The sequence below is a fragment of the Zingiber officinale genome, chromosome 1B (genome assembly GCF_018446385.1).
Source record: "Zingiber officinale cultivar Zhangliang chromosome 1B, Zo_v1.1, whole genome shotgun sequence".
Lineage (NCBI taxonomy): Eukaryota > Viridiplantae > Streptophyta > Magnoliopsida > Zingiberales > Zingiberaceae > Zingiber > Zingiber officinale.
In genome coordinates, this window is record NC_055986.1 from 143,871,208 (window position 1) to 143,943,296 (window position 72,089).

General features: G+C 39.8%; 1 protein-coding gene and 1 pseudogene across 1 annotated transcript; both read left to right on the forward strand.

Moving 5' to 3' along the window:
• Positions 1-33,926: 33,926 nt before the first annotated feature.
• LOC122043064 (receptor kinase-like protein Xa21) lies at positions 33,927-37,489 on the forward strand. Its single transcript, XM_042603515.1, has 2 exons — positions 33,927-35,350; positions 37,434-37,489. The coding sequence occupies exons 1-2, from the start codon at positions 33,976-33,978 to the stop codon at positions 37,487-37,489; spliced, it is 1,431 nt and encodes a 476-aa protein (XP_042459449.1). The 5' UTR covers positions 33,927-33,975.
• Positions 37,121-40,746, forward strand: LOC121983059 (annotated as a pseudogene).
• Positions 40,747-72,089: the final 31,343 nt, after the last annotated feature.

The window sequence follows — 72,089 nt, forward strand, 5'->3', positions numbered from 1 at the left end:
ACTAAAAGGCTAACAAGAAAAATTAAGGGACATAAACCAGTCATAACTTAAAGAAATCTGCCAGTAACTAATTCCAAACACAGAAACAGCACAATACAAGTTTGAAACTAATCTAAAATAAGCTAAATGTAAATCCAAAATAAAAGTCCGATATGAGAATGACTGATGAAGCACTACTTACTGCAAACAAGAAATTAACAGAATAAAAATGACCAGTCCACCAGAATTTGCCCGAAGATGAGCAACACACTACAGCACGCGTCTTCGGAATCTTAATCAAAACTCCGTAGGAAGATGGCAAAGGCGAGGCATCCAGAGTTTCCGGATCTGAACCTCAGTGGTAGTCCGAATCCAACCAAATTTGGTTGGACGCGAAGGTATCTCGAAATTCCTCTTCAGATCTGTGTAGAGGGAGATGAAAAGAATGGATGGTGGAGTGGCGAACGCTTGCTGGAATGTGTTGATGCGGCGACTTCTCCTTGACCCAAGGAAGAAGAGGAAGTGGTGTGCGTGGAGGGGGTGATGGCTGCTAGGGCTTCTAGGTCGAAAGGCACTCACTTAGCTGCTGTTCGTGGCTTTAATACCTCCTTCCCAGCAACACATCTGACCACAGAAATTAGAGCTCAACTGCATCCACCGTTGGCTGCATGCGAATGACCAAAAAGCCCTCCCACTTAATCTTTTTCCCCTACATGATTCAACCACATCAAATTAGTACTGGAACCATAAAATTAACAAATATTTACAGCAAAAGAGTAAAGTTCACCACATTCGTGAAACCTGATAAATGCTGTGAATTTACGCACAAACAGATTAAACATCTAACAAAATGATAAATTTTATCGTAGAAAAATACAAGTTATCAATTCCCCAAAATGGCCCTTACCAAATCAACATCTTTAAAATATTTGTAGATTTTCCTAAATTAAATGTGTCCTATGATTTTTTAAATTCTGAAAAGGTGTCTTGTCTCTCACCTGCTCCTTTTTAATTTGTCAAAAATAGACTTAGCTTTACAAACCAATTTATTTTTCACGCTGAACTTTGTTATTTTGGACAAATAAGAGTATTATTAAATTGGTAAGAGCTACATCTACATTAGAAAAAATATTTTTAACACAAAAATGAGTTATTTTGATCCACTAAGTGGCAAAAGACGATATCCCTAGCCCCCAGTGCCCCCGTCGTACCACGCTCAAGGTCTTCACGAGGGAGGTAAATCACGATAGCTGGAGAAGTTAGTGCACAGTGAGAAGTTATTTTGATCCACTAAGCACTTATGGTGGGTAAATCCTTGAAAAACTATATGTAGTGTAAAATGTTAGCTAAGAATATATATGAACTTCTAAAACCTTAAGGAGTGTCATCAGCAGCAAGGCATTACTTGTTTGAACATGGTAGTGTTGGTTGCTACTCGGAAAACCTAGAGGTTCCACTGTACAAAAATTTTATACAAAGATCTGAATCTTTTCCTAGCTACCATGTGTTCTTTTAAATTAAATTTTGGATCGCCTGCGGAACTTAACACGTTTGATCCAAAACTTAATCTATTTGTTCTTTTAGGTTTTGACTTGGATCTCCTGCGGAACTTAATACGTTCGACCCAAATCACCTTAAGTTATTAATTCCATTAAATATTAATTTCCATAATTGGTTCCCAGTACTGACGTGGCGAGGCACACGGCCTTCTTGGATATGGGAGCAACCACCACCGACTAGACAAAACCTTTTATAGAAATCTAATATTTAATTTCCTAAAATAACTTTAGGTTAACCAAAAAGAACAATCAAATCACAAGGAAAAGAAAAAAAAAACAAAAGAACACAACATCGAAAAACATATTCGAAATTCTAGAACGTAAGCCTCTTGTATTTGGTATTATTTCCATAAATAACTAGCATGATGCGGAAAGAAAAATTACTAGTTATACCTTGTAGAAAAACCTCTTGATCTTCTATCGTATTCCTCTTCTAACCTCGGACGTTGTGTGGGCAACGATCTTCTGAGATGAGAAATCACCAACCACCTTCTTCTCCTCCTAGCTAGGTTCGGCCACAAAGAAAGAAGCTTCACCAAGGAAGAAAATCAAAACACTAACCAAGCTCCAAGAGATGCTAGCTTCCTCTCCTTCTTCTTCTTCTTCTCCAAGTAGTATCCGGCCACCACAAGAGCTCCAAGCCTTTGAGAGAGGTTCGGCCACCACAAGAGGAAGAGAGGGAGATGATGATAATGGCCGGCCACACCAAGGAACAAAAGAGGGAGAGAAAATAATAGAGGTTGTATCTCATGAAGGCACCCCTACCCCTTCTTTTATATTCCTTGGCCTAGGCAAATTAGGAAATTTAATTACAATAAAATTTCCTTAATTTCCTTGACATGATTTAATTGAGAAAAATAAAATAAAATTTCCCAAATCAAACTCCAATGGCCGGCCACATCAATGAAGGAAAAAATTAGACAAGTTTTAATCAACAATTAAAACTTCCTAATTTGTTTCTGGAAATTTTAAAAATAAAATTTCTCTTTAAAAATCTCTTCATGGTTGATAAAAGGAAATTTCTATAATTTTAATTTTTATCAACATGTGGATAATTTTAAAGAGAAAATAAAATATCTCACCAATCTACAAATAAGGAAAGAGATCTATTCTCTTTCTTTAATCTTTTGTAGATCTTTTACAAGAGAGATATTTTAATTTTAATTCTCCTTAATAAATTATTTCTTCCACATAATAAAAATTAAAATTAAAATCCCTTTTTAATTTAATTTGGCCGGCCCCACTAGCTTGGGTTCAAGCTAGGGCCGGCCACCCAATTTTATACCTAGGCCGGCCCTAGCTTGGTTCCCAAGCTAGCTTGGCCGGCCCCCAATTGGTGGGTATAGAAGGTGGGTATAGGTGGGTATAGAACTCTATAAATAAGAGGCTACGATAGGGACCGAGAGGAGGAATTGGTTTTGGTCTCCCGATAAAATTAAGCATCCTGTGTTCGCCCCGAACACACAACTTAATTTTATCAATAATAATTCATTCCACTAGAGAACTATTATTGAACTACCGCACCAATCCCAAATTACATTTTTGGGCTCCTTCTTATTATGAGCGTGTTAGTCTCCCTGTGTTTAAGATATCGAATGTCCACTAATTAAGTGAGTTACTGACAACTCATTTAATTAATATCTAAGTCCAAGAGTAGTACCACTCAACCTTATCGTCATGTCGGACTAAGTCCACCTGCAGGGTTTAACATGACAATCCTTATGAGCTCCTCTTGGGGACATTGTCAACCTAGTATCTCTAGGACACAGTTTCCTTCTATAATCAACAACACATACTATAAGTGATATCATTTCCCAACTTATCGGGCTTATTGATTCATCGAACTAAATCTCACCCATTGATAAATTAAAGAAATAAATATCAAATATATATGCTTGTTATTATATTAGGATTAAGAGCACACACTTCCATAATAACTGAGGTTTTTGTTCCTTTATAAAGTCAGTATAAAAGAAACGACCTCAAATGGTCCTACTCAATACACTCTAAGTGTACTAGTGTAATTATACAGTCAAGATAAACTGATACCTAATTACACTACGACCTTCTAATGATTTGTTCCTTTCCATTTTGATCGTGAGCTACTGTTTATAATTTATAAGGTACTGATAACATTATCTTCTGCATGTGACACCACATGCTATGTTATCTACAATATAAATTAATTGAACAAATGTAGATAATTTGACCAAATGTGATTCTTTATTCAAAACAAATGTTTACAAAAGCTTAGGCTTTCAGTATACACTCCAACAGGTAGGTCTGTCTACCAAGCATCGTACTTGATGGGATATATGAGTATAAAAATACCAACTAAGATCATACGGAAATTTGTAGGACCTTAAGAAAGATATCTACAACAAACCATTACCTATTTGAACCTTTCGAAATAGATTTATGGTGAGATATTACCAATTTAAGCAATATAGAGTCATTAATTACCTCTGTCCAAAAGTATCTTAAGACTCCAAATCTAGTCAAGGTTTGATATTGCATTTAGATAATCAAATATGGTTGATTTAGCAAATCACTCTAAATAATCTTGTATAACCTAACAAATTGAGGCATAAAATTTTCAGTTGATTGAACAATTTTTACTTGGATATTTCGTATAATTGTAGTTTTCTTTTCTCGTAAGAATTATCTGATGTTTTTATAGCTCATCTGCTTTCGTTAATAAAGGATTATAATTTGGAAATAATATATGAGCTAAGTATCAACCTTGACCTGTGTGGAAAGTATGATTTTACTCCTGTTTATGAGATTGCTTATCCAGAAGACGGAACGCAAAAGACCTATATTAGTCATGGTTTAAATAGCGTACGCTCACCAAATTTCCTTATCCATTGTATGATTTGTTTCTGGGATATCAAATGTTAATCTAACAGGTAATTTTTAAAAGAATCAGAACTTAGAAGAATTATCTTGAGTGTAAAATGCACAAGATTGGGGAAGAAGTTCAATCAAAGAAAATGAATGAAAGAAAACCATAAGCCAAAAGAACATGTTGAACAAAAATCCAAAACCGGAAGAAATAGTGATAACAAAGTGAGGGGATCCACCATAAAACCGTAGATAATAGATAGGTATGAAGAGATGTGATTAGGATGAGATGAGCGATAAATACCTCAAGCGACGATGAACTGGTAGAGAAAGAGATTGACGTAGGCAGAAAAGCTGAATATGCAAAGATCAACCTTTTGGATCTTGTTGGAGTGAGTCGTTTACGGTGGACGCCGAAAGAAAACAACAGAGGGATTAGCACAGGAGGCTTCGAGACTGAGGGGAAAACAAAGAGAAATAAAAAGAGTTGAATTAGTGGGACTTAAGCCTTCATCTATTTAGATTTTTGTTAATCAAAGTTAAGTTATTGAAAAAAAGATTATGAACAAATAAGGAATTTTATTTTGGGACATTTGTTTGTTAATAGAGATGATAATAAATCAATGGATGTAGGAGTTATATGCTCCATTTCTGGTCTATCAAAAAACGAGGAGAGAAAATAAAAAAGGAAGGACTTGAAGAAGATCATCGTATGTAGGAATTATATTATGAAGTATTTATATAGCGGTCAGAAAAGGAATCTTTAGGTCACCCTTCTTTTAAACATTTCCACTTCTTCTTGCTTAAGTCAATGAAGACGCAGTTCTAATGGTTTATTATCGTGCACCCAATCCATGACTACCATGTGAGATGAAGGAGATTTTGAGGAGACCATCTCTAACAATCAATGTTTGTCTACTATTCACTAGTTGCCACATATTTTGAAGAAGGAATCAAGGGAACCGCTTTTGACATTCCTCCATTCAATTATCATCATGTATTGACAATCAAAGTTTGATGATGAAGTACTTGCTTAACCACATTGCTCTGTGGACCCCTACGTTATTGCCTTGTGAGTTCTTTAGCTTGACTAATCTTATAATATTGATCAGCGATCCTTCCTAAGGTTGCTCTACAGAGTACAAAGTTATTGCTCTGCACATCCCTTAAGGTCACTCTATGGAACGCGAAGTTATTGCTCAGCAATCCTTTATGCGGTTGCTCTAGGGAACGCGTAGAGTTATTACTCAGAAATCTATTGTGAGATTGCTCTGTGGAACGTAGACTTACTGCTCCACAATCCTTTGTGAGATTGTTTCTATGTGGAATTCAAAGTTATTGCTCGGCAATCATTTGCTTGATTACTTTGTTAATTCTGAGTAATATTGCTCTACAGGTTTCGAGGATGTTGTCCAACTATACTCATAAGATTACTCAGCTAACTCTATGTAAGATTGTCTGCAAACTTCAAGAATATTGCCTCACTATTTCCATTATCCTCTCAGAAGGAAATTCAGCTATATTGCTTGAGATTCAGCTATATTACTTGGGAGAATCCCTTACACCTTTCAGGATAAATCTGATTACCATTAAAAATTGAGGGGAATTACTCATTCGGGCTTATCACAAGGTGGAGTCGAGAGGTATGACTCCGACAGTCAGGAGAGGGAATCGAGAAATCAACTTTGAGAAGACTACTAAGTATGTCAGAGTGTGCGGAGGTTGGATCATGAAAAGAACAAGGGCGATATGATAGATGCTTGACCCCTATGAAAGGGGGGATAATATTGCAACCGGGATCTTGACCCCAACTATGTCCGAGTAGGGGGAGTTTGGGCCCTAAGAAGGACAAGAATAATATGATATGCGCTCGACCCTTGTGAGCAGGGGAGGCTGATATCGCAGTCGGGATATCGATCCCAACTATGTACAAGTCGAGTGAGTTTGGGCCCTAAAAAGGGAAATGACGATACGATATGTGCTTGACTCTTATACGAATAGAAGGTTAATTTCATAGCTAGGATCTCGACCCTGACTATGTTTGAATAGGGAAAATTTGGACCTTGAAAAGGACAATGGTGATATGATATGCATTTGATCCTTATGTGAAAAAGATGTTGATATTGCAGTCAGGATCTCAACCCGGACTATATTTGAGTCGGGGGAGTTTAGGTCTTAAAAAAGACAATGACAATATGATATATGCTCAACCCTTGTGCGAAGGGAAGGTTGATATCGCAGATGGGAACTCGACTCCGACTATACCCGAGTTGGAGGAGTTTAGGCCCTACAAAGGGCAATAATGATACAATATGTACTTGATTCTTGTGCAAAAGGGAGGTTGATATCGTACCCAGGATCTCGACCCCGATAATCTCCGAGTCAGGAGAGTTTGGATCCTGAAAATAATAGTGACAATATGATATGCACTCAACCCTTGTGCAAAGAGAATGTTGATATCACAGCCAAGATTTTAACCCTGACTATATCCAGGTCAAGGGAGTTTAGGTGGCAAGATCTGAATCGGATGGAAATGCATGTTCATTCATAAAAAATGGAAAGTACAAAACTTTATTAACGCTTAAAAGATAATGAAGGATATGAGAGCTACTTGAGAAGAGTATGACTTTAGGTGATTGACACTTCATGGGCAATCGGGCTTTTTACCACTTGCATCTTTCAAATATTATGCCCCTGAACTCCGCTTACGGGTCACCTGACATGGTCCTTCTTATTGTGGTTCTAACTTGTTAACGTCGTTGACTGGCTTGACCTTCTTCCAGAGTAGGCCTCCGACTTGAAAAGCATGGGAAATGACCCACTTATTGCAATTGAGACACATTCACTGTCGATACGTGACTAGTCAGGCAAGTACCTTTTCTCTAGTCTCCATTATCAGGTCGAGGTCCAAAAGCCGTAGTTCAGAATTATCCTATCCATAGGTGCTTCTCTGAATATATTCTTCCCCAATTTACACCGGGACGACTGCCTTCCCGCCATAGATAAGGTGGAAGGGAGTCATTCTCGTTCTCTCCCAAGGAGTAGTTCGATAAGCCTAAAGGATACTTGGCAGTTCATCCACTCAATTGATTTTAACATGATTAAGTTTAATTTTGAGCCTGCAAACAATTTCTCGGTTGGTCACCTCCACTTACCCGTTGCTATGTGGGTAAGCTACTGAGGTGAAGGCTTGCTGGATTCCGAATCCTTCACATCATTCTCTTAATGGCGATCATGAAACTGACAACCATTATCCAAGATGAGCTTATATGGCATGTTATATTGATAGATAATGTTCTTCCACATAACTTCTTGACAGCATCTTCAGTTATTTGGGTCAAGGCTTCAACCTCTACATATTTGGAGAAGCAGTTGACAACCACTAGGAGAAATTTCTTCTATTGAGGCCTAATTAAAAAGGGGCCTATAATATTTATGCCCCACTGGTCAAAAGGAGATGATATATTAGAGGTCTTCAGGAACTCAGTCGGACAATGAGAGAGATTCTGATGCTTTTGGTAATAAATGCAGCCAGTGATGAATCAGACAGTATTTGCTTGCATAATTGGCCAAAAATACCTGGCCAGTAACATCTTCAAAGCGAGTGCCCTTTCCTAATATGATTTCCACAAATACCTTCATGAACCTCTTGCATGGCATACTCTGCATCATTGGAACCAAAACATTTGATGAGGGGTCGCGAGAAGGATCGTCGGTAGAGTATATTTCCAATTTGAGTGAAACGGGGAACTCTTCGCTTGGCTTGCTTTAGATAGACAGGCAAAGTCCCTCTCTTGAGATATACAATGATAGATATCCTCCAATCGGCGGGCTCCTCCCGACTTGATGCTTGATCAACTTGTGAAACCAACAGAATATGAAGACCCGACTATTCACATTCCAAGTCGCAAGTGCACTCGCTAGTTTGGTCAGTTCATCTGTCTTTTAATTCTCGACTCGGGGAATCTTCTGAAGAGTAACCTCCAGGAAGCCAAATTTTAATTTTTCAAAAATATCTGTGTAGCGGCGCAATCGATCACTTTTTGATCTCAAAGTTTTCCTCTAGCTACTATGCTACCAACTGAGAGTCCGAGTATATGACAATTCGGGAAGCCCTGACCTGCTTGGCAGCCTAAAGTCCCGCGAGCAATGCTTCATACTCAACTTCGTTGTTAGATGCCTAAAAGTTGAGTCGAATAGAGAGTTAGAGTATATCTTCCCATGGGGATATTAATAATACCCGACATCATTACCTTGTCGAGTGGACAATCCATTCATAAAATTTTTTCATGTTCCACTAACTTCCAGGTCGGGAACCTCAGTGAGGAAATCCATCAAGGCTTGAGCTTTGATGGCAGCCTTCAGTTGATACTGAATGTCATACTCACTCAACTCAGTGGTCAACTTGATCAATCTCCTAGAGGCTTTTGGGTTACTTAGCACCCGGGCTAAGGTGATGTTAGTGAGGATTGTGATCAGGTGAGTGAGCAAATACGGTCTTAATCGACAAGCAACGAGGATTAGTCTAAATGCTAATTTCTCCAAATTGGTATACATGCTTTCGACATCTTTTAATAGATGACTCAAGAAATATATCAGGTGTTGCACATTGTTCTCTTGGCGCAACAAGACCACGACGACTGCCCCCTCGGATGCCGACAAGTACACCCATAGCATATTGCTTGTTATTGACTTTGAGAGGAGCGGTAAACAGGACAAATACTCCTTTAGTTCCACAAAGGCCTTATTGCACTTTTCATCCCATTCAAACTTTTAAGCATTCTTCAACACTTTAAAGAAAGGTAGACTCTAGCCGGCCGAGCGAGAGATGAATCAGGAGAGCGTCATGATGTGACCGACTAGTCACTATGCTTCTTTAAGATTGTGAGGAGGCGATATAATTTGAAGCACCTCGACCTTATTGGGATTAACTTTGATTCTCCGCTCGGTTACGATGTATCTAAAAATTTTCCCACTCCTGACTCCAAATAGGCATTTGGTGGGATTAAGCTTGAGCCCATATTATCTCAACATACAACATATTTCTTCAATATTCGAGATCAAGTTTCAAATTAAACAAACTTGATTAAGATATCATCCACATATAACTCAACGTTCCTCCCAATTTGGTGCATAAAAACTCAATCCATAAGTTGTTGATGAGTTTCCACTTATTATTTAAGCGGAATGACATGACAGTATAACAAAATGTCTCGTTAGCAATGATGAAACTAACCTTTTCCTGATCTTCGGATACCAAGGGAATTTGATGATAGTCTTGATAGACATCTAGCAAGTATGAGTTCACAGCCGGAAGTTAAATCTGATAGACCGTTTGAAGCGATAGAGGGGGGATGAATATCACTCTTTATAAAAACTATTCTTTTCTTTCAAATCAAAGTCATGTACAGTGGAAAGTAAATAGAGACTGTTTGTTTACTTCGTTCGGAGCCTAGCTCGACTCCTACTCGAAGGCTCGCGGTCCTTGACCGCACTGGTGAGCAAACCACTATAACTCTTCTTTCCGAAATTCTTCGGAAAGAAGCAGATCGTCCAATGGAGCAAGATAGTAACACCCTACTATCTTGCTTAAATGAATTACAAATGCAAGCTTAAAATAGATTTTACCGACAACTTAAAATGAAGATATAGCTTAGGTCGGCACTTCCGGATGGTGTAGCTTGCTGCATGGATGAGGACGAGTTGCTTGCAGAGCAGGAATTTTTTATCAGAAAATTGTTTCAATAGCTTCTGACTTCGAGCACATTTTATAAGAATCTTGGACGTTCGGTCGACCGATCCCTCTGTTCGGTCGACCAAACCTGCTCCCTTCCTTCCTGGCAGAAGTTCGAAGCTGACTCGATCTTTTACATAAACTGATCTTTAATGGTTCGGTCGACCGATAATGCCTTTCAGTCGACCGAATAGCTTCCTTCCCTGTTCGTCGTGATTTTGCCAAGATCATCCTTTAATGCTGATTAAATGCTGATTGGATCGGTCGACCGATCCTAAGGTTCGGTCGATCGATCAACTTATTTCCTTTGTTGCTGATCGAATCTGATTATCTGTCCTGTGTTGAGTCACTATGGTTCGGTCGACCGATCTTACGGTTTGGTCGATTGATAAGACTTTGATCTGACTTGGACTCAGTTCTGATCTGATCTAATTTCTATTCTGATTTTTCTTGGTTCGGTCGACTGAACCGCTGGTTTGGTCGATCGATCCAGTCTGACCTGCAGCACATTGTTAGAACAAAATAACCTGCAGCACAGATGTTAGATCAAAATAACCTGCAACACAGATGTTAGACCTGCAACACAGATATTAGCACAATAGTATAATAATGAGAAATAAAAGAACAGTAGAACTGTTCTTGATCTCAACTTGGAAATCTTCCCGGTTTCTTCAGTTGGATCAGCGACCTAAGGTTGTCCCCTTCAGGAACCCGACCTCACTGTCGCTCCTCCAGTTTGTTTACCTCAACCTACCTGCCAAACTTTGATCCTCCAGATCTAGTTTGGACTTTTCACTTAGCTCTGATCATCTTGCCAGGACTTTTCCCTTGATCTTAGGTCCTCCAGACCTCTCGATCATACTGCCAAGCTTCAGGTCCTCTCGACCTCCTTGGACTTGCACCTGGGTTCCACGATCTGCTAAGATTTCTCCCGCCTAGTCTCCAACTAGGTCTTTCTTGGTTGAGTAAACATCCTGCACACTCAGTCAACTTGTTAGATCATAACAAGACTTAACTTGAACCTTTGACAACATTAAAACTCAGGTTTGATTCTGGTGCAGCTTGCACCAACAATCTCCCCCTTTTTAATGTTTGGCAACCAAGGTTCAAAGTTAAGTTAAAAATAAGCAACATGTAAATAAACAAACAGTTTAACTTTTAAGTTTTCCCTTTGAGTTAACTAACTCTCCCTGAATTCACTATCTCTCTCCCTTTGACACACATCAAAAATAGGGGCAGACTAAACAAAAATATCAGATTGAAATTGAAAATAACTAAGGTTTTAAAAAATAGAAGTACTTTTTGAAGTTTTTTTTTAAATATACCAAGTTAAAAATTTGAAAAGAACGATTTTTTTTTGAAAAAGTTATCCTAAGATAAACACTATTTGAAAATTTTGAACAAATATAGATTAAGCTAGATGAAGATTTTGAAAAAGTCGAAAAGAAAAATTCGTGAAAAGTTTTCTAAGTAAAAGCTTAATGAAAATTTTGAAAAGCTTATTGAAAAATTTGAAAAAGTTAAAACTTGTAAAAGGGTATTGTAAAATTTTGAAAAAGATTTTCCTAATTTAAAAGTTTTTTTTTTTTTGGAAATTTTAAAAATTTAAGAAGTTAAAATTTAGAAGAAAAAAAAATTTCTAAATTAAAGTTAAAATATTTGATAGTATATCGAAAGAATTGTATTAAAGAATAAATTTTGAAAAATAATTTTTCTAAGGTATAAAAACTTTTAATGAGTTAAAGATTTTGAAAATAATGAGCTACTTAAAAATATAGTGTGAAGCTCCCCCTAAAAACGATAGATTCCTAAAAGTCCAAGCATGGTTATAGAAAAACTAAGGAAAATTTGTCCTTATGATGAAATGTTCAACCCTTGTCCAAGGTTAACTACCACAAGATAGTAGCAATTTTGATTCAAGTTGGTCAATTCGAGTATTTAGTACTAACCAGGTTTTTCCTAGCTAGATGACTCAAATTGATCAATGTATGTTGTTTAAAGTCAAGATTTATAGCGATGCACTGACATAAGCATCTGAAATCTAGGACTATGTTCTAAGCATCTCACCTATTCTAAGTTTTCAAACAAGGGATCCTACTGTGCTTGTGAGATGCTGGCTCCTAGAACTATAGGATCATACAATTCTACGGTAAGACCTAGGCTATTCCAGAAAATGGAAAATAATTTCAAAGAACTTTGAAACAAAAATTTGGAAATGGGGATTTTTACAAAAATAAATTTGAAAAATAAACTAAGTAGTAATTTTCAAAATCAAGGAACCTATTCTACAAAATATAACCCTAATTGTCTTCTTAGATTACTAAATTTTGTTTCAGGTAAAGGTTTAGTAAAAATGTCTGCCAAATTAGATTTGGATTCAATATAATTAAGTTTGATATTCCCTTTAGACACATGATCTCTAATGAAGTGATGCTTAACCTCTATATGTTTAGTTCTAGAGTGATGTACTGGATTTTTAGTAAGATTTATAGAACTTATATTATCAATGTAGGTTTTTACATTTTTATAATCTAGATTAAAATCTTTTAATGTATGAGACATCCATAACAATTGGACTACACATTCACCCATTGCTAGGTATTCGGCTTCAGTGGTAGATAAGGCAACATATTGTTGCTTATGGCTAAACCAACTAACTAAAGATGAACATAATAATTGACAACCTCCACTTGTACTCTTCCTATCTAACTTACACCCAGTATAATCGAAATCCGAGTATCCGACTAAGTCAAAATGTGAGGTTCTTGGGTACCAAATTCCTACATTAATAGTGCCTTTTAAATATTTAATAATTCTTTTAACCAGTGAAAGATGTGTCTCTTTTGCACAAGTCTGATATCGGGCACACATACTAACTGCAAATAAAATATCAGGTCGGCTTGCAGTTAGATAAAGTAAACTCCCTATCATGCTTCTGTAATACTTTAAGTCAACAGGTATACCATTTTCATCACTATCAAGGGTTAGGTTACTTGCCATTGGTGTTTTAAGCCCTTTACAGTTTTCCATACCAAATTTTTTAAGAAGTTCTTTTGTGTACTTAGTTTGATGTACATAATTATCATCCTTAGTTTGTTTAATTTGGAGACCTAAGAAATAATTTAATTCACCAACCAAACTCATTTCAAATTCATTTTCCATTAAGGTCACAAATTCTTTTAAAAATTTTCAATTGGTTGAACCAAATACAATATCGTCTACATAAACTTGGGCTATGAAAATGTCTGAATTAAAGGTTTTAATAAAAAGTGTAGGATCAATTTGGCCTTCTTTAAAACCCTTTGATTTTAGAAAACTAGACAGACGTTCATACCAAGCCCTAGGTGTTTGTTTTAATTCATGTAAAGCTTTTTTTAGTTTAAAGACATAAGTTGGATTTTCCAGATCTTCAAAACCAGGTGGTTGACTAATGTAGACTTCCTCCTTAATAAGGCCATTTAGAAAAGTGGATTTAACATCCATTTGGTACAACTTGAACCCTTTAAATGCAGCATAGGCTAGCAACATTCTAATTGATTCAAGTCTAGCTACCGGGGCATAGGTCTCGTTATAATCTAGTCCTTCGACTTAACTGAACCCTTTCGCTACTAAACGAACTTTATTTCTTAAAATATTACCTTGATCATCTAATTTGTTTCTAAACACCCATTTAGTATCAATGACCGTCTTATTTATTGGTGGAGGTACTAAGTCCCAAACCTGATTTCGTTCAAATTGGTTTAACTCTTCTTGCATTGCAATTACCCAGTCAGGTTCTATTAATGCATCATTTATATTTTTAGGTTCAATTTTAGATATTAATGCTATTTGACTTAGATTTCTAAAAGCAGATCTTGTTTGAACCCTTAATTCAGGATTTCCTATGATTTGGTTAACTGGATGGTGAGGGTTAGATTTTAATATTTTTGAATTTTCAGATTCTTTTAGGTTGGTTAATTCTTCATCTTCTTCTTGATTAGCATTTGAATGGTTGAGTAATAAAATTTTTATCAATTTCATTAAATGTTACATTTGTCGTTTCCTCAATTTTCAAAGTAGATTTATTATAAACTCTATAGGCCCTACTTGTAGATAAATATCCTAGAAAAATTCCTAGGTTAGTTCTTGAAGTGAATTTGCCTAAGTGATCTTTAAGATTTAAGATATGAACATTACAACCAAAAACTTTAAAATATTTTATGTTAGGAATTTTGTTGAAATAAATTTCATAAGATGTTTTATTTTGATCTTTATTAATTATGATTCGATTTTGAACGTAACAAGTTGTGTTAACAGCTTCAGCCCAAAAGTATTTTGGTGTATTGTATTCATTTAACATGGTTCGGGCAGCTTCTTGTAAGGTTCTATTCTTACGTTCTACTAAGCTATTTTGTTGTGGAGTTTTAGGGCATGAAAACTCATGGTGATAACCATTTTCTAAACAAAAATTATTAAAATTTTGATTTTTGAATTCGCCTCCATTATCACTTCTTATTTTTTTTATTTTAATATCTCTATCATTTTCTACTTGTTTACAGAAATGCTTAAATATTTCAAAGGTTTCATTTTTATTTGATAAAAATTTTACCCAAGTATATGTAGAGTAGTCATCAATGATTACTAAGCAATATATATTTCCATTCAAAGATTTTATTCCATGAGAATCAAATAAATCCAAATGTATTAGTTCAAGTATTTTATTCGTTCTATTTTGATTTGTAAGTTTATGAGTTGATTTAATTTGTTTACCTTGTTGACAAGAATTACAGAATTTATTTAAAGGATTTCCTAATTTTGGCAAACCTTTAACTAAACCATTTTTGCTTAATTTTAATCAATTTCTAAGGTGAGTATGAGCTAATCTCCTATGTCATAACCAAGTTTCATCATTATTTACTAGAAGACATTTAGATATTGTTTTAGGTAGACTTATGGAGTATATATTTTTATCTCTAAAGCCTTTCAGTAAAATATTAGTTGAGTCATTGTAACTTATTAAGCATTCAGAAGACAAAAATTGAACCTTAAATCCTGAATCACAGGGTTGACTTATACTAAGTAAATTATAATTAAAATGTTCAACAAGTAAAACCTTTTTAATTGAAATGTTTGATTGTAATTGAATTTCACCTGTACCAATTACCGTTAACTTGCCATTGTTTCCAAAGGCAACAGACCCTAAATTTTTGAATTCAATATTGGTAAATTTTTGCTGATCCCCAGTCATGTGTCTGGAGCAGCCGCTGTCCAAGATCCATTTATCCAGAGCTTTGGATTCCTACACAATGTAAGATTAAACCAAAGTTCGGTAAAAAAAAAAAAAATTGAGCAAATTGTTGAGTTACAATTTTAACTAGACTATTGAGTTTAAGTTTAAGTTTTAACCTAAATTTTAAAAAGAACTTTGAGTTAAAAAATTTTTTTAATAAGTTTTAAAATGATTTTTAATTAAGTTTAAAATAAAATAAGTTTAAATTGATTTTTAATTAATTTTAAAATAATTTTTTAATAAGTTTAACAAGATAATTTTTTAATAAGTTTTAAAATAATTTTTAATAAGTTTAAAATAAAATAAGTTTAAATTGATTTTTAATTAATTAATTTTTTAATAAGTTTAACAAGATAATTTTTTAATAAGTTTTAAAATAATTTTTAATAAGTTTAAAATAAAATAAGTTTAAATTGATTTTTAATTAATTAATTTTTTAATAAGTTTAACAAGATAATTTTTTTAATAAGTTTTAAAATAATGTTTTTTAATAAGTTTAAAATAAAATAAGTTTAAATTGATTTTTAATTAATTTTAAAATAATTTTTTAATAAGTTTAAAATAATTTTTAAATAATAATTTTTAATAAGTTTAAAAAGAATATTAAATAATTTTTAAATAAGTTTAAAATAATTTTTAATTAAGTTTAAATTAATTTTTAATTTTAATTTAATTAGGTTTGAATTAGGTTTGAATTGGGTTTGATTTGATTAGGTTTGAATTAGGTTTGATTTGATTGGGTTTGAATTAGGTTTGATTTGATTGGGTTTGAATTGGGTTTGATTTGATTAGGTTTGAATTGGGTTTGATTTGATTAGGTTTGATAATTAATTGAATTTGAAAAAGGTTATTGAACCTATGTTAGATTCAAACTTAGCTTTGGGTTAATCAAGTAGGCTTCATAAGGATAAGCTTTCAGTTCAGTGGCGAGACATATGGCCTACTTGGATATCATTAGACCACTTGCTAAAGGCTTTCCAAACTGTTCCCGCCCAAAAAACTTAATACTAAGTTTTGGTCTAACTAGCCCATGTTTGACTGGGGTAGCTTCGGTCAGATCCACTAAGTCTAGTGCACCAGGTAGAATTTCATATTCAGCCTAGACATGCGTTCGACAAAGTTTCCTTGACGTACTATCATCCCAATCCATTCCGGTGCTATGTTGTTAGGGTTTGGTAAATATTTTTCTTCTAATCGTTCTAAGCAGAAATAAACCTAGTCCTAAGTATTGAGTTTGGTTAATTAAGTTGGTTGTATTATTTTTCTACTTGCTCCCCCTGAATCATAGCTTAGATAAGGTCTATCTAAGTAATGGATTTGACTCTTGGGAACCAAGTAGAAATTTGGTTTAATTGGTTTGGTTAATTGTTTTGTTTGAACCCATGCTTGGACTTGACTTCTAACATTTTGACTGATTAGGGGCATGTATGATTTGTTTGTTTTGTTTGGTTTATAGCCAAGCCCCGATTTGTTGTACATGGCTCGTTGCGATCCAAGTACCATATTTAGACACTTGGATCCCATTTCGAACCTTTCAAAAGTTTTCTTGAGTCGCTTGACTTGACCTTTCAAATCGAAATTTTCTTCCTCAAGTTTTTCAACTTGAGTCGAAGTTCCAACTTGAACTTGGTTAGTCGAGTCACTCAAGTTAACTTGTTTCTTAAGGTGGTCTATTTCCTTAAGTAACAAGTCATTTTGTTTTTCCGATTTTGCTAATTTTTTAAACAAACATTTAACTACTTTAAGCAAATTAGACTTGGAATAAATCGTTACCATATTTGGATCTTCTGATCCGGGGCTTCTCTCGGAATCGAGGTCGATCTCAGACTCGTATTCTTCTTCAGACTCAGAGTCGGAATCTTCGTTTCTTTCCATAAATGCAAGATGGCTCGAGTGCTTCGTTTGCTCCGCATCGGATTCGTCGGAAGAAGTTTCGTCCCATGTCACTTGAAGAGCCTTCTTTCATCTTGTTGATTTGGGTCCTTCTTCTTTCCGATTTGGACATTCATTTTTGAAATGCCCCTTCTTGTTGCATCCATAATAAATCATTTCTGATTTGTTTTGGATCTGGTTCGGTGGAGTCTTTTTGGTGCTTCTTCTAAACTTCCTTTTAGTCAATAACTTTCGGACCATGTTGACTAATTCTTCTTCGTTTGTTGAGTCTGAGTCTGGTTCGCTTTCTGACTCGATCTTCTTTTTAGATTTTGTTTCCTTGCTTGATCCTGCATACAAAGCTACACCTTTCTCGACATGGCTTGTGTTAGACTGTTCGTGTAATTCTGATTCACAAAATAACTCATCTAACTTAAGAACTGAAAGATCCTTAGAAACTTTGTAAGCATTTACAATTGATGCCCACAAAGCGTTCCTCGGAAAGGCGTTCAGAGCGTACCTTATAGTTGTTGGTTGCTACTCGGAAAGCCTATGGGTTCCACTGTACAAAAATTTTGTACAAAGATCTGAACCTTTTCCTAGCTACCATGTGTTCTTTTAAATTAAATTTTGGATCTCTTGCGGAACTTAACACGTTTGATCCAAAACTTAATCTATTTGTTCTTTTAGGTTTTGACTTGGATCTCCTGCGGAACTTAACACGTTCGACCCAAGTCTCCTTAAGTTATTAATTCCATTAAATATTAATTTCCATAAAAGGTTCCCAGTACTGACGTGGCGAGGCACATGGCCTTCTTGGATATGGGAGCAACCACCACCGACTAAACAAAACCTTTAATAGAAAGCTAATATTTAATTTCCTAAAATAACTTTAGGTTAACCAAAGAGAACAATCAAATCACAAGGAAAAGAAAGAAACAAAAGAACACAACTTCGAAAAAACATATTCGAAATACTAGAACGTAAGCCTCTTGTATTTGGTATTATTTCCATAAATAACTAGCATGATGCGGAAATAGAAATTACTAGTTATACCTTGTAGAAAAACCTCTTGATCTTCTACCGTATTCCTCTTCTAACCTCGGATGTTGTGTGGGCAACGATCTTCCAAGATGAGAAACCACCAACCACCTTCTTCTCCTCCAAGCAAGGTTCGGCCACAAAAGAAAAGCTTCACCAAGGAGAAAAACCAAAATACTAACCAAGCTCCAAGAGATGCTAGCTTTCTCTCCTTCTTCTTCTTCTTCTCCGAGTAGTATCCGGCCACCACAAGAACTCCAAGGGAGAGGGAGAGGTTCGGCCACCACAAGAGGAAGAGAAGGAGATGATGGCCGGCCACACCAAGGAACAAAAGAGGGAGAGAAATAATAGATGTTGTGTCTCGTGAAGGCACCCTCACCCCTTCTTTTATATTCCTTGGCCTAGGCAAATTAGGAAATTTAATTACAATAAATTTTCCTTAATTTCCTTGACATGATTTAATTGAGAGAAATAAAATAATATTTCCCCAATTAATTTCAAGTGGCCGGCCACATTATTGGAAAACAAAAGAGGACAAGTTTTAATCAACAATTAAAACTTCCTAATTTGTGTCCGGAAATTTTAAAAAATAAAATTTCTCTTTAAAATCTCTTCATGGTTGATAAAAGGAAATTTCTATAATTTTAATTTTATCAACATGTGAATAATTTTTAAAGAAAAAATAAAACATCTCTCCAATCTACAAATAAGGAAAGAGATCTAATCTCTTTCTTTAATCTTTTGTAGATCTTTTACAAGAGAGATATTTTAATTTTAATTCTCTTTAAAATATATCTTCCACATAATAATAAAAATTAAAATTAAATTTCTTTTTTAATTTATTTTGGCCGGCCCTACTAGCTTGGGTTCAAGCTAGGGCCGGCCACCCAATCTCATACCTAGGCCGGCCCTAGCTTGATCCCAAGCTAGCTTGGCCGGCCCCTATTGGGTGGGTATAGAAGGTGGGTATAGGTGGGTATAGAACTCTATAAATAAGAGGCTACGATAGGGACCGAGAGGAGGAATTGGTTTTGGTCTCCCGATAAAATTAAGCATCCCGTGTTCGCCCCGAACACACAACTTAATTTTATCAATGATAATTCATTCCACTAGAGAACTATCATTGAACTACCGCACCAATCCCAAATTACATTTTTGGGCTCCTTCTTATTATGAGTGTGTTAGTCTCCCTGTGTTTAAGATATCAAATGTCCACTAATTAAGTGAGTTACTGACAACTCATTTAATTAATATCTAAGTCCAAGAGTAGTACCACTCAACCTTATTATCATGTCGGACTAAGTCCACCTGCAGGGTTTAACATGACAATCTTTATGAGCTTCTCTTGAGGACATTATCAACCTAGTATCTCTAGGACACAGTTTCCTTCTATAATCAACAACACACACTATAAGTGATATCATTTCCCAACTTATCGGGCTTATTGATTTATCGAACTAAATCTCACCCATTGATAAATTAAAGAAATAAATATCAAATATATGTGCTTGTTATTATATTAGGATTAAGAGTACACACTTCCATAATAACCGAGGTCTTTGTTTCTTTATAAAGCCAGTATAAAAGAAACGACCTCAAATGGTCCTACTCAATACACTCTAAGTGTACTAGTGTAATTATATAGTTAAGATAAACTAATACCTAATTACACTACGACCTTCCAATGGTTTGTTCCTTTCCATTATGGTCGTGAGTTACTGTTTATAATTTATAAGGTACTGATAACATGATCCTCTGTGTGTGACACCACACACCATGTTATCTACAATATAAATTAATTGAACAACTACATTTATCATAAATGTAGACATTTGACCAATGTGATTCTTATTTCTAGATAAATGTTTATACCAAAAGCTAGGCTTTTAGTATACACTCTAACAATCTCCCACTTATACTAAAAGACTAAGCTGCTATATCTGCTACCATACATCTGATTCCTAATCCTTCAATATGCCCATCAAAAGCTCTTGCCTTAAGGACCTTAGTGAAAGGATCAATAGGTCATCACCTGATGCAATCTAGGCGGCAACAACTTTTCCTCGTTTATACGATTTCTCGTATTGGGTGGTACTTGCGCTCTATTGTGTTTACTTGCCTTATAGACTTATGGTTTCTTCGAGTTTGCTACTGCACCAACATTATTACAATAAATTGTAATAATCTTTGGACAAACCAGAAATCATATCTAAGTCTATCTTGAGGTTATTGAGTCATACAGCTTTTAATGGCTACCTCAGAGGCTTGCCATATACTAAGCTTCTATGGTGGAGTCCAGAAAAACACCTATGCTTATCACTCTTCCATAGTTATGACTTTACCTCCTAAAGTAAACACAAAACCCCGAGGTTGACTTATTATTGTCCCTATCTGATTGGAAGTCAAAATCCATGCAACCCACAGGGACCAAATTAATTGCCTTGTGAGCTAGCATATAATCTCTAGTTCCTCTAAGGTACTTTAATATATGCTTTACTGCAGTCCAATGTCCTTGTGTAGGGTTACTTTGATATCTGCTAACTATGCCCTTGGCAAAACAGATTTCTGATCTCGTGCATAGCATACATTAGGTTGTATAACTGCCGAAGCATAAAGAACTGCCTACATGTCCTCAATCTCCTTTGATGTCATCGGAGACATCTCTTTAGATAAAGACACTCCATGCCTAAAAGGTAAGAAACCTTTCTAGGAGTTTTGCATGCTTAAAATGAGCAAGGATTTTTCCGATGTATCAAGCTTGAGATAAGTAAAATATATTTTTTCTTGCGATCCCTTATTACTTTGATCTCAAGAATATATACATTCTCCCAAGTCCTTTATATCGAATTGTTTGGACAACCATACCCTTACTTCTGACAACATTTTGATATTATTTCGAACTACCAAAAATGTTATCTACGTATAGTACAAGAAATACCACCACGCTTCCATCACACCTTTTGTATACACAAGACTTATCCGGTTACTAAATCCATAGATCTGGATTACTTTGATAAACCGGATGTTCCAAGGCCTTGAAGCTTTGCCTCAGTCCATAGACTGATTGAGCTTGCACACAAGATACTCTTAGCCCTTTGCAATGAACTCTTCTGGCTGCTTTATATGGATGCTTTCTTCAAGACTTCCATTAAGGAATGTTGTCTTGACATCCTCTTGCCAAATAGATAAAAGAATCCGGATAGACTTAAGCATGATTACCAGTGAAAAAGTTTCCTTTTTCATCAAGCCTTGCTTTGAAAGTTACTACCTTCCTGTCTATCCCTCTTTTTCTATTATAGACATTTTACACCCAAAGGCTTTTACACCACTTGGTGGTTCTATAAGCTTCCAGATTTTTTAGAATACATATATTCTAATTCTATTATTCATTACTCTTTGCCAAGATGCTGTATATTTATCTTGGAGTGCTTCGTCATATGTCCGGAGATCAGGTTTATGTCCTTCAGGGATCGAGTCCAAAAACTCTCCCAAAACATGAACCTTTTTAGGTTGCCTAACAACCCTCCCACTATGACAAGACACTTTATGCAATTGTGTATCATTTGTGATACGTGTTGCAGTTTTCTTGTGGTATCTCATCTTGTACAGTTGGTACTAGGTTAGACATGTCCTTTATTATTTCCTTAAGAACAAATTTACTAATGAGCACTTGGTTCATTATATAGTCCTTTTCTAAAAATCAGTCATTGATGCTAACAATGACCTTCTGATTTTTAAGACTATAAACCTACTTTTGTTTATCTAGGATAACTTACAAACAAGTGAACTCCTATCCAACTTATCATTGTCTCTCTTTAACATATGTGTTGGATTACCCGAATCCGAATATGCTTCAAAATAGGTTTTCACCTATTCAGCAATTCTATATGAGTAGAGAGTTCTAACTTGGAAGGTACTATGTTCACTTTCGTTTTCAGAGTTTATCCTTAAAACAAATTTGGTAATTTTCTGAATAACTCATCATCTATCTAATTATTCCATAAGAGTCCTTTACCTTCTTTCTACTACACCATTCTGTTGGGGTGTACCAGATGCAGTTAGTTGGGATTGAAATCCAACTTCTGATAAGTGACTCCTAAAATCTCTCAAGAGGCACTTGCCACTACGATCTTCCATAGTGACTTTTACTTTAACATTTTTCCGCATCAACCTTGTACTCTTTGAACTAATCAAAGTACTTAGTCTTGCGGTACATTAAGTAAATTTATTTGTATCTTGAATAGTTGTCTATTAAATAGACAAAATATTCAATACTACCTCTTGTCTGGATAGTCATAGGATCACACAAATCAGAATGAACCGTTTTCAACATATCTTTGACTCCATACCCCTTGGACTTAAAAGCTTCTTGGTTATTTTCCTTCCAAGTAAGACTCATAGGTTGGAAAGATTTCCACTACCAATGAACCCAAAAGTTCATCAGCTACCAATGAATCCTACTCAAGTATAACCTAGCTTTAGATGCCAAAGATATAATTGGTTCATTTCCGAAGGTTGCTTTTTCTTAAAATTAGAAGATGTGTTACTAATTTCCATTTGTTGCATCGTGGGAGTTTATTGGATTATAAATTGTCAACCATCATACCAGAATAGATAACTTTCCTATTTTTCTTGATAACAACTTTGTTATCAAAATAGACATAATATCTATAATAGTTTAGAAACTGAAATCAGGTTCTTTCTAAACTTGGTACGTAAAGACAATTACTTAAAATCCATATTTTATTCTTATCAAAGGATAAACATCTCCCACTGCAATGCTACCACTTTTACAGTAGTGCCCATGTGGACGGTGATTTACCTTTCATTTAGTTGTCGGGTTTCCTGGAACCCCGCAATGAATTGCAGACATGATTAATGGCATCTTGTATCTACACTCCAGGTTCTCGTAGATAACACCACTAGACATGTTTCAACTAATGAATTAAATACACCTAAATTGTTCTTAGTTCTTAGAAGCCTACCTTAATGTCCAAGTCCTATTTCCAATCATTACAATTGGGACTACTAAGTCTTTTCTATAGTATGACTACTAGGATTGACAAACATCCTAAGAATCACAAAAACATTTGGTCAAGATCAACTCCTTAAAATCTCCATGAATTTTGTGTATACAAAATCGAAGAGGAGATTTTATTTATTAATTTTATTATCTCGTCAACTTTACTTTATGACGAATAAAATTAATAGTTGATCCATCTTTGATCAAATATTTGGTCAAAACTCTTTGAATTTAAAATAACATTGATTCCTCAAACAATATTATTTAAATTTACCAACACCTCAAACACCGTGAATTTTGCATGCCACGTTAGTGTGGACGTATACAAATTCAACATTTGTAAAAGGAGGGTTTTACCCATTAACTATCTTGTCAACGTATCTTTATGACAAATAAAATTATCTCAAACACCGTTAATTTTGTATGCCACGTTAGTGTGGACGTATACAAAATCAATCATTTGTAAGAGGGGTTTTAACCCTTTAATTTTATTATCTTGTCAACCTAGTTTTATGACAAATTAATAGTTGGTTTCATTTGGTCACACAAATAATAGCAGTGACTCCGATGGGGAGGATACTATTAGATGTGTCTAAGTGTATACCATTACTTGGCACTAAGTCCATTAATAAGATTATGCCCCTTCCGTTGGGGAAGATCACACGCTCTTAATTAACTTCCTATAGTCATCCAAAAATGGAAGTCTGTTCTAGTGATCCACAAACAAGCTCATCCGTTATGGAGGAAGGCACTCAGAGCCAACGCGCAAGCTTGTTTGCATCACTTACAAACCAGTAATGGAGACCATGGGATTTATTTAAAAATACCTCTCCCACTTAGTTATTTATAAATGAGGAATTTTAACTATGCTAGCCTACTAAATATGTAAACCAACATGCACACACAGCACAATATAAAAGCAATAAATAGAAAATCTAATTTTCAACTATTATGGCTTTTATCTCTAGTTGTCCTCCGTGTGTTGTCATCCCAAGCTGCTGCCATATTTGGCCACCGCTATCGGGTCTAGCTGTCGCATCCATCTTGCTCCTAGTTCCGCTGCGCCTCTGGTCCTAAGAAGGTTCCACGCTTTGCAAGATTAGATCCGCGACATAAATAGAATTTTACATTTTTGATCCTATATTCCATAAAAGGAATGTACATGTATCTAGATCAAAAATAAAATCCTAATAAAACTAAATACAGCTCCTGCTGTATTTTATAATACAATCATGCACACACAATAAAATGCCCTTGACATGTCCAAGGGTCCAATCACACACATAATAACTATAAGCCATAATAGTTGGATCCTGCATCCACAAAGTTAGCACATCCTACTATTAACCTGCCTAAATTATGTATGACATGTGCATAATTAAACTAATACCAAATACACAGAGGCAAAACCCTAGCTCTGATACCAATTGTTGGTTGCTACTCGAAAAGCCTGTTCCACTGTATAAAAATTTTGTACAAAGATCTGAACCTTTTCCTAGCTACCATGTGTTCTTTTAAATTAAATTTTGGATCTCCTGCGGAACTTAACACGTTTGATCCAAAACTTAATCTATTTGTTCTTTTAGGTTTTGACTTGGATCTCCTGCGGAACTTAACACGTTCGACCCAAGTCTCCTTAAGTTATTAATTCCATTAAATATTAATTTCCATAAAGGTTCCCAGTATTGACGTGGCGAGGCACATGGCCTTCTTGGATATGGAGCAACCACCACCGACTAGACAAAACCTTTAATAGAAAGCTAATATTTAATTTCCTAAAATAACTTTAGGTTAACCAAAGAGAACAATCAAATCACAAGGAAAAGAAAGAAACAAAAGAACACAACTTCGAAAAAACATATTCGAAATACTAGAACGTAAGCCTCTTGTATTTGGTATTATTTCCATAAATAACTAGCATGATGCGGAAATAGAAATTACTAGTTATACCTTGTAGAAAAAACCTCTTGATCTTCTACCGTATTCCTCTTCTAACCTCGGACGTTGTGTGGGCAACGATCTTCCAAGATGAGAAACCACCAACCACCTTCTTCTCCTCCAAGCAAGGTTCGGCCACAAAAGAAAAGCTTCACCAAGGAGAAAAACCAAAATACTAACCAAGCTCCAAGAGATGTTAGCTTTCTCTCCTTCTTCTTCTTCTTCTCCGAGTAGTATCCGGCCACCACAAGAACTCCAAGGGAGAGGGAGAGGTTCGGCCACCACAAGAGGAAGAGAAGGAGATGATGGCCGGCCACACCAAGGAACAAAAGAGGGAGAGGAATAATAGATGTTGTTCTCTTGTGAAGGCACCCTCACCCCTTCTTTTATATTCCTTGGCCTAGGCAAATTAGGAAATTTAATTACAATAAATTTTCCTTAATTTCCTTGACATGATTTAATTGAGAGAAATAAAATAATATTTCCCCAATTAATTTCAAGTGGTCGGCCACATTATTGGAAAACAAAAGAGGACAAGTTTTAATCAACAATTAAAACTTCCTAATTTGTTTCCGGAAATTTTAAAAAATAAAATTTCTCTTTAAAATCTCTTCATGGTTGATAAAAGGAAATTTCTATAATTTTAATTTTATCAACATGTGAATAATTTTTAAAGAAAAAATAAAACATCTCTCCAATCTACAAATAAGGAAAGAGATCTAATCTCTTTCTTTAATCTTTTGTAGATCTTTTACAAGAGAGATATTTTAATTTTAATTCTCTTTAAAATATATCTTCCACATAATAATAAAAATTAAAATTAAATTTCTTTTTTAATTTATTTTGGCCGGCCCTACTAGCTTGGGTTCAAGCTAGGGCCGGCCACCCAATCTCATACCTAGGCCGGCCCTAGCTTGATCCCAAGCTAGCTTGGCCGGCCCCTATTGGGTGGGTATAGAAGGTGGGTATAGGTGGGTATAGAACTCTATAAATAAGAGGCTACGATAGGGACCGAGAGGAGGAATTGGTTTTGGTCTCCGATAAAATTAAGCATCCCGTGTTCGCCCCGAACACACAACTTAATTTTATCAATGATAATTCATTCCACTAGAGAACTATCATTGAACTACCGCACCAATCCCAAATTACATTTTTGGGCTCCTTCTTATTATGAGTGTGTTAGTCTCCCTGTGTTTAAGATATCAAATGTCCACTAATTAAGTGAGTTACTGACAACTCATTTAATTAATATCTAAGTCCAAGAGTAGTACCACTCAACCTTATTATCATGTCGGACTAAGTCCACCTGCAGGTTTAACATGACAATCTTTATGAGCTCCTCTTGAGGACATTATCAACCTAGTATCTCTAGGACGTTTCCTTCTATAATCAACAACACACACTATAAGTGATATCATTTCCCAACTTATCGGGCTTATTGATTTATCGAACTAAATCTCACCCATTGATAAATTAAAGAAATAAATATCAAATATATGTGCTTGTTATTATATTAGGATTAAGAGTACACACTTCCATAATAACCGAGGTCTTTGTTTCTTTATAAAGCCAGTATAAAAGAAACGACCTCAAATGGTCCTACTCAATACACTCTAAGTGTACTAGTGTAATTATATAGTTAAGATAAACTAATACCTAATTACACTACGACCTTCCAATGGTTTGTTCCTTTCCATTATGGTCGTGAGTTACTGTTTATAATTTATAAGGTACTGATAACATGATCCTCTGTGTGTGACACCACACACCATGTTATCTACAATATAAATTAATTGAACAACTACATTTATCATAAATGTAGACATTTGACCAATGTGATTCTTATTTCTAGATAAATGTTTATACCAAAAGCTAGGCTTTTAGTATACACTCTAACAATAGTGTCACGATTTTCGAGATTATGTCCGATCAGGTGAAGACCGTTGAGGATGTCCTTCAATCGAGCGTGCAGTTGCGAGGCCGTTTCTCCACGAAACATTTTTATATTTAACAAATTGTTTAAAAGTATATCTCGTTTGTTTACCTTTGAGTCATCCGTTCCTTCGTGTAGTTTTACTATCGAGTCCCACAATTCTTTGGCGTTGTCGTAGGGACCAACTCTATTCAACTCCTCCATCGTGAACCCGCACTGAATGGTATTGATTGCTTTGTAGTTCAGTTGTGCCTTCTTTATCAGCTGAGGAGTCCATTCTTCTGGTTCTAGGGTTGTTCCGTCCTTCATTGGGGGAGTATAACCTTTCAAAATTATGAACCAGAGCTCAATGTCAGACTTTAAGTAGCACTCCATCCTATTCTTCCAATAACTGAAATTCTCTCCTTTGAATAGTGGAGGTCGGGCCGTACTATAGCCTTCTTGATATGAGTTCAACATCTTTGCAAGAAAAAAATTAAGAAAAATATTTCCAAGACTCTTGTCTTGGGATTAGTAGTGCTTGAGAAGAAAATAGAATAAAATATTTCTAACAGAAAAGAAAAAGTTTCAAAAATGCTTTGAAAATCGGTTAAGAAATTTCAGAGCTAACCCGCTCTGATACCAATTGATAGATCGTTTGAAGCGATAGAGGGGGGGGGGGGTGAATATCGCTCTTTATAAAAACTATTCTTTTCTTTCAAATCAAAGTCATGCATAACGGAAAGTAATAGAGACAGTTTGTTTACTTCGTTCGGAGCCTAGCTCGACTCCTACTCGAAGGCTCGCGGTCCTTGACCGCATCAGTGAGCAAACCACTATAACTCTTCTTTTCGAAATTCTTCGGAAAGAAGCAGATCGTACAATGGAGCAAGATAGTAACACCCTACTATCTTGCTTAAATGAATTACAAATGCAAGCTTAAAATAAATTTTACCGACAACTTAAAATGAAGATATAGCTTAGGTCGGCACTTCCGGTTGGTGTAGCTTGCTGCACGGATGAGGACGAGTTGCTTGCAGAGCAGGAATTTTTTATCTGAAAATTGTTTCAATAGCTTCTGACTTCGAGCACATTTTATAAGAATCTTGGACGTTCGGTCGACCGATCCCTCTGTTCGGTCGACCAAACCTGCTCCCTTCCTTCCTGGCTGAAGTTTGAAGCTGGCTCGATCTTTTTCATTTACTGATCTTTAATGGTTCGGTCGACCGATAATGCCTTTCGGTCGACCGAACATCTTCCTTCCCTGTTCGTCGTGATTTTGCCGAGATCATCCGTTAATGCTGATTAAATGCTGATTGGATCGGTCGACCGATCCTAAGGTTCGGTCGACCGATCAACTTATTTCCTTTGCTGCTGATCGAATCTGATTATCTGTCCTGTGCTGAGTCACTATGGTTCGGTCGACCGATCTTACGGTTCGGTCGACTGATAAGGCTTTGATCTGACTTGGACTCAGTTATGATCTGATCTGATTTCTGTTCTGATTTTTCTTGGTTCAGTCGACTGAACCGCTGGTTTGGTCGACCGATCCAGTCTGACCTGCAGCATAGTGTTAGAACAAAATAACCTGCAAAACACAGATGTTAGATCAAAACAACCTGCAACACAGATGTTAGACCTGCAACACATATATTAGCACAATAGTATAATAATGAGAAATAAAAGAACAGTAGAACTGTTCTTGATCTCAACTTGGAAACCTTCCCGGTTTCTTCAGTTGGATCAGCGACCTAAGGTTGTCCCCTTCGGGAACCAGACCTCACTGTCGCTCCTCCAGTTTATTTATCTTAACCTACCTGCCAAACTTTGATCCTCCAGATCTAGTTTGGACTTTTCACTTAACTCTGATCGGCTTGCCAGGACTTTTCCCTTGATCTTAGGTCCTCCAGACCTCTCGATCATACTGCCAAGCTTCAGGTCCTCTCGACCTCCTTGGACTTGCACCTGGGTTCCACGATCTGCTAAGACTTCTCCTGCCTAATCTCCAACTAGGTCTTTCTTGGTTGAGTAAACATCCTGCACACTCAGTCAACTTGTTAGATCATAACAAGACTTAACTTGAACCTTTGACAACATCAAAACTCAGGTTTGATTCTGGTGCAGCTTGCACCAACAAAATCCACCAACTGATCGATGTGGGGAAGAGTGTAGCAATCTTTGGGATGAGTCTTATTGAGGTTGTAGAAGTTGATGTAGACCCTCCACTTGCCTCCCGACTTGGACATCAGCATCACGTTGGTAAAGCAGGTCAGGAATTGAACCTTCTGTATGTGTCCAGCTTTCATTGGCTTATCAATTTCTACTTGAATCACTTGGTTCTGCTTTGGTGAGAAAGTCTAATTTTTCTGTCCACATCCTTCAACGACCAGGCATAGACGTCTTGGTTGTGTGAGAGGCACGCAATCAAATCTTGTTTGAGCCTCAAGTTGAGATATACGACTACTTGGGTGACCTCGTCCAATTTATCAGGATGAATTAGCATATCTTTATGACCTTCCGTTGGTCAGGACAATGACACCTCTTGGACAACTTGTACTGTCGTATCCTTAGTTCGGTGGGCTTTATGTGGGGCAGTTCAGATTATATCAACATAGCATTTTCTCATAATCGACTAGTCACCTTTCACCTCCCCAACCCGGCTTTCCACAGGGATTTTAATTTTCTGCTAGAAAGTGGAGACTGGTGCTTGAAAGACACTCAGTATCAGCCTCCCCAGTATGACGTTATAAATGAAAGTCGTGTTCATGACAATGAAAGGTGTACGCCAAATCCACATCAGTGGCTCCTTCCCCAAGAAAAGGGAGAGGTCAATTTGGCCAAGTGGTTGCAGCTCATGCCCTGTGAATGTGTATAGAGGCGGGCATGAATAGGATGGAGTTCCTCTCAACATTTTTTCACTTGGTAATTAGCGATGAAAGCCTCAATCACTAAAGTGTCATCATGAGGAACTTCAATCCCTGCCAAATCCTCGAGCCCGAAGCTAATTAAAGGTATTTTTCCTCTTCCCCGATTGGTACTGACCGCATAGGTCTCCAACCTTTTACTATGAGTCTTTTGGATTTGAGTGGAATCTCCATCTCTCGGGTCTCCCGAAATCATGTTCATAGTCCTTACCCTTTTTGTTTGTGTCCTTCCCCTCATCTGCCTCACGACAAGATCGAGAGGAACCTAAGAGCTCCCTAGGAGAGTGAGATCACCGATCGGATTTGCAATTAGTATCAACATCTTGGTCAGGACAACGACCACGCTTGTACAGCTCGAGGGAGCTTCTCTTACTAGGTTAACTCTGATTGGCTTTCTGCTGAATAGCCACTCATTTTAATTTCCTCACATACGGGTGACAGTCTCGAGTGGAGTGAGTGTTTGACTGATGATAGGCACAATAGTGATCTCCCTCATGGAGCCCTTGACCAAACTCTAAAATAGGAGTTGGGGTCATATCCACCATTTACACTGCCTTTTCCCCTTTTTGGTGTGTGACCTCCTGATTCCGTAAGGGAAGAGGGGGAGCTCTACAATCTAGATGAGCAAGAACAGATGTCGGAGTCGGTACTTCTTTTTTTTTTTTTTTTTTTGCTAATTGGGCTTCTTCCACCTGAACATATTTGAGTGCTCAGGTTTGCAGCTCATCAAAGTTGACTGGGTTTTTTTTTTACCAAAGACCTAAAGAAATCCCCATCTATCAGGCCTTGCGAGAAGACACTGACTTATACCTCCAAAATAACTAAGGGAGCATCCATAGCTACATGATTGAATCATTACATAATTCCTTCAAGAGTTCTTTAGGCTTATGCTTAAGGGCAAAGAAGTCATGTGGAGTCTTCTGGTACCTCTGACTTGTGACGAAATGTTGCATGAACATGATCTTGAAATCCTTGAAGGTCCGAATGGAGGAGGCGGGGAGACGATTGAATCATCTTTGTACTGAGCTTGATAGGGTCATTAGGAAGACTCAACATTTGACACTATCTGTATACTAATGTAACAGAAAGACGTTTTTGAATTAGCATAGGTGGTCCTCGAGGTCAATCGCGCCACTATATTCCCCAATCTGTAACGCTCGAAAATGTTGTGATAGTTCGTCCTGAAGGATGCTCTTCAAAAAACAGAGGACCTCAAGGGACCTTTGCTTTACCAGAAGTGGAGGCTTTTTTCCTTTGACAAATTTCGATGCGGGTCTCCTCCAGGATTCCAAAGACTCCCCCCTCACAACTGACACACCGACTTGAGTGGGGAATGCCACGTAGGGTGTTCTTGCAAGTCGAGACGACTTTTGATGAGGTGCTTGCGGTGCTTCAATCAATTGGGGCAGCATCTCCATTGAGGGATTGGGCAATGTTGACTGCTGGAGTTGTCCCTGCAACACCACCTGCACCATGGCAGCAACTAACTTGTTAAAATCATCTATTGACATGACAACTACATTAGATATTCCAGTGTCATCCATCTTAACGTCTTAGTTCAGTTCTTAACTCAAAGTTTCCTACAGACGACATTAATTTGATCCCACTTGAGAATATCGATAAATGAGCCACAGGTGAGTAGACGTCAATGTTGATTGGGTCGTCAAGTGCCAAGCAACGATGAAGATCGGTGGAAAGATCTGACAAGACCTAGGGAGAGAAAATAGGGAGAGAAGAATAGAATGATAGCTGAAGGTTTCCCTGTTAGGACCAAAATAATTAAAAAATCTCTACAATGGTATGATATTGTTATATCTTTTTCTTATAAGTCCATAATCTTTCCATGCGTTTTTAATATGGGACTTTGTTTGCAACCATTGTAACTCAACAATCCCCCTTTAAACGAAGGACCGCTCCCTCAAGCATATCCGATTGATGTCATCTGATCTTTGACCCACCAGGGCTTTCCTATCTCTCGGTCCAATTGACCTACTAGGACTTCATTGCATAGTCGGAACTAAGACTTATCTGTCTAGTGTCTAGTTATCTTGATCCAGACATGTAAGCCCTCACTTCCTTCGTTAGAGGTCAATATTCGACCAACATGGCTTGATTGGATCATGACTCTTGTGCACAGTCGGCGGTTAGTCCTACTGACAATCTGAGCTCTTATACCAATTGTTAGGACCAAAAGAATTAAGATATCCCCATAATGGTATGATATTATCCACTTTGGACCTAAGTTTTCATGATTTTATTTTTAAGTTCTACCCAAAAGGCCTCATACCAATGGAGATATTTTTCTTGTATAAGTCCATGATCCTTTTCATACGTTTTCAATGTGAGACTTTGTTTGCAACCATTGCAACCCAACATTCCCAACGCAACCACTCTGATGCCTATGTCAGTTTCCAATGAGGGTGGAGGAAGGAGAACAAAGAATAGTAGTTAGGATTTAGATGCATGCGTGCGTGTATATGTGCTCGTAGGGACAGGCGACCTTTTATAGAGTAGTGGTTCATTCTCACATTCTCCACGTATCTCGAGATCCTTACCAGCCTTACCCACATTCCCTAAATAAATGGATGGGTTGCCCATTTATTTTGAGGTAAATGACCATGTTTTCTTTGTTCTTTGGGGATAACGGTTATTTTATTTGTCTTCAGCAAATGACAGTTTATCACTTTAATTACCAGCAGTCAATGTCACCCTGGTTTGTCTAGGTGATCCTAAATTGAGATCATCATGCAGTCAAGACTTAGAGCATCTCCAATGCAAGATTTGTGAGAGGTTTTTTAAATAAAAAAAAATTGAATAAAAAAGCTTGAATCATTGTAAATATGAGGTTTGAGGTTTATAGTTTAAGAGCAGTAGTAAAAATTCAAAGTTGCTCGTTTGTATTGAAATGAATGTATATATATGGAACCATACAACTACATGCTATGAATTATATCATAAAAAATATCATTTAGAGCTTTAACCATAAGACGGAGACCCTAAGACGGGGCCACATGGATATTTCAATAAAATTTTATAATATTAATATGATATATTAAAATCATAAAAAAAAAATCATTCAAAATTTTAACATTCACAGATGCCCTTAGTTGGAGTGGGGAGTTATCCAGTCAAGATTACTTGGAATCGGAAGCAGGAGCCCTACAGACGGGGACCACGTGGAGTGGGGTTGGCAAGGCCTCACCGGAGTGTAATAGAAAATGGCTCTGTTGACTTTGACCGTTACTTTAACCGGATTATTGATACACCTTTAACAACTGCATCCATTTATAATTTTTGTACGGGTTAAGTCATTTGACTTTGATACCAGCATTAATTCCAACCTACATCTTGCAAGCTAGAAGTATGCTGAATCATAAATCACAATTGTCTCAAAGTTCAGCTTTCTCTCGACAAATCACATCTTGAAATGATGTACATATGCCCTACCATCATTATTTGCAAACAGGAAATTATATTTTTCTTTTACCAACCATAAACCAATTTTTGCCGAAGTATACTTTGGTTTCTTCTTCCGGTTCCTCAGGCAAATCACATCATGATAACGCGTCCTTATACCCAGTGATCCCTCAATCAATGACTCACATCAAATGCGACAATCAATGGCTTAAGTTTCCGACCTAACAAGATTTGACAATGGGGAAGGGACTCGGACTCCCGACAGCATATCAGTTCCTGGGGTACTATAGAAAATTCTACTGTATAAGATCGCTTAGACTTTATTTTTATTTAATGCTGTGACAACGACTCAATGAGCATGATCTTTTATAAGGCAGGACTGTCCATTGTTCAAGCAATCCGAATCATTGCGTCCTCTACAATCTCTTACAAAATTTCATATTTCAGGAGATAATTCATCTGCATGGCGAGAAGAGTGAAATGCTTAACCTCTTCATCTTCTCTATGGGCATGCCCCATCCTGTTTCTCCTCTTGCTCTTTTCGTTTGCATATTTATCAGTCTCCCAGTTCGTGATTCCCTCCTCTCAAGTAGCCATTGATCAGCTTGCCCTTATCTCCTTCAAATCTCTCCTCTCTGATCCATCCGAAGCATTAGCTTCCTGGGAGAACACTTCCATCCATTTTTGCGATTGGAAAGGAGTTGTATGTCATAACCTTGGAGGTGAAGCTAGAGTCACAGCTTTAGAGCTGGAGAACCTCACCTTAGCAGGTCCAATATCTGCATCGTTAGCCAACCTCACTTTTCTCGAGAAGCTCCATCTCCGAGAGAACCAACTTAAAGGTCCCATTCCACAGGACCTTGGCCTTCTTTCTCATCTTCAAACTCTCGATCTGAGCGTAAATTCTCTTGAAGATGTGATTCCGTTGTCTCTGTTTCAGAATTGTTCTAATCTCCAAAACTTCAACCTGAGTGTCAACAGTTTGCATGGGACCATCCCAGGAAACCTTAGCAACTGTTTAGACCTACAATTCATTAGATTGGAAAGAAATATGTTTGAAGGAGAGATCCCAAGTGATATCTATTCCCTCCCAAAGCTTCAGGACCTCAACATATGGCATAATAATCTCAGCGGAAGAATTCCTCCTGAGATTGGGAACCTTTCAAGCTTGACAATACTTTCATTAGCTGGCAACAAATTCAGAGGCTCGATTCCTTCTGAAATAGGTAACCTTTCATCCCTTGTTGAGCTTTACCTGTCAAGTAATCAACTTTCAGGTAGCATCCCGTCCAGCATGGGCAATCTTGGCAGACTAACTATACTTTATCTGCATTTCAACAATCTCAACGGCACTATCCCACTAGAGATTGGGAATCTTGTCAATATGCAAGTTCTAGTGCTGGGCGGCAACCATCTTTCTGGGATCATTCCTAAAAGCTTGGGCTTCTTGAAAAATCTAGATACGCTTATTCTTAGTGGTAATCAGCTAGAAGCAACAAGTATTGCTGAGTGGAGTTTTATTTATGCTTTAAGCAACTGCACCCACCTCAGAATTTTGGAAGCGAACGCCAATAATCTAGGTGGCATGTTCCCCAAATCCATAGGTAATTTGTCAAAAAATCTCCAAGGGCTTAACTTCTTTCAAAACCAAATTACTGGAAGCCTTCCTGCAGAAATTGGAAATCTTAACTTATCAGCAATTATTGTCACGTCCCGAAGGAGTCTCTGTCCGAAGAAATTTCGGCAACATCTCCCCTGTACGGCGGACAATCTGAAACTTTTCTACAAGCACTATATACCTCAGCCACATGCGGCTGGAATAATAACAATAAAAGAAAACAAACACCACGCAGTTAATAATAAAACAGCCCACTTGGCTGTACCAAAACCAAAACACAAAAACTGCTAGCCGGCTAGGCTTACACAACCAATAACAAATACAAAACACCACATAACAACATCAACTCTCCAAAAATAAACCAGAGTACAGAGCTAAACAAACTGATACATAAAACAAGCAAAACATACGTGAAACCGAAAAGTCTTCTAATGTGACGTGGGGACCAGCAGACAGGATGCTCCAAGCGACACCATAAATAACTTGGTACCTGAAAAAGATAGTGTCAACGGGGGTGAGTTCAACAACTCAGCGAATACCAATGGACATGAGTAGTAAGATATATCTAACAGCAACAAACATGGAATACAGCTTCCTAATCATATATATAGGGAATATGCAAAACTGAAAGGTAACTGAGGAAGCTGTACTCACCAGGAACTCCTATCCAGACAAAAGGGTCGTCAAACCGAAAGTGTCAATAATCCTGTATGCAGGTCAAAGGTATGCATCCAACCAAAATGCAGCAACCAAATGCAGCAAACACAATCACAATAATATAAATACATCAATGCATATGATGCTAATGATGCGTCCTGGTCACCCCTGACGCCAGTCAGTCCTCTCACACACAAATGGCGAGACCGAGTGGGTAGGGCTATGACAACCGTGCACTCTGTCGTCACTACTCCTGATGAGTGACCGAGTGGACGGGATGCTGTCGGAGTACTCCTGTCCTGTGACCCCAAATCATAGATGGTGGAGCTCAATGCTCTCAACTCCCGGTACACGATGACGGGGAGGTATCTCTGCCGGCTACCACGCTGAGTCACCTGACCAACGGAGCCAAACAGAGTCCACTACTACGCTGCTACACTAAATGCCAGCGGAGCCAAACAGAGCGGAACTGACTGCCGGCTACCACGCTGAGTCATATGACCAACGGAGCCAAACAGCAGAACCGCCACACACCTGCCTGATATACCACTAAACCATGAGTGGGGGTGTGTGCAGTACATGTAACTGGCGATGTGCTCAACCATAGTAGAGCCGACAATCGCGCAGCATGCAATCATGATGCATGACACTAAGCATGGTCATAAACTGATCAACATAACTATATCCATATGTATAAAATGAGTACGGTAAAATCGATGGTCACATACCAAGATCTAAAGTACACAGGTCAGATAGAGTATCAAAAACCTATGTCCTGAACATAATAAGTATGGAATGTCCCGATCAGCATAAGGAAAAATCCATATATACATAATATGGGTACCACAGTATCTGTATGTCAAATCCACGGATCTAGGGTATACAAGTCCTCTAAGGTATAACAACCTAGACCCTAATCATATCCCTCTTCCATAGCATATGTACCAACAATATACACAAATCAAAGAATCAGGGTCTAAACACCCGAATCATATATGATATACAAATAGAGGTACACAAATCTGATATGGCACAAAAACCTAAGTATCAGATAATCTAGATACACAGGCCAGAAACAACAATCCAAATCCTAGTCCTAACCTCAGTAAGCATGGTATGTCACTCTAGAAACTAAGATACTCATGGTAACAAGATAATCATGGCAACAAATCACGAGATATAAGCACGGATACATCACAGGTGACAAACCTAACATGCTATGGATATCAAACAGTGACATACCAAAGACAAACATGTTCATTGCATGTAGTTATAAAATACTATGCATATCCAATGATAATATCATAAAAGATAAGTCAAGAGGTACCCGCCTCCAATAGGAAGGTCCAAATCCAATCCAAATCCGACGTCACGTCTCAAACCAAAGTCCTGTATAAATCAATGTGTATATTTTATTTAGCTAAATTCAAATAAGTAGCTAAATAAAATCTCTAACACTGAATTAGAGCAAAAACTCTAGTCAACACATAAATATAAACCTAATTCACACTTGACAGCTAATTACAACCTCCAATTCAAAACTTCACATAATCATGTAATTAGATCATACCTAAATCAATCCATTATCCACTACAACATGTAGCCAAACTCCTACAACATACCTCAAACTCACAACCATAAACAAGGTGGGCCGCTGGAAATCCACCTCACTGCTCTAAAGCTTCTATCGGCAACCACCTAAGGAACAACAAAACATCCTTTCAGCTTAGAATCAGTCCAACAACTGAATTGCAACAAGAAGACTTCCGATACCCGAACCTTACCTCAATATACAACCGAGCTTTTGCTGCTGGAACAAGGGGATGCTAGATGGGTTGATACCAAAACCATGAACTCCCCCACAGTATATCATTCCTGTTGAAATCTTCCCCTACGGCTCAATATAAGGTGATATCAAAATGGAGATCACGAATGCAACAACAACCTAATCATCTTACCTTGCTGTCACACTGCCGAACCACTTCTACTCTGAGGAGGAGGCAAGGTTCGGAGCTAGGGCACGGGAGGCGCGACCACAGTGTGGGAGAAGATGTGGAGGCAGTAGCGAGAGGGAAGGCGATCGGCTCTGGGTTCCTGTAGCCGGTGATCAGCAAAGGCTCGGCCTTCCTCTCCGCGAGCGATTCAACAGAAGAAGGTAGATGAGATGGGTGAAGAAAGAACCGGCAGTAGCAGGCTAGGGCACGGGATACTTGCCGGCGACCGGCGCTCGGGAGAGGAAGAGAAGGAGAGGCCGGCGGTAGACTCCTGTGGCCGGCGGTGTCTCGGAAAGAAAGAAAGAAAGAGGCGATCGGAGTTGGCTTGGGAGAAGACAACCGCAAGGGTGCGGCGCAGGTTCGGCGAGGATCGGGAAAAAAAAACGGGAAAAAGAAATAAAAGAAAAGGAAAAGGAATTAAAAAGGAAAATAAAACATTTCCTCAGTTAAATGGGTAGCCTAAACAGGTTTTCCCTGACCCCGTTTTTTTTATCCCCGTAAACTTGTCCATACGGTCTCCGAAAAATTCCCAGAAAATTTCTAAAAATTTCGGAAAATTCCCTTATCATTATTCGCCATTTTTTTCGGTATTTTACAATTATTATGCAGTCCAACCGACTCAGTGGTACCATTCCTAAAGAACTTGGAAGCATCAACAGGTTAGAAAAAATAAGGCTGGGTGACAACTTCTTGACTGGAGAAATCCCTGTAGATCTTGGCAACCTTACCAAATTGTCTACCTTAGTCCTCGACAACAATAAATTGTATGGTCCGATACCTACTAGCCTTGGGAATTGCCCGTTAATTAGCTTAAAGCTTTCAACCAACAACATAAGTGGTAGCATACCAAAAGAAATCCTCTCTATCCTCTCCCTCTCCATCATCTTCAATGTTTCAAACAATTCTTTGACAGGAACACTGCCTTTAGATATTGGAAAGTTGAACAACGTCGTAACCATAGATGTCTCAAATAACAGTCTGTCTGGTGACTTGCCTAGCACAATCCTTGAATGTCAAGTGCTGCAGTATCTTTACATGCAAAATAACCTTTTCCAGGGATCAATTCCGCATTCATTCAGTGAATTAAAAGGCCTTCAAGTGTTGGACATTTCATGCAACAAATTAACTGGGCGCATCCCATTATTTAACACTATGTCTTTTCTTAATCTCTCCAACAACAATTTTGAAGGGGAAGTACCAGTAAGTGGGGTTTTCCAAAATTTTACTGCATTTTCAGTGTCAGGAAACAGTCAACTTTGTGGAGGCCTCCCAGAGCTCAGCTTGCCATCATGCACCTCGAAGAGCAAACGTCTAACCAAAAAGTTTATTGTAGTCATTTCAGTATCGGGAGTGTTTTTTTGCTTCATGCTTCTTGTCTGCCTGTTTGCAATTTGCCGTTGGCTTCAAAAGTCAAGAGGCTTATCTGATGTCGACTCACACATCATGGAGCAATATCGGATGGTCACTTTTGCTGAGCTGTTCAGAGCCACAGAAGGATTCTCACCTGCGAATCTAATTGGCAAGGGAAGCTTTGCATCTGTATACAAAGGGAAAATAGATTGGGAAGGCCATGAGGAAATTGCAGTGAAGGTACTCAACCTCCAGCAAAAAGGGGCTTCAAGAAGCTTCATGTCCGAATGTGAAGCTTTAAGAAATATCAAGCATCGAAATCTCATTAAAATTTTAACATCATGTTCAGGTATTGACTTCCAAGAGAATGATTTCAAAGCTTTAGTGTTTGAATTTTTACCAAATGGCGTCTGGAGAATTGGATCTATCCTAAAGCCGATGAGGGCACACTACAAAGGTTAAGTCTCAACCAAAGATTGAACATATCTATAGATGTGGCTTCAGCTTTAACATACCTCCATCATCATGGCGAGACCCCTATGATCCATTGTGATCTGAAACCAAGCAATGTCCTTTTGGATCATAACATGGTTGCACATGTGAGTGACTTTGGATTGTCCAAGTTTCTTGTCAAAACTGCAAGTTCATCAAGCCTAAGACAGACAAATTCAGCCACATTGAAAGGGACCATAGGATATGTTGCTCCAGGTCTGTTTCTCAAATACCCCTTGATTCAAGAACATTGGTAGTCATCAAAACTAGCTAATATGTTAATTTCCTATTTCTGGGTTTTGATCTTCTAAGAATAATCTCACAAAAGAACATGCTCCTAGTCAATACACTCTTATTCTGTTTATTTTATTTTTGTCTTAAATAAAATAACTGGTATAGATCATCATCATTTGTTACAATCCATGAATATTATCTTTAGTATAATTACTTCATAGGAATTCACTACTTGGTGGAGTTCTACGATGTTTGAGTTTGATCATATTCATGCTCCTCCAGATGAATTTTTTTTAACATTCTATATTTTTCAAGATGCATATAATAGGTTGTGTTTCATGGCATCTTATTAAGACTCCTTGGAAAACATAAACTTTCAACTGAATCTCTTATTGCCCATCTAGTTTGATCTTTCAAAAACTTGCTCACTGTTCTATATACATTTCAGAATATGGTATGACCACTAAAGTTTCAGCTAAAGGGGATGTATACAGCTTTGGAATACTTCTACTGGAGATGTTTACTGGAAAGGGGCCTACTAGTGATACCTTCAAAGAAGGAATTAACCTCCACAAATTTGTTGAAATGGCACTTCCTACTCGAATCGCTGAGATAATAGACCCATACCTCTTGATGGAGATAGAAGAATCCAGTGGCACTGATGTATCAACAAATGAATCAAAAATGAGAATGCTAGAGTGCTCTACTTCAGTGCTCAGAGTTGGCATTTTGTGCTCCAAGGAATCACCAAAAGATCGACCGCGTATGGAAGATGCCATGAACGAATTAATCAACATCAAAGATGCATTTCTAAGGTTGGTTGTTTAAAGTATAGGCTCGTAGCTTGCAACATTCTATAAGCTACTATTTCCAAGCATTAGATTTTCATCCATGATGTGATTTTTTTTTTATAATATTCAATACATAGATTGAAGCAAAATTTAAGGTCAGAAAATTTCAAACCTTTGGTTATTGTATGTCATCACTGTTTTTTGGGGAAAATTATTCTACTTTCGTTATTTGAATGATGTGATGCATTGTCAAAAGCCATCTGTTTTTTTGATAAATGAAGATCACATATCATGAAATTACTTTAGAGCTATAGAGAAAACTTAACTTATCCGGATAGTATTGATATATAATTTGTTAAGAGATTGCACAGTCAAAGGCCAAACCTTTACGAAGAACCTTGGTACATCATTTCTTAAACTTAGCAGTGACATATTTCTTCACACTAATTTGTTTCTCCATAACAATGTTTTTAAAACCAGATCAATGAGCAAATTTGTCAAGCCATTGGGTCATGTGGTTTACTCAGTTGTCAAAATACCCTCCTCCAGTAAAAAATTCTAACTCGTTTGGTATCTCCAAGGCGCAAGCTGAGGACCTAAAAGTTCAAAATTTTTAATATTTTTGGAGTGACAAACACATTATATTTTGTATTTTGTGTTAAAGTCGAAAAAAAGTTATTGTGCCTCAAATTTCAATAGTCATTTTGTGCCAACACAGTGCTAAGTTTCATAGTGCAAGCTATTTTACAAATCAGCTTGAGTCTTATAATTTCAACAAGAATATTTATCAAAATTACTAGCTCATGCTATGACTTGTATTGAAGCCAAACCCTAAAAAATCCAAATCTTTCAAAAATTCAATAGCAACCTCTTTACAAATGGACTTACAACCATTTTGTTTGAAAGTAGTATCAACTTTTATAATGCAAGTTGATTAGCAAAACAACTTGGAGTTGAATTTTATAAGATCATAATTTTTTATTTTTTTTTAATTTCTGATTTCAACATAAATCATAGATGAGCTTGTGACCCCAGAAATCTTACAAATCTTAAATTTATAGGACACAGTCAAATATATAAAACAATTTGCAACCTAAAACTTGACATTATGCTGGCATGTAGTGGTGTCACAAGGTGATTTGCAAATCAGCTTGTGACCAAAATTAGACACACTAAATTTTTCTATGTTTCTAACAATAGCACAAATTGTAACATGTATTTGTGACTCCAAAAATGTTAAAAAAATAAATTTAAAGATGTATTTAGGTAGAAAATTGATCTGTAAATCAATTTGCAAAATGCGCACTATGAAATTTAAAGATGTATTTCCAAAACAACGCACTATGAAATTTCAAAATGCCCAAAGCACACTGCTATCTGTAGTCCCCAAAATGCCCCTTACCAAACCAACAACTCTAAAATATTTCTAGAATTTCCTAAATGAAATGTGCCCTATGATTTTTTTAAATTGTCAAAAGGTGTCTTATCTCCACATGCTCCTTTTTAATTTGTCAAAAAATAGACTTAGCTTGACAAACCAATTTATTTTCTTTTTTATTTTTGAAGCTGAAACTTTATTATTTTAGACAAATAAGGGCATTATTAAATTAGTGAGAGCTTATCTACATTAAAAAAGATTTTTAACCTAAGTGAGTTATTTTGACAAACTATATGCAGTGTAAAATGTAGCTAAGACTACATATGAACTTCTAGAACCTTAAGGAAGTCATCAATGGCAAGGCATTACTTGTTTGATGGGATATATGCAATATAAAAATACCAACTAAAATCATACTTAAATTTGTAGGACCTTAAGAAAGATATCAACAACAAGCCATTACCTATTTGAACCTTTCAGAATAGATCTATGGTGGATATTCCATATAATTGTAGTTTTCTTTTCTCGTTAGAATTACCTGATGCTTTTATAGCCCATCTATTTTCGCTAATAAAGGATTATAATTTGAAAATAATGTATGAGCTATGTATCAATCTTGACCTATGTGGAAAGTATGATTTTACATTTGTTTATGAAACTGCTTATCTAGAAGGCCGAACGCAAAGGGCCTATATCAGTTATGGTCTAAACAGCGTACGCTCACAAAATTTCCTTATCCTTTCTATGATTTGTTTCTGAGATTTCAAATATTAATCTAACAAGTAATTTTTAAAAGAAACATAGCTTAGAAGAATTATCTTGACTGTAAAATGCACAAGATTGGGGAAGAAGTTCAATCAAAGAAAATGAATGAAAGAAAACCAAAAGCCAAAAGAACATGTTGAACAAAAATCCAAAACCGGAAGAAATAGTGATAACAAAGTGAGGGGATCCACCATAAAACCGTAGATAATAGATAGGTATGAAGATATGTGATTAGGATGAGATGAGCGATAAATACCTCAAGCGACGACGAACTGGTAGAGAAAGAGATTGATGCAGACAGAAAAACTGAATATGCAAGGATCAACCTTTTGGATCTTGTTGGAGTGAGTCGTTTACGGTGGACGCCGAAAGAAAACAACAGAGGGATTAGCACAGGAGGTTTCGAGACTGACCCTCTGTTTGGGAGTAGGTGAGTAAAGGGGAGGGAAAGATAAACATGGGTAAAAAAAAATTTTACACTTGTTTGGGAGAGAGTGACCCATGAAGGGGAAGGGGAGAGAAGGGTAAAGCTTCCCCTTGCATGTTCGGGAATCAGCGAAATTCCTTACACCTCAAATTGGGGTGTAAGGAAGGGTAAGGAAAAATTATCCCAATTTTATCCTTATTTATATTTTCACATGCAGATTTATTAAAAAAATAAGAGGATATTTTTGTAAATTTGTATATTTAACCTTCATTTCCATCCCTTTGAACTTTCCATCCCTTCCAAACAAGGGCAAGATAAATATATTACTTTCCCTCCCTTCCCCTCCCTTCCCCTCCCTTCCCCTTCCATCCCCTTCCATTAATGAACCTTACCTCACCCCATCTAAACAGAGGGTGAGGGGAAAAAAAAAGAGAAATAGAAAGAGTTTCATCTATTGGATTTTTGTAGGGAATTTTATTTTGGGACATTTGTTTGTTAATAGAGATGATAATAAATCAATGGATTTAGGAGTTATATGCTCCATTTCTGGTCTATTTTTTAAAATAAAATAAATAATTTATATATAAATTAACTTTTTTCACCATATTGATTTCTAATAAAATGTAAAAGTGCCAACAACCTTGACAAGTACTTATTTTATTTTAAAATTTCTTAATTTTAATTTCACAGATTATTCGAATGCTTTTTTGTCAGTGCAGCGAAGAACTAATAGTTAATCGCCTTACAAAATCGTGTGATTGAGTATGTGCGAAATGTAATTAATTCACTAATTGGAGATTAACAATTTGCCTTTCTAAAAACAAACACAATTGACTGTTATATTTGTGATTCGCAGTTAATAAATTGGTGCGCCATGATAAAAACTTAAGCAATGATAATCAAAATGAAAGATTTTGGTGCTAACTAATTTGCGTTATTTTCATATCAGTAATGTTAATGGTTGCCCGAGATCATAGTTCGGAAACAAGAGATGATTAAGACATCATCTGGTATAATATTTAGAGTTAGGGTTGTAAATAAACCAGGCGTTCGTAAATAAATTTGGTATTCGACTTGGTAAGAGCTTATTTATATTTATTCAATATACATAAGATTAATTAAACAAGCAAACTTGAACAACTCGTTAAACTAAATAAACAAGCTTGAACATATATGTGTCCAACTCATTAACGTTCTTGAACAATGTTTGTGAACAATGTTCACGAATCATATTCATTAATAAAACTCTTTTCAATATGCTAAATAAACCATAAAATAAATAAATAAATTTAAATTATCAAGCTCAATAACCAATCAAATAACTAAAAGTACAAACTTGAATTGAGAGTTTGATAACATCTAAACGAATCAAACTCGAACCAAGCTCAAGCCAAGCTCGAACCAAGCTTGAATTGACAGCTTTATAACATCTAAACGAACTAAGTTCAAGCCAAACTTCAAAGAAGCTCAAGCTCATAAAAAATAAACCAAGCCAAGCTTGAATACTCATTTCAAAAGCTTGGTTCATTTTAAGCTCGGCTCGGTTCAACTTGGTTACCTTATCAAACAAGCTTATACGCCCTAAAGTTCGGCTCGACTCGGCTTGTTTACAGCCCTATTTAGAGCAAAACTCAAAAGGTCACTCTTAGTTTTTGGAATCAGGTGACCTCCCAACATGCTCCCTCCCAATATACAATTACCCAAGTACCCTTTACTATACTATTATTATTATTATTTTTCACTTATATTTTTCGTCTAAATCTTGAATTGGGGTGCATTATAAAAAAGGTAGATCCGCTACCTTAGCGGCCCCCCTAGTGCCGGCCCCACAGATATGGAGGGAGGTTCATGCAGGTACACAGGCCATAGGCGCATGGCGAGGTAAACCCCAGGTCGTCAGTTCCTGAGAATCGACCCCTGGCCATTACGCCAGAGATACCATGCGCCCACCGTCTACGCTACGCCCTGGGGCATTGGGGGCGCATTATAGCAACTATGAATTCTATATTTCCTATCTAAAGTTTGGCTCGTTATAGCAACTATTGTTTCTTAAGCTTTGAATAGATATAACTTTCGACTAGGATTCAACCATAGAACGCACAATATGTAAAATTGAAGTTCGTTAAGATATCTATATTTATTATTGAGTGTAACATGTAACACTCTGTCTTAGGCCTAAAAAATTTACATAGGACCATTGGTCTTTGACAACTCCTACTCCAAGACCTAAGCCCCTCAGACTTATAGATGGATAATCCACTAAATTATCTATCGATCAACTCTCGGTAGAGTAATCGAGTATGATCCTTCCTGAGACCTACAAAGATGACGCGTTGAGCATGGTGGATCAGTGATTGCCCATCAGAAGACCTTTGTCTCCAAAAGAAGCTTCTCCTTTGATCCTGCGCACAAGGAGATGATCCAATAAAACATCAGTGCCTAGAAACCAAGGAGAGTCTCTAACAAAAACTCTCCGATGCTCAAGTCAATCCCTGTCTGAACAAATGGAAGAACCGTCAGAACGTATGTGCGAGAGTAGAGCTGTAGATGTCAGTGAGCCTACTTTTGTCACGGAGAGAACTCCCTTTCTATATACCATCTTACGTAACCTCCGCAATCATGAGGTGGCAAAATATGTCAGAGTTTGTTAAGAAGTTCACCATAATCGTCCGAGAAATTTTTATTTTACTCACATGTATACCCCTTTTATCATTTATAGCTTCTTATGTTATTACTGAGGTTGCCGAAAGAATATGCTGTTATTATGTGCCCCCTGCGATCGGGGAATACAACGGGACAACCGACCCAGATGACCATCTGGGTAAGTTCGACAGCACTGCCACTCTGCATTAATACACAGATGGTGTGAAGTGTCGAGTGTTCCTCACCACCCTCTCGGGATCAGCGTATCGGTGGTTCCAGAGGCTGCCGGACGGATCTATTACTAGTTTCAAAGAATTCCGAACGGCGTTCCTCCATCATTTTACGAGCAGCAGGCGCCACCAGAAGACCAGTGGCAATCTATTCGCCATCAAGCAAGGCTCGAGGGAGTCGCTCCGAGCCTACATCCAATGCTTCAACCAGGTGGCCGTGGACATTCCAACGGTCACCTCGAAAACAATGATGAATGCGTTCACGCAAGGGATCGTGGACGGTGATTTCTTCCGCTCGCTCATCCGGAAGCCGCCTTGGGACTACGACCACATGCTGCATAAGGCCAACGAGTACATCAACGTGGAGGAAGCCCAGGCGGCGAGAAGAAAGGAAGCCCTGACTGACCAACCAGCTTCCGCTGAGCGGAAGCAGCCCGTCAGTCACCAGCCCCCCAGAGGACTGCGAGCCGAAGCCACCCGTCCTCATCAGCACACTCGGCCGCACGCCATCCAGCAAGTAGCGGCTGATCGGCCCAAGCCCAAGGGGAAGGTATGGACCCCGATGTTTTGTTCACTCCATCAATCAGCTACTCACAACACCCGTGACTGTCAGAGCCTCCCCCCCATCACTCATCCTGCGCCAAGGAGCTACCACCGTCGATCACCTTCACCAAACCGGCGACATCGACAACGGAGCCCCGTTCAAAGAATAGAAAGGAGATCCCCCGAGCGGCAGCATCGTCAGCAGCCCGGGGCCCACCATCGGGCGTCGCATGAGCGACCTTGAGCATCCGCTCGAGAGGAGGAGAATATGGGCAACGCATCTCGAGGCGAGATCAACATCATCACCGGAGGCCCGACCGGAGGAGACTCCAATAGAGCCAGAAAGGCACACGCAAGGCAGCTGAGGATACACGCGGTCGGCTGCAGCCAGGAGAGGGCGAACGGACCCGAGATCAACTTCGGGCCTAGGGACCTCGAAGGAGTCGAAGTCCCGCACGATGACGCCCTGATCATTTGAGCGGTAATAGCTAACTACACTATTCACCGCATTTTCATTAACACAGGCAGCTCGATCAACATAATATTCAAGAAGGCCTTCGACCAACTGCAAATCGACATAGCCGAACTACTGCCAATGACAACCCCCCTCTACGGGTTCACTGGCAACGAAGTCTTGCCGGTCGGCCAGGTCCGACTGGCTATCTCGTTGGGAGAGGAGTCACTCAGAAGGACAAGGACCACCAGCTTCATCGTGGTTGATGCTCCTTCGGCATACAACGTTATCTTGGGGCGATCGGCTCTCAACGAGTTCCGGGCGGTCGTCTCTACCTTCTGCCAGAAAATCAAGTTCCCGGTGGAAGATCAAGTAGGGGAGGTGCGGGGAGATCAGCTGGCAGCTCGAAGATGCTATGTGGAGATGGTCCGAGCCGAAGCCAAGTCCGCTCGGAAAGTGCCGCGAGTCGAGGTAAATACTATAACCGAAAAACCACCTTCTTTGGTTTACGAAGAAAAGGAAGAGGTGCAGATTGACTCTTCCCGACCGGAGGCCACCACCTTCATAGCATCCGACCTGGAGGAGAACCAGAAGGAAAAGCTGATCAAATGCCTCCAGCGAAACCGCGACGTCTTCGCTTGGTCGACCCATGAGCTGCCAGGGGTCTCGCCAAGCGTAGCGCAGCACGAGCTTCACGTCTGACCAGACGCTCAGCCGGTGAAGCAAAGTGATCCTGTCCGAACCAGGAGTCAACGGACACTGGGCACGTGGCGCTCCCTGCTGGATCCTCGAGCGCTCCGGCGAACCTGCAGTAAAACCGAGCCGGGAGGGGTGTCCCGGCGACGGCCCTCCGACGCTCAAGTCAGGCAAGGAATAACGAATAGGTGGCCTCAAGATGAAGATTTGCATACCTCCGGTGAAGAAATGGAGACCTTATATAGACCCCTCGAAGAAGCCTGGGCGCGCCAATCAAAGTAACCACCTGCATTTGACCATGCCCAAGTATGGGTCTGTCAGAAGGGCCATGCCCAGATATGGATCCGTCAGAAAGACGTCCATGAGGCCATACTGCTACTGTATCAACCTTTCCATGATGTGACGGCAAGATCCTCCATCGTGCGATCTTGTGTACGACCTAATCATCAGACATGCTTCTGCTGATATCCCATATCCCGAGCCGAGTGCATAGGCCGCTCGGCCACCTTTGTACCCTCGCCCTTATCTGGGCCAAACGGACAACCCGCTCGGCCCTTTGGTCCCAGCCGAGCGGACTCCCGCTCGGCCCTTCGATCCTCCTGCCTTGGCGTCGGAAACCCAAGCCCATGGACGGGTTATCTCTAGCTCCGCTCGGACCTACTAAGCCTCTCGGCGCGGCCATTAACCACTTAGTCAGCCCTTCATCGGTCCTCAAGCTGAGACCCTTCAGGAAGTGGGTCCCCCATTCTTACCGCCGGACCACTTTCCTTCCCTTCAAGTCTAGTCGAAGGAGGCAGTGAGTCCGACTGACTGGACTATACGTGCCCGAGCGGGCGGTCGCCGCCTTTCCGTGGCTCATAATATTCTTGGGGCCGTTCGGCTCTTCATTTCGATTGCCTTGTCGCTTAATGTGGATATTTGCTTGTCTAGATCTTCTTGAAAATCACACAAATCCTCTCCATTAAGTCGAAGCATGCGCGGTATGGGCGCATTAATTGTGCTTGGCGACAGAGCGCCACTTGTCGACCATTGTGTGGCGGCGACGTCACTCACGATGGGACGCCCTCGTTTAAAATGGACGGCCCGATGGCGTCCTTGTCCTTCGTGACCTGGATCGGACGGCGGAGGCCGACGGGCCCCGGCTGTATAAAGTCTCAGTTCTCCTCCTCTGCCGCACGCTCGCTCGTGCTTCCTCCTTCTGCCTCCTCTGCCGCTGTAGCCTTCGGCGATCCAGTCCCACTTTCCGGCTACTACCTTTTCCCCGGTGATCTTTTCCGCCCGTTTCCTCCTCAGTGAGTCTTCTTCCTTCACTTACTAGGTTTTCCCTGCTCATTTCGCCTCTTTCGCTCCCCTTCTTTCGATTTCTTGCTATCCTCTTGCCTCTCCGAGATGGCAAGTTCCTCTGAACCCGCCACCAACGTTCACGGTCCCTGGTATATGACCATGGAGAGTCGGTTTGATGAGGAGGGTGCTCGGCGCCTGGTTCGGACGTACGGGATTCCCGATAACCATGAAATAGTTATAGCCGACCCGACTGACCAACCACATGACCCGCCGATCGGCACAATCTGTTTCTTTTTAGACCAATTCCAGGGTGGCCTTAGATTTCCTACCCATCCCTTTATTTTAGAGGTTTGTAACTATTTTCGCATCCCGCTCGGCCAACTCGTGCCGAATTCCTTTAGGCTGCTGAGCGGGGTGGTCGTCCTCTTTAAGCTGCACAGTATTCCTCTTGACCCCAAAATATTCCACTTCTTCTTCTACCCCAAACAATCCGACCCGGGCACTTTTATCTTCCAAAGTAGAATAGGCTTTAAATTTTTTGATAATATGCCGACCTCCAACAAACACTGGAAGGAGTTTTTCTTCTATATTCGACTTCCCGAGCGGCCAGCATTCCGAACCAAATGGCAGACCACTGTGCCGACTCAGCCGGAGCTAAGCAAGTTCAGAAGCAATCCAGCCTATCTTCATGCGGCGAACTGGTTGTCTGGTCAGCGATACAAGATCGACCAGTTGCTGCTCAAGGGGGTGTTGTATATTTTCGGATTGTCTCCCGTTCGGGCAAATCTCCCCTTCCGCATGAGTAAGGATTCTTTACTCTCTTAGTCTTTTTTGTCTAATTGATTTTAATTTCGTTTACTGCAGCTGAAGTCATGTGGCGTTCCAAGGCTACCGCTAACCTGAAATTGAAGTCCGTGGAGATTGAAGCGGCTACGAAAAAAGAGCTCGCCGAGCGGGGACTCATCCCCAGCCGCCCGGCGGATGCAGGAGAGGGGGGCGTAGTCCGCCCCTGAAACAGAAACTGCCCCATCCGCTTCAAAGGAGGTTGAGGCGGATCCTGTTTCCTCGGCCCCCGCCGAGCTGGGCGTTCCCCAGGTTGGAGATCCACCATTGGAGGTTCGGCGGAAACGTCGAAGAGACCCCTGTTAGAGTGTATACTAAAAGCCTAGCTTTTGGTATAAATATTTATCTAGAAATAAGAATCACATTGGTCAAATGTCTACATTTATGATAAATGAAGTTGTTCAATTAATTTATATAACATGGTGTGTGGTGTCACACACAGAGGATCATGCTATCAGTACCTTATAAATTATAAACAGTAGCTCACGACCATAATGGAAAGGAACAAACCATTGGAAGGTCGTAGTGTAATTAGGTATTAGTTTATCTTAACTATATAATTACACTAGTACACTTAGAGTGTATTGAGTAGGACCATTAGAGGTCGTTTCTTTTATACTGACTTTATAAAGAAACAAAGACCTCAGTTATTATGGAAGTGTGTGCTCTTAATCCTAATATAATAACAAGCACATATATTTGATATTTATTTCTTTAATTTATCAATGGGTGAGATTTAGTTCGATGAATCAATAAGCCCGATAAGTTGGGAAATGATATCACTTATAGTGTGTGTTGTTGATTATAGAAGGAAACTGTGTCCTAGTGATCTAGGTTGAGAATGTCCCCAAGAGGAGCTCATAAGGATTGTCATGTTAAACCCTGCAGGTGGACATAGTCCGACATGATGATGAAGTTGAGTGGTACTACTCTTGGAGCTAGATATTAATTAAGTGAGTTGTCAGTAACTTACTTAATTAGTGGACATTTGTTATCTTAAACACAGGGAGACTAACACACTCATAATAAGAAGGAGCCCAAAATGTAATTTGGGATTGGTGCGGTAGTTCAATAATAGTTCTTTAGTGGAATGAATTATTATTAATGAAATTAAGTTGTGTGTTCAGGGCGAACACGGGATGCTTAATTTCATCGGGAGACCAAAACCAATTCCTCCTCTCGGTCCCTATCGTAGCCTCTAGTATATAGAGATTTATACCCACCGCATACCCACCTTCTTACCCATCCAATGGGGCCGGCCAAGCTAGCTTGGAACCCAAGCTAGGGCCGGCCAAGATCAAGTGGATGAGTCATGTAGGTGGCCGGCCAAAGCTTGGGTCCCAAGCTTAGGTGGCCGGCCACTAGAATATTAAAAGGATTTTTATTAAAATTATTTCTTATGTGGATATCATGATTTTAAAAGAGAGTTTAAAAATTAAAAATTTCCTTTTATAGTTTTCTACAAAAGATTAAGAGAAGAGATTAATCTCTTTCCTTATTTGTAGTTTAAAAGGATGGTTTTAATTTTTGGTAAAAACTTTTTTATTTGTAAATCATCTACATGTTTAAAGAGAGTTTAAAATTTGAAATCTTTCCTTATTTGTTGATTAAAGGAGGATTTTAAATTTTAAGAAAACTTTCCTTTTAACCATGTTCATGATTTAAAAGAAAGTTTAAAAATTAATAATTCTCTTTTATTAGTTTCTACAAAAGATTGAGAAAAGATTTGATATCTTTCCTTATTTGTAGATTAAAAGAGATTTTAATTTTTAGAGATAACTTTCTTTTTATCCACATATTTAAAAGAAAGATTTTAATTTATTAAATTTCCTTTTTATAAACCAATCATGAAGGGATTAAATTATTGGAGAAATTTTATAAATTTCTGGAGACAAATTAGGAAGTTTTAATTAATTAAAACTCTCCTTGTTTATAGCTTGATGGTGGCCGGCCATGTAAATTGAGAAAAGGAAAATTGTTTTTAATTAAATAAATTTTTCCTTTTCATGGCAAAAGAATTAAGGAAGTTTTTAATTAAATTTCCTTATTTGCCAAGACCAAGGATTATAAAAGAGGGGGTAGAGAAGGCTTCATTGTGAACAACCTCTATTATTTCTCTCCCTCTTTTCCTTGGTGTTGTGGCCGGCCAACCTCTCTTCCTCTCTTCCTCTTGGTGTTGGCCGAACCTTCTCTATTTGTTTGGAGCTCTTGTGGTGGCCGGATACTACTTGGAGAAGAAAAAGAAGAAGGAGAGAAAGCTTGTATCCCTTGGAGCTTGGTTGGTGGAAAAAGATCTTCATCTTTTGGAAGCTTTGTGCTTGGCCGAAACTTGAAGAAAGGAGAAGAAGGTGATTTGGTGGATTCTCATCTCGGAAGATCGTTGCCCACACAACGTCCGAGGTTAGAAGAGGAATACGGTAGAAGATCACGAGGTCTTTCTAAAAGGTATAACTAGTATTTTTTCTTTCCGCATCATACTAGTTATTTTTGGAAATAATACCAAATACAAGAGGCTTACGATTCTAGTATTTCGAATATGTTTTTCGAAGTTGTGTTCTTTTGTTTTATTTTTCCTTGTGATTTGATTGTTCTTTTCGGTTAACCTAAAGTTATTTTAGGAAATTAAATATTAGATTTCTATAAAAGGTTTTGTCTAGTCGGTGGTGGTTGCTCCCATATCCAAGAAGGCCATGTGCCTCGCCACGTCAGTACTGGGAACCAATTATGGAAATTAATATTTAATGGAATTAATAACTTAAGGTGATTTGGGTCGAACGTGTTAAGTTCCGCAGGCGATCCAAAATTTAATTTAAAAGAACACATGGTAGCTAGGAAAAGGTTCAGACCTTTGTACAAAATTTTTGTACAGTGGAACCTCTAGGCTTTCCGAGTAGCAACCAACAACCCCAGCCTTCCGCCGACCCAAGAGGGGGAACCACAGGCGCCGATCAGCGTAACTTCGCCTGACCGCACGCCCCCGCAGATCGGGACCCCTGTGGCCTCGCCTATCGCACAGCCCTCCGGCTCTCCTCCCCGAACTCGCCGCCGCTTACGTCGGTTGGGCGAAACTTCCACCATAGGGGAGTCCTCGCATCAGGCGGTCGCGACTGAAGAAGCGCCGTCCGGCCACCCTACCATCAAGACTACCCTCCGATTCCCGTCAGAGGAATATTTACTGTCTGCCGATCGGCCATCGAGCCCCGTTCACGAAATAACCCTGACTGGTCCGCTCGCCAAGCTCTTCGAGGACGCCCAGATTCAGGTGGCCCTTATGACGCCCAAGCAGCTCGGCGATAACAATATGCAGCAGGCCACTCAGGTAAACCCATCTTCATTCCCGTGTCATGCTATTGTTTGATTCCTGACATTATTATTTCCCTTACAGCGCTGGGCTGAGCAAATCGCCACGAGCCATCGGCTAGCCGAGTTGGAGGATCTCCTAGAAAAACTCCAAGTGTCGGGAGGTCCCACGGCCGAGCGGGAGAAACAAGCTCTTGAGGCCGAACAGAAGAAGGCTGTCGATCTGGCTGCAGAGGTGGCCCGACTCGAAGACTTGGTGAAGAAGCGGGACGGGGACGTGAAGCGCGCCAATGGTCGGAAGAGGCGAGCAATTGCTGATCTAGATAAAATGAAAGTCGAAGTCCGGGCCCTAGATCAGCAGTCTAAGAAGCTAGGGGCCGAGTTGGATGCCGAGCGGGAGATCCGTTCGGCCGAACGCACAAAAGCTGAGATGGACTTGAAGGCAGTCCAAGATACCTTAACCGCTTCCCGAGCGGCACTCAAAAAATATAAGGAGGGCGAGCCAAGTCGGCTAGCAGCAGCGCGCCAGGAATACATCCGCTCGGAGCGATTTGGCGAAAAGTTTGGTGGCAACGTCTCCTCAACCTTCCTCGAGGCGGTCAAGGTCACCACGGCGTACTTCAAGAAGGGGGGGCATCTTCCTGCTGACCTGAGCATTCCCCCTCCCGAACTGGCGGCCATGATTGACGACATCCCGGACACCTTTTTTAATTTTGAGGATCCGGAGTGATGCGGGTTATTTCAAGCACTTTCTGTACTTCATCCGCTCGGCGGATGTAAAATTTTTGTACGTGCCGTTCGGCATAATTTTTCTTCTAATGAAACGATGCCCCTTTTCCTGTCTTCCTACTCATTGTCCATAATATTCTTCTGTTTGCTTAACATTGATGCTTGTAAAATTTTTGCCAGTCATGCTCTTAAGCTTTCTCCCTCACGCGTCCGATCGGCTTGGCTCATTGCATAAAGTCCGAGCGAGAAGAACTACTCGCTCTGCACGTATCCTGCTTGCGTGAAGTCAACAAACGCCGAGTATCGAAGGACCAACCCCCAATCGGGCCTGAATGTTTTAATATTTGTAGTTTCCGCTTGGTATATTTATAGCCGATCGGCGCGGCTCTCGATTTTTAACGACGGTGCTCGTCGGCGCGGATGTTTATAGCCGATCGGCGCGGCTCTCGATTTTTAACGACGGTGCTCGTCGGCGCGGATGTTTATAGCCGATCGGCGCGGCTCTCGATTTTTAACGACGGTGCTCGTCGGCGCGGATGTTTATAGCCGATCGGCGCGGCTCTCGATTTTTAACGACGGTGCTCGTCGGCGCGGATGTTTATATCCGATCGGCGCGGCTCTCGATTTTTAACGACGGTGCTCGTCGGCGCGGATATTTATTTCCGATCGGCGCGGCTCTCGATTTTTAACGACGGTGCTCGTCGGCGCGGATGTTTATAGCCGATCGGCGCGGCTCTCGATTTTTAACGACGGTGCTCGTCGGCGCGGATGTTTATATCCGATCGGCGCGGCTCTCGATTTTTAACGACGGTGCTCGTCGATTTTTCGCTCGGTTTTTATACCCGGTCGGTGCGGCTCTACGGTTTAACGTCTGGGCTAGACGACTCTGGCTAATTTTGACGCTTCCGTTCGGCGAAGCTTTTTGCCCTCCCTTTTATCACTTTTGGTTCCTTTCACCCAGCTCGGATAACGTACTCTTGGCCGAATGGCTCAGGGTCTGCTTCGTCGAGCATCTGGGTTAGGATAATATACCTCCGTCCGAATGGTACGGGGCCTTCAATTTTAGAGCGCTTGGCCCGACCTATTTATCTCCGGCCGAGCGGCTCGGGGCCTTCGTTCTTTTGTTGGCGATGTCTTATTTGTTCTCTTGATTTTTCGTTTCTGCATTTCAAGTATTCAGTCGAAAAAAAGTACACAAGATGATTTACATAGGCACACCTTTCACCCTGCCCGGTAAGGCTGGAGGTGGTTCGCGCTCCACGGCCTATCTAGCTGTCGACCTTCCTCATCCTCCAGATAATACGCGCCCGAGCGGAGCTTTTCGATGATTGAAGGACCCGCCCATGGAGCTTCAAGCTTGCCGACGTCGCCGACCGACTTGACTTTCTTCCAGACAAAGTCGCCGATCTAGAATGATCTGGGAACGACGCGCCGGTTATAGTTCTGTTTCATTCTTTGTCGATACGCCATCAATCAGACCATTGCCTTGGCTCGCGTCTCGTCTACCAGGTCTAGCTCCAATTGCCTCCGTTCGGCGTTGTCCTCGCTGTAGTGTCGGATCCGGTCGGACTCTATTCCGACTTCGACTGGAACGACGGCTTCTCCTTCGTATATCAAATGGAATGGTGTGACCTCTGTCCCTTCTTTTGGCGTCGTTCGGATGACCCACAAGACGCCTGGCACTTCATCCACCTAACTTCCTCCCAAATGGTCGAGCCGAGCTCGAGAATCTGGAAAATTTCCCGGTTGGCCACTTCAACTTGCCGTTGCTCTGAGGATAGGCCACGGATGTGAATGCTTGTTGGATGTCGTACCCCTCGCACCATTCCTTTAGTTGTTGACCTGAGAACTGCCTCCCGTTGTCCGAAATGAGCTGACGGAGAATGCCAAACTGACAGATGACATGCTGCCAGATGAACTTCATGACCATCTACTCAGTTATCTTCGCTAACGGCTCAACCTCGACCCACTTGGAGAAATAGTCAACTGCCACCAGTAAGAATTTTTACTGCCTGGGTGCCATAGGAAACGACCCTACGATGTCCATGCCCCATTGGTCGAATGGGCAGAACACGGTGGAGCACTTCATTTCTTCCGTCGGTCGGTGGGAGAAGTTGTGATATTTTCGGCATGAAGGGCAGATGCTGACTATCCAAGCGGCATCTTCCTGGAGTGTCGGCCAAAAGTACCCGGCAAGATGATCCTTGATGTACTTCTTGGAGGATGTAAGTTGAGTCCTCCAAGCTTACACATTTCAGCAACGGGCGCGAGAAAGCTTTCTTGTAAAGCTGATCTCCGATGAGTGTAAACCGACCGGCTCTTCTTCCGAGGAGCCGGCTGCATATTCATCGGAGGGTGTGGTGCCTTAACGGAGAAATTCTATAATAGGTGTCCTCCAATCGCTTGGAAACGTGAGGCCTTGCATCCGATCGGCGTCGCCACGGCGATACTTTTTCAATTGGTTCTTTGAATGGCAACTGGTGTTATTGAACTTCGCGAGTTTGGCTAACTTTCGTCTGCACTGGTTCTCCGTTCGGGATCTTACGTATAAGAACCTCTCGGAAAGTAGCTTTGAGCTTTTCAAAGGCCTCGGCGTATAGAGTTTAAGCCGAACACTATTGATTTCAAAGGTGCGAGAAAGTTGTTGACCAACTGTGAATCCGAATAGAGTCACCCGACCGGCACCCACATCGTGCTGCCTGCAATCCGGCTATGAGGGCCTCATAATGCCTCGTTGTTGGTAGCTTTGTAATCCAGTAGGACGGATAGGTGCATCTTCTCTTCTTGAGGTGAGAGCAGCAATATTCCGATCCCACTTCCGAGCCGAGTGGAGGACCCGTCCACATATATTCTCCACATAGCTTCCGGCTCGGCCTTTGCACTTGGTCACAAAATCAGCCAAGGATTGGGCTTTGATCGCCGAGCGGGGCTGATATTGGATGTCAAATTCACTTAATTCTGTCGTCCACTTGATGAGCCGTCCGGACGCTTCGGGATTCAACAGTACTCTTCCGAATGGACTGTTCGTCCGGACAATGATGGTGTGAGCCAAGAAATACGGTCGAAGGCGCCGAGCGGCTAGAACCAAAGCAAAGGCCAACTTCTCGAGCCCGGTGTAACGAGATTCAGCATCCTTTAAAATGTGGCTTAGAAAATACACCGGCTGCTCTTCGCCGTTTGCCCTCACAAGTGCTGAGCCTACAGCATGCTCATTCGATGACAAATAAATATAAAGTGACTCACCCCCGATCGGCTTGGCTAACACTGGCAGAGAATTAAGATACGCCTTCAATTCTACGAACGCTCGGTCACATTCTTCGTCCCACTGGAACTTAGTAGCCTTGCGCAGGATCTTGAAGAATGGAAGGCTCTGGTCGGCGGTTTTGGAGATGAATCTGGACAAAGCAGTTATCCGACCGGTCAACCTCTGCACTTCTCTTGTATTTCTTGGGGGCGGCATGTCTTGCAGAGCTCTCACCTTGCTAGGATTTGCTTCGATTCCCCGTTCGGTCACTATGTACCCCAAGAAATGCCCTCCTTTTGCTCCGAACAAGCACTTCTGGGGATTTAGCTTGACTCCATATTTGCGCAGCGTTCGGAAGGTTTCTTCTATGTCCTTGAAAAGATCGGCCGCTCGGACAGACTTAATGAGAATGTCGTCCACATAGACTTCCAGATTCCGCCCGATCTGCTCCCTGAACACTTTGTTCATCAAGCGTTGATAGGTGGCCCCAGCATTCTTCAGTCCGAACGGCATCACATTGTAACAATACGCGCCGTCGGCAGTCACAAAGCTAACCTTTTCTTGATCTTCACGGGCGAGCGGCACCTGATGATAGCCTTGGTATGCGTCGAGCATGCAAATCAATTCACAACCGGCCGTAGAGTCCACCAGCTGATCTATCCGGGGCAAGGGATAAAAATCTTTGGGGCATGCTTTGTTTAAGTCCCGAAAGTTGATGCAGACTCTCCACTTGCCACCCGGCTTGAAGACCAATACCACGTTGGCCAGCTAGCTAGGAAACTGCACTTCTCGTATGTGGCAGGCCTCCAGAAGTTTCTCTACTTCCGCCCGGATGATGGCGTTCTGCTCGGCACTGAAATCCCTTTTCCTCTGCTTCACTGGCCGAGCGTCCGGTCGGACATGCAATTCATGCTGCGCCAGGCTTGGCGAAACCCCGGGCAACTCATGTGTCGACCAGACGAAGACATCATGATTTCGTTGGAGGCACTGGATCAGCTCCTCCTTCTGCTCCTTCTCCAGATCAGAGGCGATAAAAGTTGTGGCCTCCGATCGGTTCGGATGGATCTGAACCTCCTCCTTTTCATCATAAATTAAAGCAGGAGGTTTCTCGGTGATGGCATTTACCTCGATTCGAGGCGCCTTCCGAGCAGAGTTGGATTCTGCTCGGACCATCTCGATATAGCATCGCCGAGCTGCTAACTGATCCCCCCGTACTTCTCCCACTTTGTCTTCGACGAGGAACTTCATCTTCTGGTGGAAGGTTGAGACGGCTGCGAGCGCCGGTCGTCCCAAAATGACGTTGTAGGACGAAGGAGAGTCCACCACGAAGTTTATTGTCCTGGTCCTCCTGAGCGGCTCCTCTCCCGGTGAGGTAGCTAGCGAATTTGTCCAAGCCATTTGAACCGTTGCCGATAAACCCGTAGAGCGGGGTCGTCATGGGCAGCAGCTCGACACGATCAATTTGCAGCTGATCGAACGCCTTCTTGAATATGATGTTGACCGAGCTCCCTGTGTCAACAAATAGGCGGTGAATAGTATAATTTGCTATTACCGCTTTAATGAGCAGAGCATCGTCGTGGGGCACTTCTACTCCTTCCAAGTCTCCGGGGCCGAAAGTGATTTCCGGTCCACTTGCCCGCTCTTGACTACAGCCGACTGTGTGGATCTGTAGCTGCCGAACGCCCGCCTTTCTGGCCCTGTTGGAGTCTCCTCCGGTTGGCCCGCCAGCAATGACGTTGATCTCGCCCCGGGAAGTATTGCTCATGTTTTCCTCTTCCCGAGTGGACGGTCGTGACCGTTCTCTGGACGCTCGGCGATTCTCCTGTCTTGGAGATCGGTGCCGATCGGGTGTTTGTTGATGTCGCCTTTCGGTGCGGGTCCGGTCGGCTTCATGGGTCCTTTGTCTCCTGTCGATGGGAGGAGACAGTCGTTCGGCTTTCCTGGGAACGGGATTGGCCACGAAGGGAAGACTTCGACAATCCCTCGTGTTGTGCGTATCCGTCTGATGGAAGGAGCAGAACATAGGGGTCCACCTCTTCTTTGGCTTGGGCCGAGCGGCAGCCACTTCTTGTACGTGCGACCTGGCGTGGGGGGATCGGATTGCTTCGGCCCTCGGTCCTCTTGGTGGCTGCTGGGCGGCATGCTGTTTCCGCTCGGCCTGAACAGGTGCCCACTCGGTTGGAGTTTCCTTTTTCCGAGCGGCTTGCGCTTCTTCCACATTTATGTATTCGTTGGCCCGATGCAGCATGTGATCATAATCTCGGGGCGGCTTTCGGATGAGCGACCGGAAGAAGTCCCCATCTACAAGGCCTTGCGTGAAGGCATTCATCATCGTCTCTGATGTGGCCGTTGGGATATCCATCGCCACTTGGTTGAACCGCTGAATGTAAGCCCGAAGCGATTCTCTCGGCTCTTGCTTGATGGCGAACAAGCTGACACTTGTCTTCTGATACCGCCGACTGCTAGCGAAATGGTGGAGGAAGGCCGTTCGGAAGTCCTTGAAGTTAGTGATGGATTCGTCCGGCAACCTCTGAAACCACCGTTGAGCCGATCCCGAGAGGGTTGTAAGGAAGACGCGGCACTTTACTCCATCTGTATATTGATGGAGTGTAGCTGTGTTATCAAACTTACCCAGATGATCATCCGGGTCTGTTGTTCTATTATACTCGCCGATCGTCGGAGGTACGTAATGCTTGGGTAGGGGGTCTCGTAGAATAGCCTCCGAGAATTGGCGATTGATCCGCTCGGGAGATGTGTCCGCCCGGGGAGCTTTCCCTTTTCTGTCATCCCGCCTTGGCATCGTCGAAGAAGAGCCTCTATCTCTCCGGTGATGCGGCAGTGCGAAATAAGGCGGTGGAATCGACGGTGGCTCGAGGTGCTTCGCTCGGCCACCGTCTGAATGTTGCTTGTTGCTCCGGCCGCTCGGCCGCGGCTTTCTGTTTTTGCTCCACAAGTTTGGCGGCCCTCATCTCGACCAGAGCGTCGAGTTCTTCTGTTGAAAGCGCCACCGTGTGTTGTCGTCCAGCCTCATCCATTGTTCTTGTTCGAATGCAGGAGCGTTCCCACAGACGGCGCCAATTTGATCCTGTCCGAACCAGGAGTCAACGGACACTGGGCACGTGGCGCTCCCTGCTGGATCCTCGAGCGCTCCGGCGAACCTGCAGTAAAACCGAGCCGGGGGGGGGGGGGTGTCCCGGCGACGGCCCTCCGACGCTCAAGTCAGGCGAGGAATAACGAATAGGTGGCCTCAAGATGAAGATTTGCATACCTCCGGTGAAGAAATGGAGACCTTATATAGACCCCTCGAAGAAGCCTGGGCGCGCCAATCAAAGTAACCACCTGCATTTGACCATGCCCAAGTATGGGTCTGTCAGAAGGGCCATGCCCAGATATGGATCCGTCAGAAAGACGTCCATGAGGCCATACTGCTACTGTATCAACCTTTCCATGATGTGACGGCAAGATCCTCCATCGTGCGATCTTGTGTACGACCTAATCATCAGACATGCTTCTGCTGATATCCCATATCCCGAGCCGAGCGCATAGGCCGCTCGGCCACCTTTGTACCCTCACCCTTATCTGGGCCAAACGGACAACCCGCTCGGCCCTTTGGTCCCAGCCGAGCGGACTCCCGCTCGGCCCTTCGATCCTCCTGCCTTGGCGTCGGAAACCCAAGCCCATGGACGGGTTATCTCTAGCTCCGCTCGGACCTACTAAGCCTCTCGGCGCGGCCATTAACCACTTAGTCAGCCCTTCATCGGTCCTCAAGCTGAGACCCTTCAGGAAGTGGGTCCCCCATTCTTACCGCCGGATCACAAAGGAAGAGGGACTTTAGCGCCGAACAGAATGTAATTATCCGAGCGGAGGTAGAAAAGCTTCTGGAGGCAGGCCACATAAGGGAAGTGCAATTCCCGAGTTGGCTCGCCAATGTGGTGTTGGTCTCCAAGCCGGGCAACAAGTGGAGAGTCTGCATCGATTTCTGGGACCTGAACAAGGCATGCCCGAAGGACTTCTACCCCTTGCCCCGGATCGATCAACTGGTAGACTCCACGGCTGGGTGCGAGCTGATATACATGCTGGATGCATACCAAAGCTACCATCAAGTGCCGCTCGCCCGAGAAGACCAGGAGAAGGTCAACTTCGTCATGGCGGACGACACCTACTGCTACAATGTAATGCTGCTCGAGCTAAAGAATGCATGAGCTACCTACCAGCGTCTGATAAACAAGGTTTTCAGGGAGCAGATCGGACGCAACTTGAAAGTGTACGTGGATGACATACTTATCAAGTCTTTCCGGGCGGCAGATCTCTATGCGGATATGGAGGAGACTTTCCAGACATTAAGAAAATACGGAGTCAAGCTTAACCCTCAGAAGTTCTTGTTCAGAGCAAAAGGCGGGCGCTTCCTGGGTTATATCGTGACCGAGCGAGGCATAGAGGCGAACTCCAGCAAGATAAAGGCATTGCAAGACATGCCGCCTCTCAGAAATATTCGAGAGGTACAGCGTCTCACCGGTTGGATAACGGCGCTATCAAGGTTCATCTCTAAGACCGCCGGCCGGAGCCTGCCGTTCTTCAAGATTCTGCGTAAAGCTACCAAGTTTCAATGGGATGAGGAGTGCGATCGGGCATTCGAGGAACTGAAGACTTACCTGAATTCCTTACCCGTGTTGGCAAAACCAGTCGTAGGCGAGCCACTCCGCATTTATTTATCCTCGACCGAGCATGCTGTGGGCTCGGCATTAGTAAGGCCGAACGGCGAGGAACAGCCTGTGTACTTCTTAAGCCATATCTTAAAGGATGCTGAGTCTCGCTACACCGGTCTCGAGAAGTTGGCTTTCGCCTTGGTCCTTGCCGCTCGGAGGTTGCGCCCTTACTTTTTGGCGCACACCATTATTGTGATGATGAACATCCCGTTGGGAAGGGTACTCCTAAACCCTGAAGCATCCGGACAGCTCATCAAGTGGACGACGGAGCTAAGCGAATTTGACATCCAATACCAACCCCGCCCGGTGATCAAGGCACAGTCCTTGGCAGATTTCATGACAGAGGTACAAAAGCCCGAGCCCGAAGCTACATGGAAGGTATATGTGGACGGATCGTCCACTCAGCTCGGAAGCGGAATTGGGATCCTGATACTTTTGCCGCACGAAGAGCTGATGCATTTGTCCGTCCGGCTGGACTATCGGGCAACAAATAATGAGGCAGAGTACGAAGTGTTGGTTGCTACTCGAAAAACCTAGAGGTTTCACTGTACAAAAATTTTGTACAAAGGTCTAAACCTTTTCCTAGCTACCATGTGTTCTTTTAAATTAAATTTTGGATCGCCTGCGGAACTTAACACGTTTGATCCAAAACTTAATCTATTCGTTCTTTTAGGTTTTGACTTGGGTCTCCTGCGGAACTTAACACGTTCGACCCAAATCACCTTAAGTTATTAATTCCATTAAATATTAATTTCCATAATTGGTTTCCAGTACTGACGTGGCGAGGCACATGGCCTTCTTGGATATGGGAGCAACCACCACCGACTAGACAAAACCTTTTATGGAAAGCTAATATTTAATTTCCTAAAATAACTTTAGGTTAACCGAAAAGAACAATCAAATCACAAGGAAAAAAAAACACAACATCGAAAAACATATTCGAAATACTAGAATCGCATGCCTCTTGTATTTGTTATTATTTCCAAAAATAACTAGTATGATGCGGAAAGAAAAATTACTAGTTATACCTTTTAGAAAGACCTCTTGATCTTCTACCGTATTCCTCTTCTAACCTCGGACGTTGTGTGGGCAACGATCTTCCGAGATGAGAACCACCTAGCACCTTCTTCTTCCTTACAAGTTTCGGCCATCAAAACTTCTCCTAGGATGAAGAGGTTCGGCCACCACCACCATGCTCCAAGAGATGCTAGAAAAGAGGCTTCTTTTCTCTCCTTCTTCTCCTTCTTAGTTCCGGCCACCAAAGCTATCTCCACCATGAGAAGGTTTCGGCCACACAAAGGAGAGGAGAGGAAAGAAAGGGTCGGCCACACCCAAGGAAGAAAAGAGGGAGAAAAATAATAGAGTTGTTCCCTTGAAGCCTCCTCTACCCCCTCTTTTATAATCCTTGGTCTTGGCAAATAAGGAAAATTTAATAAAAACTTCCTTAATTCTTTTGCCATTGAAAAGGAAAATTTATTTAATTAAAAACAATTTTTCTTTTCAATTTTGCAATGGCCGACCACACCAAGAAATCTCCAAGCAAATAAAATTTTAAACACCAATTAAAACTTCCTTATTTGCTTCCGGAAATTTATAAAAATTTCTCAATAATTTTTATCCCTTCATGATTGGTTTATAAAAAGGAAATTTAATAAATTAAAATCTTTCTTTTAAACATGTGGATCAAAAGAAAGTTATCTCTAAAAATTAAAATCTTTTTTAATCTACAAATAAGGAAAGATATCAAATCTTTTCTCAATCTTTTGTAGAAACTAATAAAAGAGAATTATTAATTTTTAAACTTTCTTTTAAATCATGAACATGGTTAAAAAGGAAAGTTTTCTTAAAATTTAAAATCCTCCTTTAATCAACAAATAAAGAAAGATTTTAAATTTTAAACTCTCTTTTAAAAATGTAGATGATTTACAAATAAGGAAAGTTTTTACCAAAAATTAAAACCATCCTTTTAAACTACAAATAAGGAAAGAGATTAATCTCTTCTCTTAATCTTTTGTAGAAAACTATAAAAGGAAATTTTTAATTTTTAAACTCTCTTTTAAAATCATGATATCCACATAAGATATAATTTTAATAAAAATCCTTTTTAATATTCTAGTGGCCGGCCACCTACATGGCTCATCCACTTGGTCTTGGCCGGCCCTAGCTTGGGTTCCAAGCTATCTTGGCCGACCCCATTGGATGGGTAAGAAGGTGGGTATGCGGTGGGTATAAATCTCTATATACTAGAGGCTACGATAGGGACCGAGAGGAGGAATTGGTTTTGGTCTCCCGATGAAATTAAGCATCCCGTGTTCGCCCCGAACACACAACTTAATTTCATCAATAATAATTCATTCCTCTAAAGAACTATTATTGAACTACCGCACCAATCCCAAATTACATTTTTGGGCTCCTTCTTATTATGAGTGTGTTAGTCTCCCTGTGTTTAAGATAACAAATGTCCACTAATTAAGTAAGTTACTGACAACTCACTTAATTAATATCTAGCTCCAAGAGTAGTACCACTCAACTTCATCGTCATGTCGGACTAAGTCCACCTGCAGGGTTTAACATGACAATCCTTATGAGCTCCTCTTGGGGACATTCTCAACCTAGATCACTAGGACACAGTTTCCTTCTATAATCAACAACACACACTATAAGTGATATCATTTCCCAACTTATCGAGCTTATTGATTTATCGAACTAAATCTCACCCATTGATAAATTAAAGAAATAAATATCAAATATATGTGCTTGTTATTATATTAGGATTAAGAGCACACACTTCCATAATAACTAAGGTCTTTGTTCCTTTATAAAGTCAGTATAAAAGGAATGACCTCAAATGGTCCTACTCAATACACTCTAAGTGTACTAGTATAATTATATAGTTAAGATAAACTAATACCTAATTACACTACGACCTTCCAATGGTTTGTTCCTTTCCATCTTGGTCGTGAGCTACTGTTTATAATTTATAAGGAACCGATAACATGATCTTCTGTATGTGACACCACACACCATGTTATCTACAATATAAATTAATTGAGCAACTACATTTATCATAAATGTAGACATTTGACCAATGTGATTCTTATTTCTAGATAAATGTTTATACCAAAAGTTAGGCTTTTAGTATACACTCTAACAATCTCCCACTTATACTAAAAGACTAAGCTGCCATATCTGCTGCCATACATCTGATTCCCAACCCTTCAACATGTCCATCAAAATCTCTTGCCTTAAGGACCTTAGTTAAAGGATCTATAAGTCATCACCTGATGCAATCTAGGCAGCAACAACTTCTCCTCGTTTATACGATTTCTCGTATTGGGTGGTACTTGCGCTCTATTGTGTTTACTTGCCTTATAGACTTATGGTTTCTTCGAGTTTGCTACTGCACCAACATTATTACAATAAATTATAACAATCTTTGGACAAACCAGAAATCATATCTAAGTCTATCTTGAGGTTATTGAGTCATTCAGCTTTTATGGCTACCTCAGAGGTTTGCCATATACTAAGCTTCTATGGTGGAGTCCAGAAAAACACCTATGCTTATCACTCTTCCATAGTTATAACTTTACCTCCTAAAGTAAACACAAAACCCCGAGGTTGACTTATTATTATCCCTATCCGATTGGAAGCCAAAATCCATGCAACCCACTAGGACCATATTAACTGCCTTGTAAGCTAGCATATAATCTCTAGTGCCTCTAAGGTACTTCAATATATGTTTTACTGCAGTCCTGTTACTTTGATATCTGCTAACTATGCCCTTGGCAAAACAGATTTCTGATCTCGTGCATAGCATATATTTGGCTTCCGATAGCCGAAGCATAAAGAACTGCCTTTATTTCCTTTATCTCCTTTGATGTCTACAGAGACATATCTTTAGATAAAGTTACTCTATTCTAAAAAAGTAAGAAACCTTTCTTGGAGTTTTGCATGCTTAAAACGAGCAAGGATTTTTTCGATGTATGAAGCTTGGAATAAGTAAAATATTCTTTTCTTGCGATCCCTTATTACTTTGATCTCAAGAATATATACATTCTCCCAAGTCCTTTATATCGAATTATTTGGACAACCATACCCTTACTTAGACAACATTTTGATATTGTTTCCAACTACCAAAAATGTTATCTACGTATAGTACAAGAAATACCACCATGTTTCCATCACACCTTTTGTATACACAAGACTTATCCGTTTACTCAATAAATCTATAGGTCTGGATTACTTTGATAAATCGGATGTTCCAAGACCTTGAAGCTTTGCCTCAGTCCATAGACTGATTGAGCTTGCACACAAGATGCTCTTAGCCCTTTGCAATGAACCCTTCTGGTTGCTTTATATGGATGCTTTCATCAAGACTTCCATTAAGGAATGCTGTCTTGACATCCACTTGCCAAATAGATAAAAGAATCCGGATAGACTTAATCATGGCTACCAGTGAAAAAGTTTCCTTTTTCATCAAGCCTTGCTTTAAAAGTTACTACCTTCCTTTCTATCCCTCTTTTCCTATTATAGACCTTTTTACACCCCAAAGGCTTTTATACCATTTGGTGGTTCTACAAGCTTCCAGATTTTATTAGAATACATATATTCTAATTCTGTTATTCATTACTTTTTGCCAAGATGTTGCATCTTTATCTTGTAGTGTTTCGTCATATGTCCGGAGATCAGGTTCATGTCCTCCTGGGATCGAGTCCAAAAACTCTCCCAAAACATGAATCTTTTTAGGTTGCCTAACAACCCTCCCACTACGACAAGGCACTTTCTGCAATTGTGTATTATTTGTGATACGTGTTACAGTTTCCTTGTGGTATCTCATCTTATACAGTTGGTACTAGATTAGACATGCCTTTTATTACTTCCTTAAGAACAAATTTTCTTATGGGCACATGGTTTATTACATAGTCATTTTCTAAAAATCGGTCATTGATGCTAACAATGACCTTCTGATTTTTAAGACTATAAATCTACTTTCATTTCACTAGGATAACCCACAAACAAGTGAATTCCTGTCCAACTTATCATTGTCTCTCTTCTGCATATGTGCTGGACTACCCGAATCCGAATATGCTTCGAAATAGGCTTACGCCTATTCAGCAATTCTATTTGAGTAGAGAGTTCTGACTTTAGAAGGTACTATATTCACTCCCGTTTCCAGAGTATATCCTTAAAATGATTTTGATAATATTCTTAATAACTCATCAATCTACTTATTTCCATAAGAGTCCTATACCTTCCTTTTCCTACACCATTCTGTTGGGGTGTACCAGGTGCAGTTAGTTGGGATTAAATCCCTACTTCTGATAAATGACTCCTAAATTCTCCCAAGAGGTACTTGCCACTACGATCTTACCATAGTGTCTTGATACTTTTACTTTGTCGTTTCTCCACATCAGCCTCGTACTCTTTGAACTAATCAAAGCACTTAGACTTGCGGCACATCAAGTAAATATATCCGTATCTCAAATAGTTGTCTATAAAATAGATGAAATATTTGAAACAACCTCTTGCCTGGATGCTCATAGGATCACACAAATCAGAATGAACCAATTCCAATATATCTTTGACTCCATACCCCTTAAACTTAAAAGCTTCTTGGTTATTTTTCCTTCCAAGTAAGACTCGTAGGTTGGAAAGATTTCCACTACTAATGAACCCAAAAGTTCATCAGCTACCAATGAATCCTACTCAAGTTAATATAACCTAGCCTTAGAAGCCAAAGATATAATTGGTTCATTTTCGAAGGTTACTTTCTCTTAAAGTTAGAAGATGTGTTACTAATTTCCATTTGTTGCATCGTGAGAGTTATTGGATTTATTAATTGCCAACCAACGTACCAGAACAGATAACTTCCCTCTTTTTCTTAATAACAACTTTGTTATTTAAAAGAGGCAGAATATCAAGTTCTTTGAATAGTTTAGAAACTGAAAACTAGTTCTTTCTAAACTTGGTGCGTAAAGACAATTACTCAAAAATCCATGTTTTATTCTTATCAAAAGATAAACATCTCCCACTTCAACAGCTACCATTTTTACAGTAATGCCCATGTAGACGGTGTTTTAATTTTCATTTAGTTGCCGGGTTTCCTGGAACCCTGCAATGAATTGCGGACATGATTAATGACATCTGTATCTACACTCCAGGTTCTGGTAGATAACACCACTAAACATGTTTCAACTAATGAATTAAATACACCCATATTGTTCTTAGTTCTAAGAAGACAGTCTACCTTAATGTCCAAGTCCTATTTCCAATCATTACAATTGGGATTACTAAGTCTTTATTATAGTATGACTACTAGGGGATTGACAAACATTTTAAATCCTAAGAATCACAAAAATACTTGATCAAGATCAACTCCTTAAAATCTCCATAAATTTTGTATGTCACGATAGTGTGGACGTATACAAAATCGAAGAGGAGATTTTATTCATTAATTTTATCATCTCGTCAACTTTACTTTGTAATGAATAAAATTAATAGTTGATCTGACTTTGATCAAATATTTGGTCAAAAACTTTTGAATTTAAAAAAAATATTGATTCCTCAAACAATATTATTTAAATTCACCAACACCTCAAACACCGTGAATTTTGCATGCCACGTTAGTGTGGACGTATACAAATTCAACATTTTTAAAAGGAGGGTTTTAACCCATTAATTTAATTATCTTGTCAACCTAACTTTTTGACAAATAAAATTAATAGTTGGTATCATTTGGTCACACAAATAATAGCAGTGACTCCGATGGGGAGGATACTATTAGATGTGTCTAAGTGTATACCATTACTTGACACTAAGTCCATTAATAAGATTATGCCCCTTCCGTTGGGGAAGATCACACGCTCTTAATTAACTTTCTATAGTCATCCAAAAATGGAAGTCTGTTCTAGTGATCCACAAACAAGCTCATCTGTTATGGAGGAAGGCACTCAGAGCCAACGCGCAAGCTTGTTTGCATCACTTACAAACCAGTAATGGAGACCATGGGATTTACTTAAAAATCCCTCTCCCACTTAGTTATTTATAAATGAGGAATTTTAACTATGCTAGCCTACTAAATATATAAACTAACATGCACACACAGCAAAATATAAAAGCAATAAATAGAAAATCTAATTTTCAACTATTATGGCTTTTATATCTTGTTGTCCTCCGTGTGTTGTCATCCCAAGCTGCTGCCATATTTGGCCACTGCCACCGGGTCTAGCTGTCGCATCCATCTTGCTCCTAGTTCCGCTGCGCCTCTGGTCCTTAGAAGGTTCCACGCTTTGCAAGATTCGATCCGCGACATAAATAGAATTTTACATTTTGATCCTATATTCCATAAAAGGAATGTACATGTATCTAGATCAAAAATAAAATCCTAATAAAACTAAATACAGCTCCTACTGTATTTTATAATACAATCATACACACACAATAAAATGCCCTTGACATGTCCAAGGGTCCAATCACACACATAATAACTATAAGCCATAATAGTTGGATCCTGCATCCACAAAGTTAGCACATCCTACTATTATCCTGCCTAAATTATGTATGACATGTGCATAATTAAACTAATACCAAATACACAGAGGCAAAACCCTGGTTCTGATACCAATTGTTGGTTGCTACTCGAAAAACCTAGAGGTTCCACTGTACAAAAATTTTATACAAAGGTCTGAACCTTTTCCTAGCTACCATGTGTTCTTTTAAATTAAATTTTGGATCGCCTGCGGAACTTAACACGTTTGATCCAAAACTTAATCTATTCGTTCTTTTAGGTTTTGACTTGGGTCTTCTGCAGAACTTAACACGTTCGACCCAAATCACCTTAAGTTATTAATTCCATTAAATATTAATTTCCATAATTGGTTTCCAGTACTGACGTGGCGAGGCACATGGCCTTCTTGGATATGGGAGCAACCACCACCGACTAGACAAAACCTTTTATGGAAAGCTAATATTTAATTTCCTTAAATAACTTTAGGTTAACCGAAAAGAACAATCAAATCACAAGGAAAAAAAAAACACAACATCGAAAAACATATTCGAAATACTAGAATCGCATGCCTCTTGTATTTGGTATTATTTCCAAAAATAACTAGTATGATGCGGAAAGAAAAATTACTAGTTATACCTTTTAGAAAGACCTCTTGATCTTCTACCGTATTCCTCTTCTAACCTCGGACGTTGTGTGGGCAACGATCTTCCGAGATGAGAACCACCTAGCACCTTCTTCTTCCTTACAAGTTTCGGCCATCAAAACTTCTCCTAGGATGAAGAGGTTCGGCCACCACCACCATGCTCCAAGAGATGCTAGAAAAGAGGCTTCTTTTCTCTCCTTCTTCTCCTTCTTAGTTCCGGCCACCAAAGCTATCTCCACCATGAGAAGGTTTCGGCCACACAAAGGAGAGGAGAGGAAAGAAAGGGCCGGCCACACCCAAGGAAGAAAAGAGGGAGAAAAATAATAGAGTTGTTCCCCTTGAAGCCTCCTCTACCCCCTCTTTTATAATCCTTGGTCTTGGCAAATAAGGAAAATTTAATAAAAGCTTCCTTAATTCTTTTGCCATTGAAAAGGAAAATTTATTTAATTAAAAATAATTTTCTCTTTTCAATTTTGCAATTGCCGGCCACACCAAGAAATCTCCAAGCAAATAAAATTTTAAAAACCAATTAAAACTTCCATATCTGCTTCCTGAAATTTATAAAAATTTCTCAATAATTTTATCCCTTCATGATTGGTTTATAAAAGGAAATTTAATAAATTAAAATCTTTCTTTTAAACATGTGGATCAAAAGAAAGTTATCTCTAAAAATTAAAATCTCTTTTAATCTACAAATAAGGAAAGATATCAAATCTTTTCTCAATCTTTTGTAGAAACTAATAAAAGAGAATTATTAATTTTTAAACTTTCTTTTAAATCATGAACATGGTTAAAAAGGAAAGTTTTCTTAAAATTTAAAATCCTCCTTTAATCAACAAATAAGGAAAGATTTCAAATTTTAAACTCTCTTTTAAACATGTAGATGATTTACAAATAAGGAAAGTTTTTACCAAAAATTAAAATCATCCTTTTAAACTACAAATAAGGAAAGAGATTAATCTCTTCTCTTAATCTTTTGTAGAAAACTATAAAAGGAAATTTTTAATTTTTAAACTCTCTTTTAAAATCATGATATCCACATAAAAAATAATTTTAATAAAAATCCTTTTTAATATTCTAGTGGCCGGCCACCTAAGCTTGAGACCCAAGCTTTGGCCGGCCACCTACATGGCTCATCCACTTGGTCTTGGCCGGCCCTAGCTTGGGTTCCAAGCTATCTTGGCCGACCCCATTGGATGGGTAAGAAGGTGGGTATGCGGTGGGTATAAATCTCTATATACTAGAGGCTACGATAGGGATCGAGAGGAGGAATTGGTTTTGGTCTCCCGATGAAATTAAGCATCCCGTGTTCGCCTCGAACACACAACTTAATTTCATCAATAATAATTCATTCCACTAAAGAACTATTATTGAACTACCGCACCAATCCCAAATTACATTTTTGGGCTCCTTCTTATTATGAGTGTGTTAGTCTCCTTGTGTTTAATATAACAAATGTCCACTAATTAAGTAAGTTACTGACAACTCGCTTAATTAATATCTAGCTCCAAGAGTAGTACCACTCAACTTCATCGTCATGTTGGACTAAGTCCACCTGCAGGGTTTAACATGACAATCCTTATGAGCTCCTCTTGGGGACATTCTCAACCTAGATCACTAGGACACAGTTTCCTTCTATAATCAACAACACACACTATAAGTGATATCATTTCCCAACTTATCGGGCTTATTGATTTATCGAACTAAATCTCACCCATTGATAAATTAAAGAAAAAAACATCAAATATATGTGCTTGTTATTATATTAGGATTAAGAGCACACACTTCCATAATAACTGAGGTCTTTGTTCCTTTATAAAGTCAGTATAAAAAGAATGACCTCAAATGGTCCTACTCAATACACTCTAAGTGTACTAGTGTAATTATATAGTTAAGATAAACTAATACCTAATTACACTACGACCTTCCAATGGTTTGTTCCTTTCCATCTTGGTCGTGAGCTACTGTTTATAATTTATAAGGAACCGATAACATGATCTTCTGTATGTGACACCACACACCATGTTATCTACAATATAAATTAATTGA

Coding starts and splice junctions, on each gene's coding strand:
- LOC122043064 (XM_042603515.1), top strand. CDS start 33,976: ATGGCGAGAAGAGTGAAATGCTTAACCTCTTCATCTTCTCTATGGGCA. Junction 35,351..37,433: donor AATAATAACAATAAAAGAAA/ACAAACACCACG, acceptor ACCATAAACAAG/GTGGGCCGCTGGAAATCCAC.